At 41.0% G+C, this 72,089-nt stretch overlaps 1 protein-coding gene across 1 annotated transcript; it reads right to left on the reverse strand.

Annotated features, from left to right (window-relative positions):
- Positions 1-644: 644 nt before the first annotated feature.
- MMP2 (matrix metallopeptidase 2) lies at positions 645-43,962 on the reverse strand. The gene is made up of 13 exons (XM_030581396.1): positions 43,632-43,962; positions 39,051-39,277; positions 36,801-36,949; positions 34,559-34,687; positions 32,266-32,439; positions 25,175-25,348; positions 21,533-21,706; positions 19,957-20,112; positions 16,599-16,728; positions 10,654-10,790; positions 8,047-8,206; positions 3,828-3,937; positions 645-1,715 (listed from the first exon to the last, which is right to left on the reverse strand). The coding sequence occupies exons 1-13, from the start codon at positions 43,782-43,784 to the stop codon at positions 1,612-1,614; spliced, it is 1,977 nt and encodes a 658-aa protein (XP_030437256.1). The 5' UTR covers positions 43,785-43,962; the 3' UTR covers positions 645-1,611.
- Positions 43,963-72,089: the final 28,127 nt, after the last annotated feature.

Consider the following 72,089-nt stretch of genomic DNA (forward strand, 5'->3'; position numbering starts at 1 on the left):
ATTGAAAAGGATCCAGAGGCAAGAGACAAAGATGATTAAGGGGATGGAATTCAAACATATGAGCAATGGCTTAAAGAGCTGGATATATTTAGTTTGGAAAAGAGAAGATTAAGGGGGATATGAGAGAGGTCTTCTGATACCTGAAAGGCTGCCATAAAAAAGGATGGAAATAAATTGTTCTCTTCTGCCACAGAGGGCAGGACAAGAGGCAATGGGTTCAAACTACAGCATAGCAGATTTAGATCAATTCTCAGGAAAAACTTCTTAACTGTAAAAACAGTAGGAAAATGGAACAGACTGCTTAGGGAAGTTGTAGAAGCTTCTTCACTGGAGGTTATTAAAAAGAGGCTGAATAGCCATCTATCTTGGATAGTTCAGACACAACAAATCCTGCATCTTGGCAGTGGGTTAGACTAGATGACCCTTGCTGTCCTTTCTGACCCTATGATTCTATGAAATATTCCGATTGGTGTAAATTGGTGCAGCTCTATTGAAGTCAACAACTGAGAATTTGAATCTGAGTTTCTAAACACTTCCAATATGCACTTCTGTTGTGGGTTAATATGGTCTTTCCTTTGACAGACACTCAATTTAACGTGCTACCAAAATGCTTTGTAAATTCACACAATTCAAGGAAGCATGTCTATGAGAATCACTGACGGCATCATTTGGTTTTATTTGCATCATTGGCATTTCGTGTGTGAGATTTTCTTTTTTCTTTTTTTTTTAATGAATAAAAACATTCCATCAGGTAGTAGATTGAAAATTTCCCATCACCCAACGTATAAGTAAGCAGGTAAACAAATAAACAAACAAGCCCCCCAATGTTATAGAGAACAAAAAAAACCAAAACAAAATAAAACAAGTTAAACATTAGTACTTGGCTTTTTATGTATAATGCATTGACCTCAAAAATCTGAGTCATTCTGTCCATATAAACAAGTGATAGTAGTAACAAAGTGCATGAAACAAATTGCTAAATTTTAACTAAGATATTAAAATAAAAAGTACTTTAAAACAATACTTTTAATACAGTTTCTTGCCATGATTCCATCATGCATCAATACAAATCAAATCCTGAGGCAACCTGTGCCTTTGACAATCTTTCTGTATGACTATGTAAATAAATGGAAACGATGACCAAAACCTGCAAGAAGGTGACAAGCATTGAGGCAAGTCCATCTATATTCAGAGTTGTATTAAAAAAAAACAATCAAAGTGCACTGCTGGTACATCTCATTTGGGCCTATTTGGGACTGGTACCCCACAGGGGACATAACCAAAGTCCAAAGAAGTCAGTTTCCATTGACTTCACTGGATTTTGATTCAGGCACCGGGGGAATAAAAGGTGTTGGATATTCTGCTACTAGCATCACTATGAGTATCATGAAAACTGGAAAGTTGTACCATATTTTTGGGATAAACATCTTTTGTATATTTAGGAAGTGCACACTCTTAAATTATCTGATGAAAGAAAGTGTAGAGTACTGGTACTTAGTGTTTTGGTACCAGTACCAGACTGGTCCATTAATTAGCATTCAGATCTATCTCTAATTACAGAAAAGGCATATAACAAAGAGTAAGTATTTGGTTATTAATATTTTATACAGTTCAGCATCCCAGCCAATCGGATTTTACATTGCCAACTTTAACGATCTTCAAGCTAGTGGCTTCCAGTTTTAGATAATACCAGTCCTTGAAAAAATAGCTGTACTCTGTGAAGAATAAAAAAAAAGATAAATATTATGGAAAACATAATTCTTGATTATAGTTTTTGTTTATTTATTTATTATTTTAGCTAAACCTATAGGAATAGAAGAATTTTTTCTAATGATATTTAGAAGAAACTGTGTTTTATTTTTAACAGGGTTTTTTAAATGACATTTGTATTAATAACTTTATACATATATATATAAAATCCAGAGTTGATATCAAGGGAGGACTGATTTTGAATGAAGCACATTTTGTGAGCCTAAGTTTTATGCACACAAATATTTGCTGGCACAATAAATGTCATTTAAAAATTTAGCTCCATGGTATGAAGGTGCAATCAGGTAGGCACCTCCATGACATCCCACAAACACTTGTGCCTGGGAAGTTGTCAGTGCAAAAATGGCAGGCCACTTCTGAAAACCATGGACTAGGTCCTTAGCTGCAGCTGAGCTACATTTAGAGATGAAAGAAGCAAAGATCCTGGGAGAATTAGAACAGTGCTGGAACATGCTCTAACTGGCCACTCATGATTCCAAGAAGCCATGTGGGGAAATCTCCTGGTCACGCCCTTTCCTCTTGGACCAGTTCTTATGTCAGAGGCCATGAGGGAGGATCTTATGCTGACCCTATCCAGGACTAGAAGAAGCCACCACAGGAAGGCAGCTATCTGGTTTTCAGGCTTCACACCACCAGAATGGTGCAAAGCAGAGGGATTTGACCCAGACATCCAGTCCAAACTTTAAGGACTGTTTCATACACATTTATATTCCGTGTGTGACTGATTCTTCTCTTATATTCCTCCACATATAGAACAGGTTTGTAACCTTCTAAAGCAGTGTTTCCTAAACTTGGGACGCCGCTTGTGTAAAGAGAGCCCCGGCGGGCCAGGCCGGTTTGTTTACGTGCCCTGTCCGCAGCTCCAGCCAACTGCAGCTCCCACTGGCCTCGGTTCACTGCTCCAAGGCAATGGGAGCTGTTGGAAGTGGTGGCCAGTACATCCCTCGGCTCATGCCATTTCCAGCAGCTCCCATTGGCCTGGAGCAGTGAACTACAGCCAGTGGGAGCCATAATCGGCCGGACCGGTGGACGAGGCAGGTAAACAAACCAGCCCTGCCCTCCAGGGGTTTTCCCTACACAAGCAGCATCCCAAATTTGGGAAACACTGTCTTAGAGGATAATGACAGAAAAAGCTATAGCCTTCAAGCTACCCATGCACAAGACATGGCATATAAAACATAAAGACAAAATGATGACCCAGTATACAAATTATATTGACAATGCGGTAAGTCTTGGGTAAGTGCCTAACAGTTCAGAATTGTTATTCAATTCAAAATTTCAGGTGTTTAGACAAAATCTAACATTGCCCTGACTTTCTCATGAGAAGTCTCTTTCCCCATGAGCATTTTGGCATTCTGATTCTGGTCAAGTATTCTGGCAGAAGACCCTTTCCTGAGGTATATTATTACTTCCACTTCTGATCCATGATGGAAACAAAGTGGAGAAAACTCCTCCAAAATAGAGATGTTCTGGTTGGCAAAACTTGGCTTCTGACTCCCTTCAGGGTTCTATATTTCACAATATGGCTCAAACCCATCTCTACTCCAGCCAGTTCTCTAATGGGCTGTTTTAAACATGGTTTTGGAATGGGGAGGAACTGTGTTATCTAATTTGGTTTGCTCATTTCTAAAAAGGGAAAATGAGAACTAAAATTCAAAGGATTCCTTTGCTACTAAATCTGTTTCTAAGAGACTTCCTTTCCAAGGGACCGGTGTCAGGGGAGCTTAAATACTTTCAATATCAACGGAAGCAGATTTTTTAAATACAAATACTGCATGAAAGTGGTACTGATTTGAAAGGATGGTTGTTTTTTACAGGAACCAGAAACGTTCAGGAAACGTAATAATTCCTAAATATTTTTCTTTAAGAGTAAATTGAGAGCAATGGGATATTTAACTGAAAAATTTATTTCAGCTGGCAGCATGCCAAGCAGAATGATTGATTGGCTGCATGTTCATTAGCCACTAGAAATGAATGCATCCAGGAAGTCCAGAAGTAGACAAGCGCAATACACACTTGAAAGGAAGCTCTATAATGACTTATGTCAGACTGCTCACCACTTCCGCTGAGATCCAGCACAGCATCTAGGTTATCTGGAACTCCATTCCAAGCATCAGCAATTAATTTAGGGAACCCAGGGTCCATTTTCTTCTTTACTTCATTGTACCTGCAGAAGATAACACCCCATAATCACGTCTTTATTTAATTGTAACATTTGCTGCTACCTTTCAGGAAGTCACCAGTAACTTTGGCTGTACAAAACATTTATATGAGAAATTCAATAATCGTTTTTTCACACTGTTTCATTTTCATTAAACTGGTCCAATTTTGTGAAAATCCTGTGAATTTTTGCAGCTTTTCCGTTTGAAAATGCAATCAGTTCTGAACTGAAAATGGACCTCACTTTCACCCAGACAGTCTTTTCTGATTAATGCCATCAGTTTCCCAAAATTCATATTTAAAACTTCAAAACATAATTCCAGTGAGATCAACTTTTGCTCTGCAACCAACTTTTCAAAATGGCACATTTTGCTATATAATAGCCGGTTTGTGAAGATTCCATTCAAAGCTCCATTTCTGAGCTATAGAAATTACCCAGAATGAAATTATAAATAGTTTTGCATGAAATTTAACCACAAATCTCCACTGTTTTCACACAGCCCTACCAGTAATGATAAAAATAATGGTTACAAGAGCTAAACTTCCTTACAATGTGTTACTACCAGTAATACCTTAGCTTGGAAAACTCGAGAAATTAAACCAACCCAATTACTTTCATTTGTTATACTTTTGGGGCCAAATCCTCAACTAGTATAAATCAGTTTAGCTCCACTGAACTTATATCTACTTTCCAACATCCTTTTGAGGTGACTGGAGCTTTGCCAATTTCTCCCAGTTAAGGATCTGATGCTTTGTTCACTTTGGGCACTTCACTCTAGACTAGCCTGTGCACAGGGAGAGGAAAGATGTAAGAAGCCTTTTCCCTGTTTTCATAGTCCACATACAGTTAATCCACAAGTGACTGTCCCTATGCACATAGGAGCATAGGGACTAATCCCATTCTGTGATGCTTGGGATGCAGGATATTCCCAAGGGAGCAGGGGGACTATGGCCTGGCTCTCTACCTCAAGTGGACCTAGGGACTGAGACTGATTCCCGGAAGGAGGGGAGAGGAGAGTCTGCAGAATTTACCAAGGGATGGTAGCAATTGATGTGCCTATGCCCCTAGTACAGGACTGCATCAATGAGCCTCAGTTTAACCTGTGGTAGTGGATGGATCTCTTCATGATCATCTTCACTTCCTACACACAAATACCATTCAGAAGTGTTTATATTCTTGTTCTATACATAGCCTGATTCTCCTCTCCCTTACTAGTTTTACACACATAAAACTCTCTTGATTTCGACTGAGTTACTCCTGATTTATACTGATGTAATTTAGATCAAAATTAAGCCCATACATTCAAGAAGAGATTTAAAATCATGACTTCTTTTTCTATTACTAGTTAAGCAAAACCTACTTTGGGGGCTAAACCATCCTGCAGTGAAGTTTTAAAAGTTTAGCTGTGGAATTTATAAAGCAACTCCCCTCACCACCAGCCCAATAAATCTTCCTGGCTTACCAATCCTGTCACGAAGACACTGAAAGGGAGGTAGTGGGCTTCATTCTTATACCTCTGTTTAAAGCTTGTGATAATGACATGAAAACGACTTTGCAAAGTAGTTATTTTGATTCTGTCTGGCAGAGTACTTGTATAAAATAAAACAGCTGCATATTAAATGGTTATAATGTCTATGTTAAACACAGTTGCCTTTTCCCAAATGTTTTTTGATTGCTTGCTATCTTCTTTACGCAGATATAAATCAGTTAAGCTGTTAAGTTGCTTAACAATAAATTATACATTCTACAGTGACTGCAACTGATAAGGGGCTTTGATAGAAATAGTGTCCGAGATGAGAGTGATAAATTTCTTGAAGACCCAAAGGTACAGTTAATCAAAACAGTGAGTGTTAAGGAGGAAACTAGCAGCTTTGCTAACTCCTGGTCTGTAATTTCCAGTATTACAAATGGCTATATTATAAATACTTGAAAACATTAAACATGATCAGCTGCATAGTTAATATTTTCAAAGTGAGTGATAAGCAATTTTGCTTTTTAAGATCAATGCCTATGTTTTCAGATAATGGGGAAAAGAAGAGTGCTGTTCTCAAAGGTAATTAATCATACTTGTCTTTCAAATGGTAACCTTTGTGAAAGGATATTTTATGTACTTATAGGAATTCATAGCCACTAGGATATAAAAAAGACACTTCATCTACTCTGTTCACAACATGAAATTATTGTTCATATAAAAAGGATTCATGCATTCTAGATGTATCTTTGATTTGTGATATAGCTTACATTTCACTGAAAGAATACTTGAAACCTTGGGAACATATTACATCTGTAGTAGGAGCTTCCTGGTTTTTCCTTGTTTCTATATTGTCAATTAATGAATGGCTCTTATTTCTACCTGGAATTTAAAGTGTATGTTCTTAAAACCAAACCCTGCTCTAATTCTATGTGCGAAGAAGGTCTGTCTGGTGATTGAAGCAGGAGCCAGGATGTCAGGATTCCGCTCCCAGTTCTACTACTTTCTTGATGTGTATTCCTTAGGTAAGTCATCACAGTTTAGCGAAGCACTCAGACAGGTGACTAATTTTAAGAACCTATTTTTGTGCCAAAACCTGCTGACAGTTATACTCATGCAACTCCATGAAATAAAACAAAATGAGTACATTTTTCTTCAGATACAACTTAAGATATTTGATACTAACCTTTCAATCACACTCAGAGACCTGCGGTTAAAGACATTTCCTTCTAGCACAGGACTCAGTTAGACTTTCTAGACAGGGACGGGTGTGAAGGAGCTGTCCTTTCCTTCTAGCACAAAGTTAGCCAAAACTTCCTGCTGTCCAACTCTTTGAGTATTACTTTGATTATTTGGGAAGGAAGAATAATTTTCAGGAAACTGGTTTCAGTCCCCAGGTCTGCCACAGACTTCCTATATGACTTTAGTCAAGTCTTTCAATCTCTGTGCTTCAATTCCATTTCTGTAAAATGGGGATAATCCTTATTTTTGCCCAGTCTTTGTCTGTCTTGTCTATTTAAAGTATAAGCTCTTTGGTGCAGGAACTGACATTTACTATATGTAATTACTGCGTCTGGCACAACAGGATCTCATCTTTGTTAGAACCTCTGAGCCCTAGCATAATACGTGACAAATAATAAAAATAAGAATATGACATTTGAATTCTGCCTTTGGTTACTTATGTTGCATAATATTATTTTAACTCTCTGACAGACATTTGCAGCATGACTCTTAGGGCACATTAATATACACACTAGTATTTCTGGGTTATCTGTGGACATCCTCACAAAGACGGCTTGCCTTGCTGTGCATGGAAAACATATGAAAAGGATTGCAGAAGTGGTCAAAATACATTTCAAATTAAGGTGCGACAAAAGATTAACAGATATATTTCAGAAGGATGTGCCCAGCTCCCCTCAACACCAACTAGATAAGTAGAGCAAATATGTTAGCCCTTTGTTATTTCTGTTGCTACATGAAGAGCAGTTATCTGAAAGTTTGCTAGCCCTATATTGTCATCCCCCCACCCCCACATATTTCTGGCCAATGCCCTTCAGGAATAGCAGTTTAAGGGGAGATTTTTCAAAGGCACAGATGGCGCTAAGGCTATGTCCAGACTACCCGCCGTATCGGCGGGTTAAAATCGATTGCTCGGGGATCGATATATCGCGTCTCATCTAGACGCGATATATCGATCCCCGAGCGCTCTTATATCGATTCCGGAACTCCATCAACCCCAACAGAGTTGCGGAATCGACAGGGAGAGCCACGAACATCGATCCCGCTTGGTGAGGACGGGTGAGTAATCCGATCTTAGATATTCGACTTCAGCTACGTTATTCACTTAGCTGAAGTTGCGTATCTAAGATCGATTTCCCCCCGTAGTGTGGACCAGCCCTTAGATGCTTACTGCCAGTGACTTTCACCTAGCTGTGATTTGTGCCTTTGAAAATCTCAGAGATTTATTCCAGGCCTTGTCACCTGACCACCTTGTTTCTGTGCTGCCAAGGGATATAATTTTTTTAGTCTCTTATCTGGCAAAACATTTTGCAGCAAACACCAGAGCCTAAATGAGAACAAGTATCCACCACAAGAGCTGTGAGTTTAGTTAAGGGCTTACCACCTTAACTGTAATGTGTCTCACCTCCAAAACTTGTCTCCTGCAAAAATGTATGTCTTCTTGTTTTTGCTCCAGTTAAAAGCTGCATTGACGTGTTGTACCTCGGGAGGTAACCCCAGACTGGTGAGTTTCTTTGGATATCCTCTCTCCAAAGTACTGGCTGAATAAACCCAGTACTCATTTCCTAAGTGGGAAAAACCCTTAGTTACATGATAGTTAACTCTGTTACAAAGTGGATTAACCAAAAAAGCTATTTCTGTTTTGTGACACTTTATAGGATCTTTTATCATCCTGCTTATATTACTAGTAAGCAGTGTGTTCCAGTAGGCAGAGCACTGGACTGAGGCTCAGGAATTATGGTTCTGTTCCTGGTTCTGGTATTGACCTGATGCTTGGCTTTGGACATATAGCATCCCCTCTCTGTCCCTCTTGTTTCCCTTCCTACTTCTCATCTGGCTTGTCTATTGAGATTGTAAGCTTTCTGGGACAGCGGGTGCCTCTGACTATGAGCATGCATAGGCCTTGCTGTCAGTTGGGTTTATTGTAGTATAAATAATTAACAATGATAATCTGGTTGGATGATGAAGTCTTAAAGCAGGGTAGTCTGAAGGCCAAACACAGCCTATATCCTACCCATACCCACCCTCTCCATGTATCTGTGGTTTGTTTATTTCAGAAATTTCTATTCATCCATCAAGTTAGATACAAGAATATCACATATTAAGTAGTCGTCTATATCTCTATTTTAAAAGGCCCTGATTCTGTGGTCCTTGATTTCTAATATGATCCAAAATACATACAAATCAAAGGGCCAAATTCTGCAACCTTTACATTGTTTGGTATCTTACTCAGTGAATATTTCCATTGACTCCAGTGAAATTACTCACCGGTGACCGTGGAAACTTTCGCCATGAGAGAATATTTCTATTGGCCATAATTATATTACAATCATTATGAATGTCAGAAAGCTTTCCGATGACTTCACTGGGAGTTGACCAGAACTAAGTTATCTAACACAAGAAAGGTGCAAGGCGCAACAGTGAACTTCCTGGCAAACTCATAGATTCGCAGATTCCAGGGCCACAAGGGATCACTGTGACAATCTAGTCTATAACACAGGCCATAGAACTAACTCAGAATAAGTCATAGAGCAGAGCTTTTAGAACAACATCCAATCTTGATTTAAAAATGGTCAGTGATGGAGAATCAACCATGCCCAGATTAGATTGTTCCAATACTTAATTACTCTCACTATGGAAAATTTACTCCTTATTTCCAGTCTGAATGTGTCTTGCTTGAACTTGGATCGGGTTATACCTTTCTTTTCTAGACAAGAGCCTATTATTAAATATTTGTTCCTCATGTAGGTACTCATAGACTCTGCTCTACTTCAGATTCCCCTGTTTATGCATCTCAGAATTGCAGTAGCTATCTTGGCCACTGAGTATACTAGGAGCTCATGTTCAGTTGATTATCCACCACAACCCCCAAATCTTTTCATAGTCACTGCTTCCCAGGATAATCTTCTCCATCCTGTAAGTTACCAGCATGGCCTTTCAGAAGCAAAATGTGGATGCTCCTGTACAAAGCATTTTAGGGTATTTGGGCTAGAGGCAGTTTCCTACTGATCTTTTAGTGTTTGCTGGTCTTCCCTGTTTAGAATTTTTCTAAAGCAATTGCATTTCCCTGCAAAAAACAAAACAAAAAACTACACCAAACCAAACAAAATAAAATCTCCAAAGTCCCCACAACTAACAATAATATTTACTGGAGATGGCATATCAAAGCATTTTGACTGTGCTGAGTTTTTATTTTTTTACCATGTTTCTTAACTCCAATAGCCAATCAAACATGGGGAATAAATTAACAATACTTTTCCCCCCTGAGCAGAAAATGTACAACAGCATTAGCCATGTGTTTTTTACATAACTGGAGATGTTTAGTCATGTTGCAATGGATTCTGAAGGATAGTTTTTGCTGGCTCAGTTTTCCAAACATTTAAAACAACCTCCCAGCTGTATTAGTTTGGCTAAGCTCACTGGAGCATATATATGACTGACTTAAAATGTACAGTATACTGATTTGTATCTATTATTATCCTCGCCCGTCAAGCTAGCCAGCATGCCCGCATGCATCCTCTCTTCCTGATGAGTAATCTTAGTTAGTCTCCTGGAATGCAGAGCAGGAATTTGTCTTTGACAGACAGTAGAGGTGCAGCAGCAGAACATGGAAAGGAATGGAATAAAGTCTAAGATTCTCAAAGAAAAGTGATCTGTACTGATACTGTAGCTGACAATGAGGGTGACCTGGACAAAGGGAAGGGTGACATTCAGTGTGAGTGAAATGCCAGCATTCTCATACAATAAATCAGCTTTGCATATTGCCAAGTTTTTCTTTCAAGATGCTAACAGCTTTTCAGCTCCCAGTGGGTTAATGGCAGTGGAAGGTGCTCAGCACCTTGCAAATTCTGGACCTTTAGTCACAGGAAAGGAATAGCTGAAATCCGACATTCATAACAGATCTGATATGGCTACCCTCAGAGGTACATTTCCCTCATCCAGCTTAGCATTTAGAAGACTGAATTTGAATGCAGTGCTTATGCAAGCTATGTTTACAACTTCAAACCAATACCTGAAAAAAACACGGTCTTCTCTTCCTGAGGGGCCTCATAGACAGCATCGATTTTTTCTGGCACCTCTGGCCAGAATGTAGCAACAAGCAAGGGACCTGTGGGTTTATTTCGGGGGTTTACAGTCCTCCACATGAATCTGAACAGAACAGAAAATGGCACAGGCTTTACAATGAACTGATTCATCAGCACATCTGTTTCTCATCATATCTGGCAAAGGCATATGTGCCTGAACACGCACATGCTCTCACGTGGTCTAGCAACAGCAGCACAAACTTATAACTGCTTGGCTATACATTCAAAACTGTGCCTGGGAGGTTAAATGAATCCTCCTGCAGCAGGCTAATGAAATGGTTGCATAATCTGCGGCACGCCGGAACCCCACTGAAGTGAAGTAGATTGATGGCTGAAGGGTTCATGTTGCTTCTTGCACCAGAGTAAAATGTATTCTGTGCTTCAATTATACAAATAAAACCATTTACAAGGCAGTTACATGATTACAGTTATCCTGCTGTTGTGTATGGAGCAGATGGACAAGCATTTGACAAATGCAGACATTTGCATCCCATGAATTGCTCTTGCAATTATTATTGTAGGGACTAAAAATTCAAATTGAATAACTATATATCGAGCAGCTGGGAAGTGAGCTTGGCTGTAAGAGAAACCTTAAACATTAAACATGTTCATTAGAGAAATGCTTATTTTACGTACAAGCAGTATCCTGATTTGATTTAAGATTTTAAAAACTGTAATTATCGTTCAGTGGCAGTGCATTGTGTAGAAGGCACTTGATATTAACAAAGGCACTACTGTTTTTCTCCCCTGTTGAAGGAACAGCCTCCCCCCATCCCCATCCCCAACAGAACAAAAGCTTATAGCAATTTTGCCAGTTTTTTAAGATGAAAAATCAACAAGCTAGCTGAAGCCCTGTTGCAACATACTTTAGCTGGTAGCTAGTAAACTAATTATCAGGTCAAATCCAGCTTTAATCATTCTGAAAAGTAGAAGCTGAAAAAAATGTGCCAGTTTTTCTCACCCCTAACTGGAATCCTTTTCTCATGAAACTCTCAAAGACTGAAATTGGATTTCAGTGTTGCCTAAAAATTGCAGGATCAGGCCCTAAATTGCCTTTATAGATTGCTGTACCACCCATCAGTTGAAATCTGATTATGAATAAAAGGAGCTAGCAAGGACACAAATTTAGAGCATTTTAATATGTATTTGTAGGTACGATAGTTTTTTGTCTCATTTCTAAAATTAAACAATTATGATAATAGGGTGTAGTAGCTGATATGAGGAAGACAGCAAATGACTAAACGTATGTTACTTTTCCTCTTTTTTTACAAAAGTTTTGTTAGATATAAGTTGGTCTTAATAACTGGGATAATGATGTCTTAATGTGTTCTATTTTTCACTGATATAAACATCAATTTCATATTTATTTTTAATGAAGAATAATCAGAGTAGCTATAGCAGGCCACACACACACACACAAGCAAATTTACTGATATACTATATGAAAAGAGTCCTTTTCCTATTGCCTGTTATATGTTTCTTTTCTTTCACAGAAAAGCAGATTGCGTGACATAAGGAACTCCATGTAACACATATCTGCTACTACATATATAGCTTTTGATAAATGATTATCCTTAGAGAAGGGCCTAAGCTGCAGAATTCTGATCCATATTAGTGGCTTTGCTCCCTTTTGCAAAGTTTGGTTCAAATTTAGGCTCTAATCAGAGAAAAGGGCTCTTGATCCAAATCCACATTAGGATTCTAAACCTCCCAGAGCCCAGAAGGGTTCAAAAGCAGAGATGTGGTTCACGCCCATCTCTACTGAATGGAGCCCATCAAAATATTTTTGACACAACAGTTTTCTGTTGGAAAATGCAGTTTAGTCAAAAGTGATATGTTTTGTGGTTATGTGTTGATTCCAGCAAAAAATTCAATGGCAAAAGAGGAGAAATGAACTTTCTTGTTTCATTTCAATAATGCTGAAACATTTTGTTTAGACTTTTACATTAAATATTAATTTAACATTGCATATTACATATATATAAAATGCATATAATAGATTCTGTTTTTACATTCGTGAAACAAAATGAGTCAGTGGATTTGAATTTACATTTTTTGGACTTTTCATTTTGCAGGAAATTTCTAATTTTTTTTTGTTCCAATTGAATGAAAACAAATTTCTAAATGCTGGAATTTCCCACTGAACATAAATTCCAATTTCCTCCCAGCTCGACTAATTAATAAGATTGCTTCCTACATCCTCATTGGAAAGGCTAGCAGGCCTTCTAATACAGGACCTCCTGCTTATGTAGAGTAGCACATATGCACAGTATTTCCCTTCCCTCATTTCTTGATTCTACATACATCTGTATGGAGAGCAAAACCAAAACCAAAACCCTTTGCTTTGAAGAGTTCATCTAGTCTTTCTCCTTAGTCCTCTCTCAGTCTTACATCTATGTGATATAAAAATTGGATTCTTTGGTCATTTTTATTATTAAGGTGAGTGAGTCATAAAAGTCACAGGCCCCATGACTCAGGGTTATTTCTTAATTCCAGAAATGGACCACAAGGTTGTTTTCTGCCTTCTCCCCTAATATTGGGAAATACAGGATACAAATGTAGGAGAATGAATTCCAAAGTAAACCAAATAAATAATCACACCCTCTCTTTGCTGAATGTTAGATAAAGTATGAGTCAGTTTGAACAATTTGTTTTAATATTTATATTGTTCTTGGAACAATTAAATTATTCTGACTGTGTGTTGAATTTCATATTTCCCTATGATTTTGTATATTATAAAATGTTGACCTGACACGGCTGATGCCTTGTACATACAGATTCATAATACTTGCATGTGAGTTTCAAGAGCAAGAGATCTATTTGAATAATATAGTTGATTAAAACAAGGCAATTGCTGATTACACTAATACTGTGACTTGCACTAACACTAGCAGCTGCCAAACAAAGAAAGGAGGGGAGACAGGTGGAGAGGAACTGCCAGAGGCTGTTGCTGGGCTCAGCAGAGGTGCCCTACATAAGGAAACGGAAGTACTGTGTATTTACACCTGACAACCTCCTCTCTCTTTCCCAGGACATTGAATGGAAATTTCTTCTGGAATCTTGGATTTTAAAGGCTGGGAAACTGTTTTTAGTAGGATCTGTTTTCAGAGATGATCTCTATTTGTGCCAGAAAATAATTATGGCAAAAATGGAAGCTGGCTTGGGGCCTGGCTGAAAATTAGGCCCTAAAAATGATACATATGGCACTGGAGTATCAATTTTAATACCACAATTCAGAAGTGGTATGAGCTAGCCCCTAGTCAGGCAGGTTTTGCAAACATATCAAGTTACTTTTGTGCAATGCAACAAATTTGACTCCACAGATTTTTTCCCCTGCATTTAAACTTTGTTGTTGTTTTGTTTAAAGGTGATTGATATTATTGAAATGCCATGTGTTTAGCTAAAAGGAAGCCTGAGCTAAGGGTTGCCCTCAGACATCGAGGCTAGCAGAAGTGTGTGCCCTGTGTGTGGTAAACAGAAAGTGGTTCAGGTCCTGGGGTCCACCCCTTTATAGCTCAGGTATGGAACGGTCCAAAGGTGGCTTTCTGCAATGTTTGCCCTCCATGCACTGCTTAGTGCAACTGCCCACAGCCCACAAGGGACCTTTCTGGCAGCTGCACATCACCAGATTGTAGGGAAGCCCTGGTCACACTTACTTTTTGGGGAGTTGAAAGGAATAGCACAGGAGCTTCTAAGTGCTCCAATGCCAGCAGAGATTCCTTCCCAAGGGAAATGTCCTGAGGCCCCTTATGCCCATAACACCACAAAGCAGCTTCAGTGGGAGTTTTCTTCATAGTCTCTCTACTGTGTTCCTCTCTCCTCCATCTGCTATCCCACTCTCTCTTACTTGACCAGAAAACCAGTAACAGAGCAAAAGTTAACCTCCCAAACCTTGGCCCTTGATTCTGATCTCACATGCATGTAAACTGGGAGTAAATCCACTGTGGAGTTACATAGTGGTGAAGCAGGCCCCAAAAGCTTGCCTCTCCCTTCTGCTCTTTTTCTCTGAAAGGATGATCAAAGAACATGGCTTAGGCAATATTATTACGCAGAAAATCATAAGTGTTCCAGCTGAAAATTAAATGTGGAGGAGATTTCTGGGCGTACAACACCAGCAGGCACAAATGATTATTAAATGGCCTGAGATTGGAAGCTCCACACCAAATATTTTGTGAGCATGCCCAGTTTGGTTATTTAGTTCCGTTCAGTGCATCCAAGTCTCTCTTGTTTCAGCAGAGCACATAGCTGTTGTGGTTTCCAGTACTGCTGGAAAAATGGCCTTTGTGCCTGTTTATCTAGGACAATAATATAACCATCGACATTCAGATTCATGCCAATTTCATATTTTACAGCACTGCATGAGCAGTTTCAAACAAGGAAGTCTGCTTCTTTTAAACGAGTGAGATTCGTTTTTACGTTTTTAGCTATTATTAAAAAGCATAATTTCTAAAATGAATTTACTCACGCACAAATGAGTGTGAATGTGCACACATATATACTCCCCTACACATACTGTATCATGTATATAAACATATAGGCTGAGTTCATAGATTTTATGGCCAGAAAGAGCCATTATAATTATTTAGTCTACTCTTCTGTATAATACAGTTCTCTGTTTTTGTGGCAATAATAAAACATTGAATTATTGGAGCAATGAGTGTACTTTTCACTCTTTTATTGTGTGTTACTTTTTGCAACTCACAGACACAGAAATTGGATGGGTCAGTTCCATTTGATAGTTTGGCCAGGTTCACTTTCTGGTCCTAAATTTGAGCTGTTGTGTTTGAGTCTCTCTCTCTCTCTCTCTCTCTCACACACACACACACACACACACACACACACACACACACACACACACACACACGGCAGGGGGGAGCACAAGAGTGCTGTTTATACACACGGCAGGGGGGAGCACAAGAGTGCTGTTTATACTCCCCCAGCTGAAACTGGTTGGGAGTTTTCTGGCTAAATGTTTTTTCATTACTGAGTCATCAAAATGGAACTAGTTCCCAGAAATATATTTGTTTCAATGATGTTCTGGCAAAACATAAGTGGGTTCCAATGGAGCCCTGCCTGGTTTCCTGCCACCTTGCCTAGCATGCTGCTGAGAAGTCCAGGCTCCCAATGCCAGTGGCTCTAGGAGCACCCCTGCTATTCAGACTGTCTTTGAGTTGGGGACCCCAGGGCTCTCCCTGTGGCAGAGCCCAAGCTACTGCAGAGATGGGAGCCTGGAAGCCCTTGGTAGCTCCAGCTCTAGACAAACCTCCCAAACCTGCAGAAGAGAGCCTGGGAAAATCTGAGGATCCTGAGACTTGTAGGTTCCTGGCTCCCAGTCATTTAAACAAACAAACAAGATTATTTCTAAATCCTGCCCTTCCCTCCCTCTTCTCCCCTCCCCCCCTGCGATTTCCCTTCCATGAGAAATTTCATCATTTCCACTTTGTTCTGAAACAGAACATTTGGTTTGTTCAGAATTTTGGATTTTCCCTTGGATGGAAATTCCAGTTTTCAACCAGAATTTTACAGAATTGCTTTGACAGTATAGCACAAACTTTCCTTCTGCTTCAAGTAATCACAGAATCGTAGGGTAAGACGGCACAACAAGGGTCATCTAGTCTAACCCTCTGCCAAGATCCACAGATGGCTCCAGCCTCCTTTTGAAAACCTCCAGTGAAGGAGCTTCCACAACCTCTCTAGGCATCTGTTCCGTTGTCCTCCTGTTCTCACATTGTTTCCTGAGATTTAATCTAAATCTGCTATGTTGTAGTTTGAACCCATTGCCTCTTGTCCTGCCCTCTGTGGCAAGAGAAAACAACTTTTCTCCATCTTTTTTATGGCAGCCTCTTATCACTAGGCAATGTGTCTCACTTACCTGTCTTTGAAGAAAAACGTTTCTCCTCTAATTTGGGAGATACCATCAAATATGACGTCTTGTTTGCATAACGTTGGGGTGACTGGTCCAAGTGTTGGAGCTGGATCTGGCCCAAAATCAGTGGATCCTCCTACAATGAAGAACAGATTTATACTCTAATGTTTGAGTGTATTGTTGTTCTAATAATGTGGAGACCCCAAACTGCTATAAATCATTTAAGGGAAACAATCACTTCAGTTGTTTGGAGGTTATATTTGATGGAAATTAGAAAATGTTTCAGAGGCTGTGTAGTTCAGTGGACAGGGCACTAGGTTAGGACTCAGAAAGTCTTGGGGTGGGAGGAGTCTATTCCCATCATTGCCACTAGACTGCTGCGTGAGCTTTGTCAAGATAGGTCATTTCTATGTGCCTGTATTTCCTCTCATACTCATAGTTGATCTAGTCTATTTAGTCAGGAAGATTTTCAGGACAGATAATTTTTGTTAGCAATTTGCAACTATTAACTTTGAGAATTTTTTTGCCCAGTGATGGGATAGTTTAAGATATAACAAACTAAAGTTTCTTAAAACAGCGTATGCCATGATATCTGAACTGATGTGCAGATAATTCTGAATACTATACATACTAGCTTTTGTACTGCAGTTTTTCCAGTCTGCTAATAGCTTGTGAGTCATAAATACTCATTTTGAGCCATTTGTTGTCTTTCTTCCCTCATTAAGAATCAAAATGTTCTCTTCAGAACATGCACTTTGCCATCTGTTGGATTTTATTTTGTTTTGTTATTTGGCCGTGGCTGCGTTGCCTGGTGTAGCATCTGGCTGCTCCTTAGCAATCAGGTGATTTTACATCATTAAACAAAATGTGACTCCAGCTGATTTGATGTAGCTCCGACTAATGCTAGAAAATGTGTAATGAACAATAATTCCAAAAGCAAAATACAAGTTTGTTTACAAAAATGAAAAGTTCTTTGAGTTAAAGTATTACTTCAGTTAGTTAAAGAGGCAGGAAGGATGGTCTTCTGGTTAAGCCTTAAGAGACTTGGGTTACATTCTGAGCTCTTCCAGAATCTTTTAATTACGAACTTGTGAATATCACTTAACCTTACTGTGTCTCACTTCCCAATCTTTTGGTAGTATGCTGCATCCTTTTCTGCTTCCATCCCTTTGTCTTGTCTATTTAGATTGTAAAATATTCCAAGCAGGAATACTTGTTATATGTTTATGTGCAGCACCTCACACAATGAGGTCCAGTCTTGGTTGGGCTCTCCAGACTTTACACAAATGATTAAATAATTTCAATTAAAGAGCCTAGAAACTGGAAAAAATGAATATCCGAGTCAGTTTTTTGAATAAAGAACATATATCTGGTAATTATTTGGTATTATTATTAGCATTCCTAAGGTGTCCAGAACTACAGAATCAAGGCACCAGTAATTAAGAAGTGATGCAGTTAGAAAACCGAGAAATGATGATCCTTTCAAACTGTTCAGCAGTCTTATTTTCAGTGATATTTTCATCCCTACATGGTAGTTTAGCAAGTCTATAGACTGAATGGATTTTAACTGATCAAAGTTATAAAACCACCACCATGCAATATATACTAAAATGATCTCTGGAGAAAAATAAATAAATATTAAAGATGAACACAGAATACAAATATCTGATGTCCTCTTCTTCCCCACAGAAACATCTGGTATATACAGCTATCACCTTCCACACATTATCTGCAAATGTTGTTTCTCCTGTTGTACAGCCTAAATCATGGGCTGATTGATAGGATGGTGATAGAGGTAACATACTACACATTATACTCATAAATTCTGGTCCATCATCAATAAATCAATCAGGTGAGGAGGCTTATTATTCACATATCATTCTGAAACTTATCAGGAAATAACAAGAAACATCTATCATGTGGAGAATAATCACTACATAGAGCAGAGTGGAGACAAGAAACTCATGAAAAGCAACTTGTCCCTCCAGCACAATTTATTTTCATTTTAACCACCACCAGCAATCACCAGCTTCTAAGTCTAGGGAGTGTCTCCTTAATGAACATGGTAGAATTGCTCATCTGAAGCATCCCTATTTGAAAACAATAGTACAAGGCTGAAAAGGACATGTGTGTCTCCATCTGTGAAACAGCTTTACCCTCTTTGCATTGCTTTTAGACAAAAAAGGCCTTTGCAGTATAGTCTTAAATGTCCTTTACAGGCTAAAAGAGTGAGCTCCCTAGCTGGTGTCAGAAGAAGAAAACTGTGTACCCAGCCATTATACTCTATCACCCCATTGCTTCCTGGAGACTAAATGAAGAGCTGAATATCTGGCATGAAGTTTTCTCTGGTTAGTACACTGTCCTTGGGAAAAGTCTCTACCCCCATGTTAGGCCCAGGTTCTGCCCAGAACTATGCATGCACATCTCCCATAGGGACAGGGCTGTGCGCAGGAATTTAAATGTTACCGCTTTGTATGTGTGTGGGGCACATTATACACATTAAACCGTACCAACCCATGCACATGCATCATATGCAAAGAAATAAACAGCCATGTGTTCACCATTTAAATGAACTGTACCTTTAATTCACTTTGAATATGGGCTTCTTAACCTTATGGGGGAAACATGTGCAAACCAAGTAGGTGCATGTGCATCCATAATCTCAAGTTACAGGGATATGTGCATGACCTCACTGACTTTGCGCACTGCATGTTAGGAGGAAATATCTTAATAGAAAAAAAAGCAGGTCGGGGGGGATGGCAAGGAGCTCTTCCCACCCTGGGGCTGCAGTGGAGAGCTTCTCCTGAACTGGGGGCGGGGCTTGGTGGGGGACACAGAACTCCTCCTGCCCTTCGGCTGCGGCAGGGAAAATGAGAGAGCTCCTCTCCCCCAGGGTTGCGGTGGGTAGAGAGGGGAGGGTCCATACCAGGACCCTTGTACTGCCCTCTGCCATTTAGTCAGGATAGACCACCCCTTTAGCAATATGTAGGGCAAGGTGATTATGGTCCCCTGACATCTGGTCATGACCCCTTAGTTAAGGACTCCATGTTACAGAGCAGGTATCCCACAATTCCCAGCATGGAGTTTCATAGCCAAAGAGAGAGAGAGGGCCTTTGAAAGTTCCACCTAAAGATACAGGATTAACCTATGCTGCTCTGGGGCTTTCACAGCTCAGAAGCGTAAGTGGCTGCTTGTTGCTGAATTGAGCCATTAATAGGAAATAGGAACACTAACAATATCTTGAGTGAGGCAGGCAAGGAAATGGAAATTTGCATCTCTAATTACTCAGAAGTGCACATTATTTATAATAGCATCTGAAAATACTAGGTCAGCCCGTACTTTTGATAAACGATGAATACTTTACCATAAAGTTCCTGGATTCCTTTAATGTCATCCTGAGACAGTCTGAAGTTCTTGGTAAAGGTGTAGATTGGAGCCATAAGAGCTCCTGGGTCCTCAGAGTGCTCTAGTCCCATGGCATGGCCAAATTCATGAGCAGCAACCAAGAAAAGACTGTAACCTGAACAACACAATGAGTCAACACAGGTTGCTTGTATCTGAACAAAGATATATTGCATCTATTATCCCAGACCCATAAAATTGCCACTCCTCCTCTCTCCACCAAAAGATTCCCATAATAAATATTGCTTGATGTGGAATTTCATATAATAATAATAAACATGCCATGCATATTGCCAAGTCTTTGGAAATGTCATTAGACAGAAAGGTTTCTTTTCAATCCTATTGTACAGTTGACTCGTTCATATATTTTCACTGCCTCCCATGTAAAGTGCCCTTGAACATTGACTTAGTACTTCTGAGAAGGAAGGAAGCAGTTCAAGTGAAATGTTTGATTTATTTAGCATGGAAGAATTAAACCACAATCTGGACCTTGAATCTTGCTTTCAATCATTAAAAACCATCCAGGGGATATACGGCTCTATTGAGGGTTTTTTGATTTTATTTTAACAAAATTGCTGTTTTCATTATTTATCTTGCTTGAGTTGCAGATAAGATGAGGCAAGAGGAGGCCTAGGATTAGTGCAGTAGCCTTTCACCTCTGGATTTCTGAGTTTAAAACCGACCTTAGGTCACTAGTACTTTGGTACTGTCATCTTAGACTCTAGTACATATTTGTCAACACCCAGTCGTCACCTCCATAATCCTTATTAGTATAGGAGGGCATTGATTCAGTATGGTTAAAGTACTACTGATGGGGAAAAATCATCCATATTACCAAAAGGCAGCATTTTATCATCAGTTACCAAATCAGTGTCTGAATATAGCAGTTATTTCCTGTTCTAAAAAAATGGAAAATGCTTCTGTATGTCAGATACCTGAATTTAGCAATTGTTGGTAAATGTTGCAAGTACTGCATTTAAAAAACATCTCTAATTTATTTACAAATAACACCAAAGATTATTAAAATGAAAATAATTTATTTAAAAAAATATTTCCCCCACATTTTCAAGAATTGTGGGGTTTTGTGGGGGGCTTTTTTTTTTCTGCTAACCCTTTCTGGGAGTAGTGGGCAACCTGCAGCCCATGGGCCACAAGTTGCCCACCACTGCTTTAGGGGAACATTAATGATTAAAAACCTGTTTCCTTTGCTGTCTTTTAAAAATATCATGCAAACATTTTTATGTATTTATTTTGACAAGCTTTTTCCAAAACCTAACTTTGAGCGCCAGATGTGCTCTGAGAGTGTTCTTTTATTTTCAAAAGTAAAATATGCATTCCCAAATTTTTAGGGAAAGTAATGCAAGTGAATGTGAATTATAAATATGGGTCCAAACTTATCCTGGATGTAATGCCAATTACATCAATTACTCACAGCATTTTGGTCAATGTTCTTCTATCATTGGTTAGCCTGAGACAGAGGCGGGAGTAATACACATTGTTAAAGGTTTTCAAGTTATTGTTTGAGAAACTGTGTTAACCTTGATCTGGACAAAAGCCCCATTTGCGGTCATCATCATAGTTACTAGTGGAAGCACACCACATCTTGCCATCACTACGTCCAGCGCTTGTGCAGGATTCATACTTATTGCCAAGGAAGGTGAAAGGAAATACGCAAGGAGCTCCTTCTGAATTTCCACCAACTGTTGACATTGCTATGGGGAAAACAATATTTAAATGCAATAAGTACAGAATCAACCAGCTTTTGTGACATAAAACTGACATCACCTTATCTTAAATCGTACCTAAGCCCAGAAAGCAACTGGAAAATCTGAACTGTTGTAACAAACACGGAAACAGTGACTGAAAAGGAAATTGCCTGCAACTGAGGAAAAGCGAGGGAAAGTCTAATTGTTCCTGCTGAAGCCACGGAAGCTAAAGACAAAAACTGCAACTAGCAACTACTTGAAAGAAGCAGTTACGCAACTGCAGCTCAATGGCCTGTGGAACTGGAGGGGGGAACTGATTAACAAAGTGGTATTAACAACTGGTATTAGCCTAATTAATAAGATGGTTTCTGGTAATGCTTTCAGTTGTCTTCCATGAGTAGATTTATTGATAGAAACTTATAATTTTGTTATATATCAGCAGATTGTGAAGTGTCACACTGAAGTTTACTTAGCTTCTGAGGCAGGGCCAGCACTTGCATTTAGGAGACTTAGGCAGTTGCCTAGGGCGCCAGGATTATGGAGGGGGCGGCATTTTGCCGGGGGGGGGCGGCAGGCGGCTCCGGTGGAGCTGCCGCAGCCGTGCCTGTGGAGGGTTCCCTGGTCCGTGGCTCCAGTGGAGCTGCCGCAGCCAGGACTGCGGCAGGTCCACTGGAGTCATGGGAGCAGCGCACTGTCCACAGAAATGCCTGTGGCAGCTCCACCAGAGCCACAGGACCAGTGCGGGGGGCGGCGAAATGGCCATGCGCCTAGGGCGCTAAAAATACTAGCGCCGGTCCTGTTCTGAGGGCAAAAAAAGATCTTAGAGGAGTCAAAAAGTCAGATCTTGCACACTGAGACGGTCGAGGTGTACTGATAGAAAGGATCCATTTAAAATCAGTGGTTTTTAAACTAATCTAATGAGAAGGATATAAACTATATGTGATACATGCTGTGGAATAAAATTTCTACCTTTGGTACTCACGGAGACCGCTTTTTTTCTTCCTAGTCTACTATATACACCCACACTTTTAAATATGGCCAGTGGGTCAGAACCATCATGGAAAGGATGCTGAAGAACCGAACCCCCTATTTATTGCTCAAGGTTGGAATGAAGGATATTGAGTAGCCACAGTACAGGAGCATGGCTTAGCCAGAATGCATGTAGATAGCACGGGATCCATGCAGGATGTACTGACTTTCACGCTGTGAAAATAGGAGTGTTAAATATGGCAGGGTTTGAGGTTTGCTTTGTGGAGTTGCAGAATCTACACCAATGCCATATGGTCATTCCACTTCCACAAACACTGTACTGAGGCATCACTGGGCTTAAATGGCATAGGGGGATTTGTGCCATAATTTGGAAAGAGCTCCTATATTTTTGCTGTAAATCCATAGAAAGTTGGAATCAAGACTAACCAGGCCAGTTAGAAGATTGGCATTTTGCATAAACCAGATGTAAACTATAAACAAATGCAAAGCACAACAGGCTGATTATGTAATAACTTTTTTATCTGCTCAAAAGTTAGTCATTATTGTATTACCAGAGCAGGTTGGAGCCCCAGTCTTGGAGTAGGACCCCTCTGTGCTAGATACTGTCCAAAAAAACAAACAGAGGGTCCTTACAGGTAAGTATATGAACTACTTCTAGTTATTCCTAAGATTTTGTGTAAGAATTTCAGTATATTAGTCCCAATGTTCTCCTGCTCATTTATCCTTCTCTTAGAGTTTTCTGTGTCCCCATTACCATTTATGCTAAGTTTGATCCTTTTTTGCTGTTAAGAGTATTGATGACTCAGAAAGTCAGAAATAATTAGCAACCAATCAAAATGCTGCAAGTACCTATTTTAAACAGAGATGGCATTTTAAAAAGCTTGGAAATGGATTTAATCGTTTGTTCATCCAGAACCAGCCATTGCTTCAGAGTTAGGCTTACATTTAGTTTTGGTTTCATTACATTTGGTGGCTTCACCTTGGCTCTGTTAAGTGCCAAGAGTGCTGAACCATCATAGGCAGTTTAAATGAGTAACTGTGCTTTTCATCTGTATCTCAGAAAAATGATTCCTGCCAAGTTATACAATCCTCTAAACTAATTTTGTTCCTGTGACACGCTATGTAGTAACGACTGATGTTAACAAGCATTTAAAATTGTCAAGAAAGCAGAAAGATCATTCTTCTGGAGAGAAGACATAATTTTCAATTTGTTTCCTAGTATGTTGTAAATTCGTAAAGGCATATTTATTAAGTTAAATTTGACTGTGCTAAACACTCTTTTAAAAAAATAAAAAAAATGTTAATCATTAGTTATTGGCTGTTTAAGTTTCACATTTCCTTTGTACTGCTTTTTTCATTTGTGACTCATATTTCAGGGATATTAAGAAGTAATAATCTACCCACATTTACCATGTAGTGGAAGACATTTATACCTACAATTTAAAGTCATACATGTGTGCTTATGCTCATTTTTGATTTAGCTGTGCAAATTCCTCATGTCCATGGGCAAACTATCTAGGATTGTGGGCATGCATCCAAGATTTTTTCATCTGAACTGGGTATATGTAAAATTGTATGCAACCTTAGATGCATATGTTTTTTGCAGATTTAGGCCATACTTTGGTTGGCCTATATAGTATACCTCAAATATATGACTGTTGTTGTAGGTAATTCCATTTCCATCTGGAAGCTGAAAGAGCCAAGGAATCTGGGAAAGTTGCTATTTGTGACTTGCTTACGTTAGAAAAACGCAAGCAAACTCTTTCAAACCTCAGGAAAACTTCAGCTCTGAGCTTTGGTCCAATGTTCCAAGTATGGTTCTGATTACATCTGAATGGATATATTCACTGCTAGTCAGGTGACTAGTGTGGTGTAGGAAAAAGCCATACCATGGCCTCAATTCATTTTTGGGTGTAATTCAAGGGGTTAGTTCTGATTGGTACTACAAAGCTTTCTCTAGCGATTTTCCAGCACTTGAGCTGATAAATCCAGAGATTTATTTATCTGGGGACTGCTGGAAGAGCATACTCAGTAAAGGGAATGGAATTCTGGAATCCACTTCCCTTTTGGTCTGACAGAGCACTGCTCCCTACAGGTCAGGCATATTGAATAGCTGTTTTATTTTCTCTGACTTTTCTTGAGATGCAGAAAGGACTTGAGGATTTTTGTTTTTTCTGGGGGTTGGAGGATTGGATGGGAATTCAGTAGTTCTTTATTCTTGTTAACTGATGTTGCCTTGGTTTAATATTATATTGCATATACACACACATAGGTTTGTGTACGGGCTTATCTATAGGTTATATTGTGCATGTGTCTAGAAGCCACAATCAACGCATTTTCAATAAAGTGGAAATATCAACACATCCAAAGGCACATATACCCCTAACTCAACTACTTTTAACAATTTAATTAAAGGATGGAAAATTGCATGTGCAACATACAGATCAATGACAAACCAGACCAGCATATCAAATGTCTATTTACCAGTCTCTGGGCAGAAGCCGTATTTCTTATCTCTGTCATAGTCTTCTGTAGTTCCACACCACCGGTACCCATCTGTCCTCCCCTCTGTTGTACAGCTGTCATAGGATGTGCCTTGAAATTTGAAGGGGAACTTGCATGGCTGCCCTTCACTATTTCCACCCATCGTGAAAAGAGCTGCAGTGAAAGTGAAACAGAAAAAAAATAGAATATTTTTAATGAGTAATTATATAAATTATAACTAGAAATTGGTAAGAAAAAACATTATTGGTTAATTATCTGTAGTATGGCAGCATGTAGAGGCCCCAAATAACATGAAGGGCCCATTGTGCTCGGTGCTGTACTTACACATGGTAAGAGACCAAAGGGTTCGTGAGCTAAACAGACAAGGGTGGGAGAAAGGAAGTAATATCCCCATTTCACAGATGGGGGACCTGAGGCACAGAGAGAGACAATAATTATTAACATGGCTCAAGTGAAGTCCACAGGGTTGCTCAAGTTTCTGGCAATATATCCTTTATACCTTGTCATAATATACTACTGCCTATTTGTAGCTAATATTCGGCTTCAAACAAGGCTTTGAGGGAGTGTTCCAGGAAGCCATCTATTTTCCTTAGTGTTCTGCTAATTAATTTACACTGTGCTACAGAGGTGACTAAAATAGCATCTTAAACATGTAGACAGGTTTGTTCCCACTTTAGATGACAATTTTCCTAATGAGCATGTTATGTGACATTCCTCTGTTTGTTTAGTCAGCAGACTACAATAGAAGATATAAGTAGGGGAGACCATATCCTGGCATTTTTCCTATCCCACTTTTCTGTCCTTTAGCTTCTCAATAGCTCGGCTTTACTTTTCTGAGTGTCCACACAACAGTCACTTGATGCTGCAGTGATTGATACTCTATAAATATCCAAGCTAGCGAGACTGAACTTCACTCCTCTGACCAAGAGGGAGAGATGGGCATGGCTCCTGCATTTCCTCCCAGTTAACAGTTTTAGACATGAGATGCTCTTCTTTAAGAAGTTCAGGTTTGCATCTTCCCTCTCACCCACCCACACATAAACAAGCTCCATGACTCATGAACATTCCCAAGCTTTCTATAGTCCCTGAGAATCATCTACCACATAAATGGGGAAGTACGGTCTTGTAGTTCAGGCACAGAACTAACTCTTTGGCTGGAGATCCAGGTTATCTCCATAGGTCTGCCACAGACATCCTGTGTGGCCCAGGGAAAGGCAATTAAATGGTCTTGGCCTGATTTTGAAAAACAGATGTGAAAATGAGTAATGTACGTGTCTGCTAATGACCTGGTATCCATCTAAAGGGAGCATTAAAATCTAGAGGGTTAGAGAGTTGCACCTAGGACACAGTATCTTTCCTTTACGGTATATGTTACTTTTAGTTCTATATTTCAGCCAGTTCTGACTACTAAAAAATTATCACAGACACTTTGTATTTGTGGGATTAGATTTTCCCTGGGCTTAATCTGTTATGTAAGCAGCAAGATGGCCATATTTACATATCCATTGTTTCTTGGCTTGATTTGCTTTTCTGGGGGGGGGGGGTGGAAACCCTTCTAGCTTTATAGGCTAACTGAGCTGAGTGGCATCACTGCTGAATAGGAAAATATTGTGTCACAGATGACTTCCTTTCCAAGTTAAAGCATGGACTGACTAGGGCATTAAGGATCTGAACTTTCCAGTTAGCATGCTTTGGTCCCACTGAGGGGAGGGTGCTCGGTACCTTCCAGGACTGGGTCAGAAGTTATAAAAGAACAAGTTATTGCTTAAATGTAGCAAGCATGGTCTTCCGGTCTGGCCAAGCTGTGCTCTACACAGGATCCAGGAGAGGGGGGCTTAATGCCATATTTATGCTTCCCTGATCCTGCAATCAGCCACATTAGGAACCTATCTCTAGGGGGGCACTTCCAACTTCAGCGACCTCTCGATCTCAAGACTCTCTGGCAGTGCCCTAACATGTCCCTACGGCCCCTATGCTGGGGGAGCTGGGAAAAGTGACAGAGCTGGAGCCACGTGTCTGACTCAGTATTTATGTCTCAGATTCTGGTGGTGAGTTAGGCAGGGCACATACATTAAACACTGCAGTCTTTATTTTGATTGGTGAAAGATTTTTAAGAGAAATGACACTTGGAAAGCAAAACAAAATTGAATTGTTTGGATGACTCATTTGCCACACATTCCGCTTCCCGCTGCAGATATGGCAGCCTTGGTCTATGAGTAGAATTTTTGATTGGTTTGAACAGGGATAAGTTGCGAAATCATATGGAAAGTCAGTACAATATTAAGACACAGTCAAATCTTCAATTTGCTCCTGGGTAATGACACATGATGCTAAAAGTCCCTCATTCCAACAAAGTTCTTACAGGTTTTTTTAAACTTAAACCTCTTTGAGTTTTATTGTAAATGAAAAAAATAAAGACACTGTATCACTTGCTCAGAGAACTGAAATAAAGGTGCAGTTACTTATCATCACTGCATCATCCAGGGCCAGATTCTGATGTTAAAACAGGGTAAATCAGGAGTAATGCCAATGCAAAGTTACACTAATGTCAGAGTAGAATCAGGTCCAGTATTTCCAGCCCTCAATTAAGTGTCGAACCTGTGAGGGGAGCAACATTCTCAACTTTTGGAGGAAAGTCATTCAACCCTGAATATCTCTGAGCTGGCTGCTGTGTGGGGGACTGAGGCATGACTTTCACACAGTCCCTCCACTCCCCAGAGCACCAGGTGTGCGCTGCAGTTCAGCCTTCACATGAGTCCCACAAAATGGGATACAAGTTCTCTACTCCTACCCAGCCCACGGCACAAACAAACTCTGTGAGTTTGATTCTCATTTATACAAAGGGCTTTTTACAGCACTTAGGCAGTGTAAAGGGGCCTTCAAGTGGGTTATACCCTAGGCCCTTTTACACTACCAGAATGTTGTCGAAGGACTTCAGTATAAATGAGAACCGAGGCCATATGTTCTCAGCAGAATCACTGACTATATATGTTAGTTGATAGCTGGGCTGGCGTTCTGAAAGGTGCACATACAGTGTTTAAAATGGCTATACTTTTTCTGGGCAGAATAGCATTTTAAAAGCCTTCACTACCGATTCGGGTTTTAAACCATTTCACATGTATTCTCTGGTTATATAATGTTATAGGAAAACTAAAGACACTGACTTTAGAAATAAAAGATCAACTTACTGCCAAATATAAATCTTTCCTGACCCAATAGACTCCATGATGTAAATCTCTAATCCTGCCCTATTTGAATTTATTCCTCCTAGGTTTTAGAAAATGGTGTCCTGGAATAAGAAGTGAACAATACCACAATGTGTTTAACAAGAAACATCTGTGCATAGCTGTTCAAGGATCTTGCAAAACAATTACATCACAAACAAACAGCTCAAAACCACCAATTCAATTTCAAAACATTGACACCAGCATTTTGGCCGTGCAGAATCATAACTGCCCTTGACACTGGAAGAGACTGTTTAAATTCTCTAACCCATGTAATTTTAGGCACAGAAATAGCCCAAGATGCATGAATGTCTATCTGTCCACCTACTTACCTAACATCATCCCTCTGGTATCAAAGCATCTCTAGTATTTTAAAGAAGTATCAACAGCAATTCCTCTCTCTGCATCCTTTCTCGAAGGAAAAGTAAGGTGAGGAAGTCGGCAGAAAGACTGAGGGCTTGTCTACACGGTGAAGCAAAGTGCCCCAGAGGGGCTGATTTGTAGAATGCTTTAATGTGCTGAGCTCTAATTGCCCAGTGTAAGTGCTGACATATTCTAAGAGGTACCTAGCGCGCACTGAGATGATGGGAACTCGCTACCTCTCAGAGTGCCCCAGCAGGGTTTACTTGGGGCAATTAGAAGGCAGCACATCAGAGTGCTTTACAATATTGACATACCCTCAGAAATGAAGGACCCCCTTCTGTCACCTCAAGGCTGGAATACTGAAGTATGTGGCACTATACCTGAAAACTAGCAATAACTCTGAAAAACTCTGGCTCATTTTGCTAATGTTGAAAACCTCCTGTTCTGAAAAGTGAGCCCAAGAAACACCTAGGATGATAATATCTGCCTCTGATCACTCTTAGGATAAGAAGCCAAGCAGGAAAGCATTGAAAAGGAGGGTATGAAAATGCCTTTTTTCTACACAACAGCTATTATGGTCTCTCCAAAAATTATGGCTGCTTACTGACAAATATATACATAGAAATACCCATCTGGGGAGTTATTTTATGTGAGCCACTGCTGATCTCTGCAGTACATCACATGGTAGTTAGGGTTTGTTAGACTGGCCTAGCATGGGCTTGAACCTGCAAGATATTGAACATATCTGGTTTTATTAGCTTTGCTTTTAAGCGCGGGATAAGATGTTTATTAACCCGCACTCTCTTTTCCAATACAATCTAGAGATAATCCAGCTGTAACCTTGCAGATAAGTGCACTGCAAGTGTTCCAAGGAGGAACAGGATGATTCCAACAACTTTGGTTTCAAACAAAAGCTCCAGTATTATTTCATTCAATCGTTCCTTTCTGACTCATTATTATTATTAACTAGGGTGTTACAGGAAAACCTGGAGGCTTCAAATGAGATTGTGAGCCCATTGTGCTTGGCACCGTATAAAACACAGCAGGGACGCCCTAGAAATTTTTCACATGGGATGCACAGCTGAACCAGCCTCACTTTAACTTAAAAGATCACGACAGAGGAGCTGATGGGCCAAATTTCAGTGAGCAGCCCTTGAGACCTGGAGCTTGGGGTCTCAGCACAACTTGTTATCCCAGTGGACCCTCTGTCAAGGGTCTGTCGGGTGAAATCTGAGTGATGCCATGAGCCTGTGTGCCAGATTGCAATGCCTCTTAGTTTGGGGGCCCTCCCCTCCTGTTCTGGGCAGACCTGTCTCCCAATTGGCACCCCTACCAATGATACACAACATGCATACAGTTGCGAGCAACACTGAAACACCTCAGTTCCTGACTCCAAGAGCTTACAATCTAAGTAGACAAAGAATGGAAGGGGGTGTGTGGAGGTGAAGTGACTTGCCCAAGGTCACACAGTAGATCAGTTGCAGAGTTGGAAATAGAACTCAGTTATCTTGTGCTGTAGGCCCCAGCCCTACCCACAGGACCACACTTCCTCTCCAGGATATTTCCTGCAGTTTGACATCCTTTACATCAAATTAAAATTCACATAACATAAGAGTTTTCTATAATTTTCTACTCTGCAGACTCACCCTCAATATTTTAAACAATGCACATATTACAAATGTGCAAAGGGAAAAATGTTTACCATATTAGTGTTATTTTGAAAACAATCACATTACATATATGTACAAAAGTTGCTGAGTTAATGCAATTGTTATACAAATTATTTCATCTGTATATGATCTTTCCTAAAAAAAAAAAGTTCCAAATTATGAGACAAATTATCTGTGAGTCCTAGCACTCTGTTCACAATTCAAAAAGCTTAATAAAAAACCCTACATATGATCTCAGCTTTTCAAAACCCACTAGAATTTTTCCATTAATATGGTTTCTAAAATACTCAGTGCTATTCCGCTGTCTGCACTGGGCAATTGAAAGTACTTTTTTAAGTAAAAGAGTCATTTGGTATTTGTTAACAATAAAAACCTAATTCTAAAAGCATGCCCACTTACCTGACTAGCATTTTGCAATTATACCATTAACTATATAACTTCATAATAACATTTATTTCTCATCATCAGAATTCTGTAAAGGAGTCAGAGCATTTCAGTGTAATGTGATATGATGGAACAATGTATTCCAGAAAAGGGGGCCTGGATTCTAACAGAAGACATGGGCTTGATCTTCAGCTGTGTGAGTTGACAGAGCATCAGTGGAGGTACAGAGGTTCTGGCCCACTGACTCTTTCTGCCTTCACCTTGTGAGGTTCACAAACAATGGTCTCAGTTGTTGCTTTTTGGGGGCTACAATTCCTGCTGAAACGGCATGGTGTTCAGGGGGGAAAGATTTGCTGCCCCAATGCTTAGATAAATGCAGCATGCTCCCCTCTCTGAATCTGGCCCCATTTTGCTAGGAGAAGCTGACCCTATGATTCAGGGAGCATGGGGAGTGTGCTTGTACTTGGCTGCGAGGTGTCAAGGAGCATGCACAGGAGGCTTCTTGTGCTATCTCCTGCTGCTGAGCAGCAGGTTCAAGCTGGTCCTATACTGCTGATATTTAATATCAAGCAAGTCAAAATCTAGGCATGGTGAATCAAAATGAAAACATCTTTCTTTTATCTGTTCTCATTCTCTTTGCAATCACACCACCCCCTTAATGGGACTGTTATCCAGTGGAAAAGCCTGTGACTTCCTCAGCTGGCCTCCATGTGCCATAAGACTTTTGGAAACTCAAGATCTGTATAAAGCAAGATTAGTTTCTTGCAAGGCTCACCTGTTCTGTATGGGGAAAATGCTAAACTACTTGTGAAAATGCGAGCGCTAGCTCTTGCAATGGCCGCATGCCCAGTTTGGGCCAAATCCTGGTCCCACTGAAGTCAAAAACCAAATGCTAGTCCTTTTCATTCCTCCCCTGTTATGTGGACCTCTCTTTGGAGATGGCCAACTGGCAGGACTGAAAAAAGAGGAGGATCTCTTACTAAGCAGGCATATCATTTACTTTATTCAATTCACCTGACCTGAGCACAAATTTCCTCTCTGATGCCAAGAAGGAGATGGTGGGAGATTGTTTAGCTAGTGTTTTCTGTTGATGTCCTCCTCATATTTCCCCTTTTTTATTTTTTTCATATAGTTAATAAGGACCGACTGTGGTCCCATTGAAGTCAATATTATAATCAGATTCCAGGAGCTGAAGATAGTGGCCTAGATTCTCTTCTAGGTGCACTGAAAGGAGGAAGGGAAGGGACACAAAAGAGCTGACACTGCTACTTGATCCTGGGACTGATGTTTCTATATCAGTTTCAACATACTTCAGAGCGTTCAAAGTGGAAAGGTACAATGGTAGCCTGACATGCAGAATAACTACAGTTGACTCCTCTTGGCTCAAATCAGCCATGAGACAAGCCTCCAACCCAAGTGTTCAACTTACATTCATGGGGACAGAATCCGTATTTGCCATCGGAATCAAAGTTGTATGTGGTTGAGCACCAAAGGAATCCATCATTGCGCCCTGCATCAGTACAGCTGTTATATTCCTTATCATTGAACAGGAAGGGAAATTTACAGTATTCGCCATCAGCATTGCCATACTTCACCTTAACAACTGTAAAGGGAGAAAACACAGCAGTGCATCCTGTTACCAGTTGTTTTCATCCATTATGGTTTCTGTGTACAGGTTTGTTTCTTTTCTGGAGTGAAACTTTTGTGATAAGGGACACTAGTGTAGAAATTTCAGGTGCATTTACACTTTGAACAAATATATTCTGTTGGTTTCCCAGTTGGCATGATGACTGTAGCTGAAACTGTAATAAGTAATTTTGGGGGAAAAGCATGGCTATTACTTATGTTGAAGAGCCCAGAAAGATCATTATAGTAATTGCTATAGCAATGCAAACTTATACCCAAGGTGTTAATTTGTTTAGTAATTTAGATCCTTTAATAACATAATCTAAAATGTGCACTATAATTCCAAAGGTTCCAGGGAGTCGTTTCAGAGCAATCTTAACATGCCTCTTAATCCATTTTGGCATTTTCAGTTAGAATTGAATCTGATCTACTGCTGTGCTAGCGGATATGTTAATGCATACATCCCCAAACCTGGTTTTTATTTCAGGAAATTGTAACATATAGAAACTTTCCTTAAGAATACAACACTGGCATGGTAACTTATTTTAGAGTGCACTCAACCTAGTTTCCCTTAGCGACTTCTCAATATGAGGAACTAATTAAGAATATAAGAATGGCCCTACTGGGTCAGACAAGTGTCCATCTAGCCCAGTATCCTGTCTTCCAACAGTGGCCAATGCCAGGTGCCCCAGAGGGAATGAACAGAACAGATAATTATCAAGTGATCCATCCCCTGTCGCTCATTCCCAACTTCTGGCAAACAGAGGCTAAGGGCACCATTCCTGCCTATCCTGGCTAATAGCCATTGATGGACCTATCCTCCATGAATTTATCTAGTTCTTTTTTGAACCCTGTTATGGTCTTGGCCTTCACAACATCCTCTGGCAAAGAGTTCCACAGGGGACCAGTCATTATTTTATAGACCTAAATCACAAATTGACCATTTGTAGAATAAATCCAAATACACAAAAGAGTTTCCTGTTCATTGTTACTTTTAGGGAAGCATTCAGTCCAATAATGACAGCCACAAATCTATTGCTTCTGCTAAAGTTTGAAGAAAGCCAAAGGAGATGGAACTTGACTACCAGGATATAAGGGTTCATTTATTTTTCCAACAAATGACTTCAGACATTTTGAATTTGAAGTGAAATAAAGAAATGAGTATGCATTTTAAATTCTGCTTTTGTGAGCTTCCATTCCTGTTAAATTTCTGGCACAAAGAATGATAATCAGTAGACTATTATTTTTGTCAAGTTAAAGAGAAAAAATGACAATAAACATCAATATTATTTACTTCTAAAAGGTGAAATAATGGCCAAATCATGCTGGCCTGCCTCAGGTGAGTATTTTACTGAGATCAGAATTTGGTTCATAAGGTACAAGGCAAACAGTATTTGGCCAACAATTTGCATAAAGAAAACATCCCCTGATTCTCCAAAAGACAAACTTGCAGACATCTCTAAGTCCCGTTTTTTCTCAGTCCTGATATAGATCTATATTTCAATTCAAGTCACAAACCTGCGGAGCTCAGAGCTCAGAAACTTTTGACAGATGACATGAACCAGCAAATCTTTACTCATCTCAATGGTCCCACTGAAGCTAATGGGGCAACATTTTCAAAAGTGATCACTAGTTTGGGGTATCCAGCTTAGAGAGGTCCAGTTTTCAGAAATCACTGAGCCCTCTCCTTCTAAAAAGGAAGCCCCTTTAAGGGTATCTCAGTGGTTGGGACCGAAAACTGGAAGCACTCAAAATCCTTAGTCACTCTTGAAAATCATGGCCTGGCACTTCTGCCATGAGGGGTCCTTATTCACTTCTCTCTGCTCACATGAGTAAAGGTTTGCAGGATCAAGTCCATAATTAATTCTAATTTCTGGGGAGAAATATGCAACTTTTTCTAAAAAATTATATAAAAGTTTGATAAAAGCAGAATTTCAAATTATTAAAATGCAAAACCATCAGTTTTCAGAGTCATAGTTCTATTCCAGCATTTACTACTTAAGCCATTTCAGTATCAGAAGTGCAATCTCTGGCCACCATTTCAGACACAGCAGTCTATAATTCAAATGCTTTGAAACATTAAAATGTTTCGGTACCTTGTCCCTCTCCCAGAGTCCACTGTTCATCATCATCAAAATGGGAGTCACCTCCAACACCTGGCCCAGGTGCAAAAGCATGAGCCAGGAGGCCATCCTTGCCATCAAATGGATATCCATCACCATGCTCTGCACAAGAAAGAACACAGAAGAGGAGCACTTACAAGTTATTATGGGCCCAGCCCTGAAAACACAATCATGAGTAAAGATAGTCACATGGATATTCCCAAAAGAACACATCACTGGGAATACATCACATGTGGAAGGTTTTCAGGATTGGACCCTAGGAGAGGAAACCGTTTCATATAAAAAACGAAAGCACACAAGATTAATGTGTGTATTACAGCATGTTTCTTTATATGTACTAAGGATATTTGGAAGGGATTCTGGTGTTAGCGAAGCTCTGTGAGATACCCACACATTATACTGTGCTATACACATCCATGATATGTTCTCAATTTTGACTGGTGGGAACAGTAAAATATACATTGTAGTTAAGTGATAGTTTCAGAGGAATATAACTGTACATATCGGTCTTTGCAGGCTCCTTTAGTCAGTTACACAGCAAGCTATTCATTTACAATGTACTCTGTTATCTTTTCCTGTATGTTCCCTTCTCTTTGCCCAGGCTACCAGTGCTGCTCCTAGGAAAGCAAATTAGCTTCATTTTTCTCATTACTGAATCCCTGAAAAGCGTAGTTCTATTCAGTATCCTGATGTCTGTGGTTCAGCCCATCCTACTTCCACATCAACCATGCCTAGTCTCAGCCCGCTTGCCGGGCAATTGCCTTTTCAGTAGTTCTCCTGTTACTTCACTGAAGGCTTTTCTTGGAAGCTCACCACACTTGGGTAACGCAAGCTGGCAAGGGCATAACCCTGTTATTCACAGCTTGCTCACCACACTGACCTGACCACCAAAGCTGCCAGTGTCTCCAATTACATCACTAAAAGCCTTTTGGTCTGATGTGTTGCCATTTGACAGAAGCCCTAAATACACAGGCCAGAGTCGCTATTCCATTGCACCTATTTTGTGCTGGCCTCACTCCATTGACATGAATGAAGTTTCTTCTCTCCAATATTCCCATGTATCAGGCATTAGTCTTCCTTTGTTGGTAAAGACTCAGTTTGAGAAAACTTATGAACAAAAAAAAATGCTGTATAGGGCCCCTACCAGTTTGACTCCGACACACAGGGGTGTGAACAGTGATTGCAAAGAATTGAAACATGTCTCTAGTGTATAATTAAGCATAAAATACTATAGGGGAAGCAATTCTTGTGCTATTTCTGGGCTGTGGTAATCAAGCGGTACTAAAATCAGCATGAACATTCTGGATTTTGTGAGACTTCAGTTTTGTGGACCAAACAGGCCTAGTAAGAATCTGAAATTTTGAGTGGGTGCTCATCCATACTGCACAGAATCTCTGAGCCTTCTGAGGTTGACCCATCACTAACTTAAGCAAAGAAAACAAGCTTGAAATGGAGACCTCCTCAGAGAACTCAGCTGTTCCATGAACTGTTCCCGTTGGTTCCAAACACCATCTCCCAAAAGACTGAACATGTGAATATATTTATTAAAATTATATAGCCCTCTACAGATTGTTGGTTAAAATGCCAAAGGTTCCTTATGAAACCCAGGCTCTTTTTGTGTGAAGTAAAATTAACAAATAAAACTGAATCAAGTCTAATAACACTGGCTATTCAGATCTAGAGTTTGGAACTCCCAAAAGCTAAGGATGTTTGGATTAAGGGCCTCAGTTTAGCCCATAAAAGTAAATAGAGGCTAAGTGTGACGTTCAGATGGCATGTCCCAATTCATCTGTAGGTCTAGGAGTATTAGAATAGTCTACCCTCTGCAAATAACCTTTGAAGACATTTGAAAACCTAGCAGAGACTTATAAATTAACAATATAATATCATTCCATTCACTTCAACGGACCTGTGCCTATTCACAGCCGCTAAGGATCTGGCCCAATATTTTTCAGTTTATTACTGATAGTTTAAATTCAGAAATAATGTTTCGTCCCCTAGTAATTCTCTTGTAACAGATAAATCAAGAGCGTATGTGTAAGCACACACACACACCTTTGTGAAATCTGACATAGTCTATACAAACCAAGTGAAAACTAGGGCATCGTTTGCCAGAAAGGCTCATTGAAGTGTGTGCTTGAGGGCAGGTCATTCCAATGCTGAGGATTAATGGAAGGAAGAAAACCAAGGGCATATATAAAAATAGAAAATATACCCCATCGTCCAAAATTAATCATAATGTCCGCTTCTCCATCCTTAATTCGGGAAAATGTCAGTGGTGTGACATCACTCCAGACTTTAAAGGCTCGGGCAAAGGCATCGTCTACTGTTTCAGAGTCCAAATCCGGTGTATACCCTAAAATCCTTAACAGTAAAAAGGGAAAAAAAATCAGTTTCAAAAGTTAAACAACACCTAAATGTGCTGATCTTTACAGCTTGCTGTTTAAAGTGTTGAAAGTACCAGTGAAATTAACTCCTTTGGCAAAGGGAGGTGCCAACTGTGCAAAAAAAGATCAGGACATTCCCAAGGCTCAGGGATATTGAGACTTTGTTGGGACCATTCTCTAATTTAAATGTAATTATCTGCCAGAGAGTTACTGATATTTCCTTTAAGAATGAGGACATTGCAGGAAGCAGCATGGTAAGTGGTAATTTGACCAGAGTCTGTATTATTTACATTTTTAATACACTCTGAACTAAGTACAGTATATGTATTTTATGTCAGAGCTGGCATACAGGAAGAGCCATACCTAACAATATTTTGCCTCACTGAAATTAAAGATCCTTCCGGTCATATCATCCTATTAGACGTATGTTTACACAAGCACCCACTGGAATCATCAGAATTTTGGGAGCCTCCTAACTACCAGAAACAATTTGGAGTTCCAAACATGGAGCATTGCCCCGTAAGCTTAAAAATCACCTTTTTGTTCTTAGTCATGTTTTGGTTTTGTGATAGTTAATTCCTTGCCAGTATGCCCAGCAACCCTGCCATCAGGGATGTCGTACAGACTGAGAAGGGGAGACACAAGCACATAAAATAGAGGGACAGCTCACAAGAGCACCTCTTTCTTCATCTTGATTTATGCTGACCGGGACTTATTCATGGATCTCATTTCAGACAATGATCTTCCTGCTAAAGAAAAGTTTCCAACACTGTGTGGCTTCTTGTGGTTACTGCATTGGCTTTGTGTCTGGGATTACTGCATTGGGATGATATCACCTGGCGCACATCAGCAAAAGAAGGCCTGCAAATCTACCACAGTGTTCTCCAGAATTCTCTGCTCTGACCCCCTGACCAAAGAAGGATGAACACTAATAGAAAAGTATCAGAGGGTAGCCGTGTTAGTTTGGATCTGTAAAAGCAGCAAAGAATCCTGTGGCACCTTATAGACTAACAGACGTTTTGGAGCATGAGCTCTTGTGGGTGAATACGTGCATCTGACGAGGTGGGTATTCACCCACGAAAGCTCATGCTCCAAAACGTCTGTTAGTCTATAAGGTGCCACAGGATTCTTTGCTGCTTTTACTAATAGAAAAGCAGCTAGGAAGAATCCGCGAGGATTTCTGATCCCCTCACTGGTCATTAATAGCATCATCTTGTACAACTGAAGTCAGTGGAAGTTTGGCCATTGATTTAAACAGGAGCAGGATTGGACCTTCATTCTTTGGCACATTTTCCTTTGTTGCTAAAACCACAATCTATGAAATACATTTGCTGCTTCTTAGACAGACTGCCTCACAGTCATAAATAAAGCTTGTCAAATTGTTTGTGAAGAATATTAATCCTTTCTCCCTCTTTCCCCCATTTTTGCAAGTTATTTCATGAACCAGTCTGGATATGTAAGGGCATGTTGTCATCCATAAGTATTCACACTTGGGTGAAAAATTTTCATCCTACAGATTGTTTGAAAACTGTTCACTTCGACTATTGGCTACTCATTATTCCTTAGTCCGTTTTAATACTCATTAGTCCCTGACTGGATGAAAAATCTTAAAATTAGACACTAAAGAATAGCAAATAGTGAATAGTTTTAGTAGCTTCTGTGGTCTTCATTGCCATAGTTTCTGAACACTGTTGGGTTTATCCCCATAATTATCCGGTGCAGTCAGGAATACTATTACCCCTATTGTACAGGCAGAGGTGAGATTAAATAATTTGCCCAAAATTACAGAGGAAGTTTGCAGCAGAACAAAATAAAACTCAGATCTCCTGCACTTTAACAACAATTCTCTCCTTGGCACAAATTTTGGATGAATGTTCATTACATTTTAAATTTTGGGGATTCACAGACATTTTCCAGTGGTTGTCCAAACACAAAGGGATTATAATCTGGGGATCCCTGGTTCAAAGTCTGGAGCTCAGGCCACTAGAAAATTCCTTCATTTCTAAATGCCACACTGAAGCACTTCAATTCTCAAGGCATCGCATGTATGTGAAAAAACAATATTGCTAAGGCATTACCTGTACGTTATCTGATTTTTTTCCCATTTTGGCTTTCTTGGAAAGAAGTTATAATTGGCCACATCTGGATTACCACAGCGGGGCTTCTTCATTGTCTCAATAGTGTTTTGATCCAGATCTCCTGTTTCAGGCAGCCCAAAGAATTTCTGCATTTTCTTCAAAGTATCTTTCAGCACGAATAAATTGCAGTTGTCTTTTGGGCACCCATAATATGTATTCAGGTATTGCTTTAAAAAAGGAAAACAAACAAACAAACAAAAAACTCACAGAGAACAGAGGTTTCAAAACTCTGAAACAGGAGAGACATCCCTACAATTATTGGCACTGCATATTAACTTTTACTTGTCTATACTTGTCTGTACTTCACAAGGTTTTTTTAAAATGACTGTGTTAACAACCAACATTCAGATAATCTTCTTAGTTGACACAGACCTCCAGGGACACAAAATGCTGCTAAATTAAGCAATTGTGCCAGTTATTAGAAATATTTCAGACTACATTGTTGTCTTTATTTCACGAATTGCTTTATAAAAAGCAGGGCACACAACATTAAAAATGAACTACAAAGGAAATGATGGGTCCATCTTGTATTAGTTTCTGCTTGTTTTATATTTTAGAGTTTCAGGTTGTGTCTATCCCTTTTTTTTCCTGAAAGAGTCCGTGGATGATTGAAGAACTTTAAGGTCATGGCATCAAAGGAAACCAATGGAACCATATTAATTAAGAGGGAAAGTGCTTTTTATTCAGACGGTTAGAAATGACTGGGGTTTTAGGTTTTTGTTTGTTAATCTGTTTAACTCAAATGCTTGAGAAACAGTTGGAGGAAAAGATGTCTCTGCTAAAGCTTCACTTACTGTTCCTCCCATACAATTAAATATGAGGAGCGCACAATCTACATCTCTGAAACCTCCTCTGAATCCTCTAGCAGAACAAGGAAAGACTTAACCTTCCTGATAAGTCCATGGAAACAAACAGGCCACAAAGTCGTCTTTCTTTACGAAACAACATTCAGGCTTCGTGATGAATTGTAAAGAAACACAAAGAGCAGCACTAACCCATTTTTCCTCCACACTGTGTTCATCTACATTGTTCTATAGAAACAACTCTATTTTTATACATTTGATGCATTCATCAACTCTAGTACAGTTAAAAAACATGAAGAGAACAAAAGGGCATGTGAGGTACTGGTTTGCTCCTTTTAACAATTGGAAATAGTTTTCAGACACTAGGTGTTCCATTTCAAATGGATGAGGTATGTCTTTTGTGGTCTGTTGTGTCTATTCACTGACGTACATTACACTCAGTCTGTTTCCTAGCAGTCATCCCAATTAAGAAGTCCTACCATTCATCTGTATGCTGATTAACTGGATACCTCTGTTAACATAAGCATTAGGCATACAATTGTTGTTATGATTATCCTTTTAAGGTGTGTGTGTTCCTCCCCAAAATGTGCATATGCAGAGAATTAACCAACCAACCAACCAAAAAAACCCAAATCCTTATTTTATCCTTCCCTTACCCTAGCCCACAATTTAATTATCTCACTGTGAGCTTCTTGGGGTAGAGACTATCCCTGTTTGAATGTCTGGAAAGTACCTAGCATGTTGTGGAAGCTGCCATAAAGTAATAATAATACATAGAACATTGTGTAGCAGTCATGAGTTTCAATACTTGATCCTTCATTTTCCCATCCAAAGTACTCTCCTTTTCCCTCCTGAAGCTTTTAGAAGATTTAAACTATTTCTAAGACATCCAGTGCATGCTATTATAGGATGCAAAGCAAACGGAAGTGGGTACGCAAAAGGCTGTTAATTTAAACTATAATTAGAGGCCTTAGCTTCAAAATTTGGATCCAGAGATGGATTTCAAAAGCCCTACCTAATCTTCATAGCTCAGGGTGTTCAGACCTGAGGGACTGGTTTGGCTTATAACAGACACTGGACCAGCTATGGGATTTGGATTAGGTACTGGGTTCCAATTTGGGAATGGATATTTCTACCAAAGTTTGATGGTGTTCAGATACATATTGAGGATATTGGTTTGGGTACATCTGTAATAATAATGACTAATTGATATTTAGACCATAACTTTCATCCAAAGATCCCAAATGCCTTGACAAACCAGCTTCAAACTAATGACCCTGTTCTCACAAGGTGATCCATGGGGAACCTTCACTTTTGTGCAGAGACAGACTCATTGACTTCTGTGGAACTCCATGTTGAAGTCTGATGTCTGCAGATTCCTTTGTTGGTTCTGAGTGTGTGTATAAAAGGATTATTTCAGCCATCCCTGACACACATTGTAGAATGAAAGGCAGAGTATGTGCTGTATTCAAAAAGTGAAGAACATCCTTAACCAACAGAAAACATGGCAGCTAGAATACAGTTATTGTAGTTGAGTTTAGAAAAGATACCAGGACAAACATCACCACAACAGTAAAAAGTAGTAAGGGATTTTTAATGACTAAAAGTGGTTAAGGCCTGGATCTCATCTGAAAGCTGGCACCCCATATCACCGTGCCAAGGAAATAATTCACTGTTGACTCAGAAGAAAGGTTGCAATATACTAATTTTGTGCAACCACCTGGGTTCCTCTGAAGGTGCTTTATTCAAGTACTGACCAAGCTTGACCCTGCTTAGCTATAAGATTTGATAAGATCCTAGTCTGAGGTGGCATTTTTGCTCTGGAGACCATTGCATCAGCATATAAATTAACAAACAAATCTTATTCAATTTCTTCATATTGTTCTGCCACCATGAGGTTCCTTCTGCCAGAGCATAGTTAATGGGGCCTATTAGCTTCATGTGAAATGGTTCAACACCGCATTCTACCCATATCAGCACTTGGGATAGGTTATCCTGATTTTCATATTGATATGTAAATATCCTGATCATGCTTCTGTCCTTAACTCTCAACTATGTGCTATGGTCTCAAAACTAGGGTGTATGGAGCAAAAGTTTACAGGGAGTCTGAAGGGGCAGCGCGCTTCTGTTCCCATATACTGTAGTTTGGGAAGTGGCTGAGCAATAAGAACAGAGGCGCAATAAAGGTATTTACTGGCTAAAATATAAATCAGGATAACCCATATCAATGGAGTTAGGGTTGAAGAGAAATGAACATAGCCAGCTTCTCTATGAGAACAGGCTTTTGAAAGGGGATTTAGTAAATTATATCTTGGCCTGAGCTACAAAATTCACCTCTCTCAATGTCAGGAGGGAAGTTTGTAACTCTGGGGGTTTTGATTCAGGCCATCATGGAAACAGAGTCCAGCTGCAAAATTTTGATCTAGGTTCTAATTCTGAGCCACAAGTTTACTCAGATCCAGGGCTCAAGGAAAACCTAGTCATGTAGTATTATCTAGGAATACTACAAGAGAAACCAAGAAGAACTCACACATTAAAGCACCCTGTGATTTTCCTTGGAATATACACAATAAATCAGTTTGCTGAATGAAATGCAGATGAGATGATTACCATTATTCAGTAAAAGCCTGATTATGTCTAACAAAATGGAGAGAGTATTTAAGAGCAGTTGATGTACCGTTAGCAATATATGACCCATTGTCATGCTGCCAAGGTCAGTAAAACCTTTGGTGATTTGTCCTGTGAGAGCCAAGACTGGAAATTGCTATTTTGGGTCAGTTTGCTTGCTTTTGCTAACATCTCCACCCCCTTTTGGAAATTCTCCACCTCTTGTCCCCACACTTCCCTTCTGTCTGGCAAGTTTCTCTGAGATGCACATCAATTCCTAAAGAAAGGGGGACCAACTTTCTATCATCTACATACTAAAATAAGGATAATCTATCTCAATCTTCCTTAAAATGGATTTACTGTTGAAGAAGAGAAATGTCTATAATTTATATGCTAAAATAAGGATAATCTATCTCAATCTCCCCTAAAATGGATTTCCCCATTATATCATTTTAAGAAAAGTCCACAGGGTTACAATAAGGTTAGGATAAAATTCTACATATCCATAACTTGCTAATGTCACATTCAGAAATCCCAAACTCTTTCCTTTGTTCCAGATTGAATTTGGCTTAGGAAAAGTATATTGCAAAGTTAGAACTAGTCATTATCTTCTTTGAAGCTCAAACCAGCTTTAAGCTATAATTGTCCCTTAAAGTTGTGCTTATGCAATGCATAGTAAACAACAGGGAAAACAACCTTTTGAAAAGCTGTGTGAACTGCTAACAATAAGTTCAGGTTTATGTAAGTGTTTTCCTATATTTTCTGTTCCATTTTATTTACTTTGAATTTAAGTTTATCTGTTCTCTCCACTCCCCCTTTTCCACTTTAGTGAAAGTCACAGAAATTCAATGAAAGTATTCTCCTAGATATTCAGACTTCAGGGTGGAGGAAGAAAAAGACTCGGTGCTGGCTTTAAAAATTTTAAGAGAGGCAACATTATTTGGCTCTAGCTTTTACATCTGAAAGCTGATATCCTTGTTAGCCAGCTCTCCCTTCCAGAGACTCTAAAGAGAAAAGGCTACAGTCATTTCCTAGTCTCAGCTGAAACAAGAAAGAAACATCTGCTATGGAGAACAACAATATAATTCCGAAGCAAAAAATCAGAACTTACCACTGCTAGTTCTTTGTCTGTTTTGGGAGAGTTGTCTCCAGGAAACTTAATGATTGGTGAAGGTGCAGCTAAAGTTTGGTGAAAAAAATATAGCTGGAGCAAGAGTACTTTAAAAATGAAGGCAAAAAGGCTAAAAACAGTGTGAGTCTTCATTTTGCCTGAACTCAAGTTACCCTTTTTGCAAAGAGATTTCTCCTAACGGACTGTCGGTCACTTTAGCTGCACAGTCCACCCACCAGTTGCTTATCGGAACATCTTAACTCTCTGCACCGTTTTCCCTTTTGCTTGCTCTAGCAATTCCTTTGTATGTTTAAAACATCCAGATGCGCAGTCTCGAGCTACCACAAGAGGAAGTCTGAAAACCAGTGGAAACATGAGAAAAAGGGCAGTTACCAGATGTGATTTGCTGTGATTTTAAGGTAGCCACAGGCAGATATTGTGATTTAGGCTGAAAGAGACAAAAGGCCAAATTCTGCCCTCATGTAATTACATTCAAGCACTAGGTTTGCCCAAGTGCAGCTGGGAGCGAAATCTGACCCAAGATTAATTGCTGATGAGGTATCGGATACATGGTTAGTAAATTTTAAAAATAAAAGCCTAAAGATTTTTTTTTTAAGGTTTGGTATTTGCATCATTTTGTTCAAACTATTTTCTTGCTCCAAACATGCTTTAGCCGTATGTGTCTCAGTACATTACAGTGCATTTGGGGCGACATTTGGAGTTAGACTGTGAACCAACACAGGAGAGAGATGTCTTGTTACACTCAGGCTACATGCACCATAGATCTGTGCATACGGGACTCATTGAGACCTCTTCCCTGGCATGTACAGAACACATACTATGTGATATAAAATTTGTATCAACACTTATTTGGGATAATCTGTATAACCTATATGTGGCTTTACCCCCTGTATGTAATGTACATTCTCTCCTTCTCTCAGTACAGTTAGCCAGGCTGATTTTTGCAGATACAAGTTGCAACCTCATGTGGATGTTATGAGATCCAGACCTTATCTATGCTAGGGATTTTATCCATCGGTGTAACTGTACCAGTGCAACCTCACTTGGCCACATTCATGGGTACTTTTCATTTTTATCTCATGCACAGTGTGGCCAGCTTTCATGGTTGTATCACAAGTCTCATGATATTCAATGATTTTCTTAAAGGCCTAGCTCCTGGAGTGATGGGCTTAGGTGTGAATCTCAGCTTTTATTTAAAATAAAAATAAATGTCTAGGCCTTATGTTTGCAGAAAAAAACTTGAAAATGTGACCCAAGTACACCTTAAAGGCTCAAAATAAAAAAAAACCTAAACGAACCCATAATTTGGTTTAAAAATCATGAAGGTTTTTTTTAATCTCATGACTTCTGGGGCCTGACTCATGACGCTGAATGCCTGGGTTTGGTAATACTGCATGCATACCATGTGCACTCTAATCAGCATGAAACCACAAAATAAGTTCTGTTAAATGTGAAACAGCCCTCAGTGTTCACCAGTGTTCTTGTGATCCAATGGGCACCACAGAGATTGCATTGGCACCATACTAATTACCACTGAATGCAATATTGCAGGATGTCCTGGAACTTGTGCTTTTGCCAAGTGCAGCTGTTTGAAAAACAGGAATTTGTTCACAAAAAGTTTTTATATTGGACATTTTGTATTTGCTCTACTGCCAAGCCATTGTGCTAACTGCATGCCAATGGAAAGAATAAGGGGCTTTTACCATGTCTATGAACTCAACCTTCTTATAATGGGGCCACAGTTTCAGGGCAACTGCACCTATATTTGCCCTCTGTGGTCCACCAATGGCACCCACTCTCAGGCTTCCTATGGCCAGCTGCCACCTCTCTTGGGCCAAGACTTGCATCTCTCTCCTTACTATACAGGGGTTTTCCAGGCTGCATAGTTCCCTGCTTTACATTGTGATATTCCCAGCTGTATGCTTTGTTTTCTGTCCAGAGGTTATGCCCAGTGTATTGCCTGCAGATACAGGTCACCACAGAGCACATCCTAAGCAAGCACATTTATTCTTAAGGTGAAAGCATTGTACAGAGACCATATTAAAACAATAAAAGAACCTGCACACACAATAATAACCTTACCAGAGGTCATCCCAATCCAACCTCAGGCTCTGGAAGATGCCAATCCTCCAAAACCCACATGGTTTTCCTGTAGTTACAAGTTCATAACGGCCTTAGATTCTGAGCCAGAACAATGGCTGGACAAAGCAACTGTTTCTTTATACAGCTCAGCCCTTTGATCTTGGCCATTGGTAACAGGTGATCAGCAGACAATGACCCACTCTTCAGTGTGTAGCTTCAAAAGGTGAGTTTTTGTATAACCAGGAGTGGGGAATTTGCATTACTCTCTCCCTGGATATTCCCCAGGTAAGCCACTTATTGTCTCAAAAATCCATTCTGCTCTGGCATATTTTCAGTATAGTCTTTTGAATTCATAGGCCTCACATCACATCTCCCCCTAGAAATGTTATGTGCAATCCTGGCCCACAGTAACACATAAGTTTTGCCTTTAATACACTGGACCCCAAAGATACTTAATCTTAATTCAGTAAGTGCTCTGAAGGGTAGGAAATTGCCATGTGTATCACACTGTGGTCATGGGGTTCTATGTGAAATCAGTAGAAGCAGCTTCTGTGTCAGTGAGTGCTACTGTCATGAAATGAGAAGCTTAGTTTCCTCAGGAAAAAACAAACTTCAGGAGCTGAGCCACTATTTGAAGAACAGAAGCATAGGAAGAGGTGCTGAACCACCACCAGGGGAAGGGAAGTCCAGGACCTGTTACCATGAGATCTTTGTGGAGCAGGGCTGAGGATAGGAGATCCCTGAATAGCCTGCATATTTCTGAGAGAGGGTACTGGGGCTCCCCTTTCTATACAGAGCTCTTCTGAATCTTGATTTGCCCTAATTCCCCTTTGGACAGGTCTTCTCTGACTGTCCAGCAATTTATCCAATTCAGGAGATGTTCCCCAGCCATGATGAGAGGCTTACTGTCCTCTCCACATCCTCCACACCAGTGATTCTCAAATTTTTTTTACTGGTGACTCCTTTCACATAGCAAGCCTCTGAGTGTGACAGCCCCACCCCCATACATTAAAAACACTTTTTTATATATTTAACACCATTATAAATGCTGGAGGCAAAGTGGGATTTGGGGTGGAGGTTGACAGCTCTCGGCCCCCCCCCACGTAATAACCTTGTGAGTGCCTGAGGGGTCCCAACCCCCAGTTTGAGAACCTCTGCTCCACACTCTTTTCATTTCATTCCCATGTGCCTTGCAGTTGGTCTGCCACACAGGAGTTAAAATGAACAGTTCCCTCCCCCGGTCCAGTTTGGAACTACACCTCCCAATTTAACTTTTCCTTGAACGAAATGCTCACATTCTCCAAAGACATGTCACTAAACTCTGCACAAACACCAATACAAAAAATATGGACCTATTTCTTCCACAGCCCTATGCTAAATTGAGGAGAGAACTTTTGTCTTGTCTTCTGTTTGTAATGGCAGGTCCTATTTCTATCTGGCCTCATGCAGTTATAAAAGAACAACAGCTAAGAAATCCCGAGATACATTTGCTAATTTGTCCCCAATTAAGTAGGTAGAAATTTTAAGCGCTGTGATTCAGGATTCTGAGATCTTCCATCTACTGGTACATTTTGCAATAGGTCGGGCATTACGGTAGACTTACTGCACAAGGATTTTCCGACTTTCATGCAACCCTTAAAAGTAATTTAATATAGTTTAGTGTATTTCATTTTCTAAGGGTATTGTAATGCCAGCCATTTAAAACAGAATATTTCCTGGTATCTTTTACTTGCCCTCATTTAAGCACAGTGAGTGCTCAGGCATTCTCCTTGCATTTTGATTAATGTAGCATCAGAAAGGAATGAAGAAACTCATGAGTACAATGCGAGATCCCTGCAGTTTGAAAAATCCCTTTTGTTTCCCATCTGCATTGACAACAGGTGTTGCTGAAGGTTCCCACTGAAATGAATTCTCCTATATAATCCCTCTTTGAATTAACATGGCAACAGAGATGTCACAGATTTTGTTCTGAAATGTTGCTTCTGACCTTTGACATTAGTTGAACAGATACATTCCACCACTTCAGCTGGTGAGCTGTTCAGCAACTTATGTTAAATTAGGAACCTTAATAAACAGAAGAATACTGGGTACTGTATTTGGAGATGATGCTAATGTTTCAGTGAATGACATTCTTCCTTCTAAGTCAGTATGAAATCAGCAGTGATCCAGAATGACGTGAAAGGGAACTCGCTATGTGTAAGAAGTGCCATAAGACAAAAGCCACTTTTGTTGTTAAAAATCCTATGGCAATCCTTTTCAACAGGGCAAGTGTTTGCCATGTTCTGGCCAAATTCCAACTTGTTTGTTTATTTCTGACCTCCTTAAATTCCTATCTAACATCCTTAACAAGTGGTCAGACTCAATGATCACAGTTGTCCCTTCTGGCCTTGAAACCTATGAATGTCTTGTGGTATTTAAAAGTTTGTGTTCTATGGGCCCACATAATTAAAAAATCAGAGCATTAAAATGGTTGCATTTATAGTAAATCATTATTTATGGCATCACCCTTCTGTTCTGTAGAGAGAGCCATATCTATCCCTTTCTTAAAACCACTGGAATCAGTGGGGTAACACCAGAGATGAACTTGCTGGAACCTCAGTATTGCCTGAATTGAATATGGTGAAACATGCTGGGAAGAACAAGGAAACACAATGTTTTGGTGGATGCTCCAGTCTCAGCTCATCCCATTGTGCCTCATTATAAATCACAAGTAGGGTTCCTCTCAACCCCCTTCTGTGGTTCCTATCCTCTCACTATATTTTTAAAGTATGGGAGGCTCCTGAGAAGCAAAGTAATAAAACACTAGTAGTAATATCCTTTTAAGTAAATAATATATTTAGGGTAGTGGGTAGCATAAATCCTGTATTTCCCTTTCCCTCCTCTCCCCACACACCAAGTGGCTCCACTTCTCAGATCCAGGGCCCTGGGGCAGATCCTATTCCTCCTGGAAGAAATAGCTCCGAGTGGGGAGAAATCCAAGCCACAGCAAGGCAGGCAATGCTGGGAACTGGGTAGATATGTGTGCTGGAGGCTTCTGATATAGTGATAGGCCCTCTTCTTTTAGGGGCTGGACTAGGAAAGCTGCCTAGATTGGATTGGGGCTAGGAGGAGATGCTGTAGGGAGGGGAGGAACATTTGAGACTTTATTTGTAATTGTTTCATTGTGTTTAGCTGAGAGATGCTCATTTATAACAGAGATGAGGGTTGTTTATGTTCCCAGGCAGAGAGTGGGCCAGGCATTAGGGGAAGGAGAAGGGAATGCCCTGGAACACAGGGTAAGCTGGTTAGTAGGACAGAGGCTCTTGTACAGCTAGGGAAACAACAGTAGGAAGACTAGAAAAGCAGCACTAGCAATTCTTTGGCAGCAGAGGAACCTCTAGCATCCTGTCCAGCTACACAAGTGAACTGCCTCCTGCCCTGCTAGCTAGCTCCCAGCATGCTTGCATCCCTCAACTGTGTTCTCTAATGCCCTGCTCCTGGACTCTTGCCCTGTTCCCTGGGGCTGCTACATGGCTCCTTCTACTGCATGTTTATCATGTTCTATAACTTCTTCTGGTCCTGCTCCCCAGTTCTTTCTCCTTCCCCTGATCAGGGAGGAGCTCAGAAGGACCAGGGAAGTCAAGGAGCCAGAGGAAAAGGCCAGGCATGGATGCTGATTGAGGCAGAGAAGAGACACTGACACTCTGTACACCACCTCTTTTTCCGCTGCCTAGCACACCAGTGAAAGGGCAGGCTCAATCTAGCACACACAGGGCCACTAGACAATTGCCAGCCCGTGTCCAAGCTGCAAATGATCCATCTACCTACCCACTGCTGCTTTCTCTCTGATGTCTAATATATGTCTGAAGTCAGCTTTATCCTGAGTGTAACAGGAACAACGTGAGTTCATTGTGGCTGACAAGTGCTGACACAGGAATATTCAACAGAGGAAAACTTAATGCTAACAGTTTTTCTGTTCGGGGAGAGCTGTCTCCAGGAGACAATGATTAGCAACAGCAGCTCTAATGTGAGTTTAAAAAAAAATAACTGGAGCAAAACCAGTATATACTGAATCCAAGTGAGCTCATCTAAATACAGCATGTGTATTGCTTGCTCTATGATAGATAAGGAGTTGATCCTTTCCAACACATAATAAGCCTTAACTTCTCAATCCCTTCATTTTCCATCTTATTTGCAACTCTTTTCTCCCTGCCTGGTTACTGGCTCAAGCCACTGCTTTTGTACCGAATATGCCAATAGCCAAATGTACAGCTTCCAACTACCACACCAGGCAGTCTTTTTTAACCTATTGGAAACCAGAGGGAAAACACAATGGTTGTCACCTGATGTGGCTTACAGCATTTAAGGTAGAAAAAGCAGTTGTTGTTTTTTCTTTTCCTTTGCTTTCCAAAGGACAAGAAGTTACGTTGACACATGGAATCAGTTTGTCAGCTTGTCATTGAATTAGAAATGAATTTTTGGCAATTCAATTAATCAAAGGTTAAGGTCTTTTCTATTCTGGCTCAAATCCTGGCCCCATCAAAGTCAATGGGAGTTTAGCTCTTGACTTCAGCAATGACAAGGTGTTACCCTATGATCCATTTGCATTCTGTCTAGATTGCTCACCAAGATGTTACAGCAATGAACACACAAGAAATCACTAAACAGATAGACTTAAAGCTTGGGTGGCCAGAAAGCTGAAAAGGGGGGCCTGACCAAAGAGGGGCAAAAGATTTATTGTTTAGGTTTGGAGGTGAGCCCAGGAGGGGAGAATGACCGTGTGTTGTGAAGCCAAGACCAGGAGGGGCAAAGGACAGTTTGGTTTAGGAACAAACCCCAGAACAGGGTTTAACTATGTCTGACTTGGCCAGAGGACTGAACCTCAGTAGACCAAGCAAGGGAGTCCAGAGAAGGGATTAACTAGGTCTTAGCCTTGAGACTGGGTAAGTGGCTACCAGAGCGGGAGCCCCAGGAAATACATTTACATGTGGTACCAGAAATGTTGTCTGAATGGCTTCTGGAATAAGGAGAAAGAAGGGATGGACCCTAAAGGGAGAAAAGAGAGAGAGAATCAGAATACAAGAAGGACTTTTTTGGTGAGGCTGCCCTTCTTCCTTAGTGTAGAGAGGGACAGATATGGGCACTGAATTTCATACACCCATTTCTGGGGAGGACTATGTCTGTAAAGCAGCTTCAGCAGCTCAGTGAGGCTCACAGATTCTCTGAGAAAGAGACAGAAATGGCTACCACACTGAGTAGACAGGAGGGACCCAAAGGACTGGAGGCTCAGCCAAAGAGATGTTATGGAATGGACTGATGGGACATCTAAGAAGAGCTTTCCTTGGGTGAACTAGGGGGAAAAGACTGAGTTTCTGGGGTGAATCAGGCGAAGAGCCACAGAAACTCTGCCAGTGGCTGAGAGATAGATAAGGCTGAATTGCTATTGTTGTGGAGAAGTAGGCCCCATAAATTTGTTTTGCCCTTTGAAGAGGTGGACATGCTGAAAGAAGAAATGTGGGGGAAGCAGCTTGCACCACAGCTGTTACTGGAAACGATGAATGTTACAAGTGCTTAGCAAACCCACCTGGGCAAGGGTAAAGGAGAGTGGAACAAAATAATTGTGGTCACTGATGCAAATCTCCCTGAGATGTCAGTGCCCATGGAAATGCCCCAGGGGCACCAAGAGCTGACAGTGAAAAGCCCACAAGGGGAACCAAGTGATGTGAGGCAGACTCTGTTGGCAAACCTAAGTGAACAGCATTTTGTGGTGGAGGCCTTTTGTGAAACTTGGGAGGAGAACAAAGCTGTGGGTGTGGTGCAAATGCAGCCTTGAGAGGAGAGGACGTGAGAAGCCTCCTCTCCTTCCCCACACAGGAGTTGTGAAAAGAACTTGATGCTACGCAAGAGACCAAATGAAGAGTCCAGGAGGAAAAGGAGCAGTTGCTTGTGGAAGTGGACCAGATGAAGGAGGAGCTTGTGAGAATGCAGAATGGTCTGAAATATGGATGGTAATGTGGCCCAGGAAGGTTTAGAAGAAGGGGAGGTATGTGACAGGACTTAATCCCCATCACCTGCAGGCCAGAGACAATCTACTTAGGGATGTTCCCCACTGGGAGGTGATTAACTGTTTGCCTCCTGGCCTAAAGAGGTATAAGTACCTGAAAGAGCTCAGTTTGGCAGGAGAGAGTTGTCTCTCACTGGGAAAGGGTTTGGAGGAAGGTCTGACTGTGGCATGAGGTAGAGCTATAGAAACAGGATTAATCCCAGATGGAAAGGAGTCTTGAGCTTGGGTTTGTAAAATCCAGGGAAGGAGGTAGAAATCCATAATGGGTAGAAAATCAGGTCAAAACCCCAATTATGTGGTATAGGGCATGCCTCCTTCATGGGGATTTTTTTGATGGGTGGAATTATCTTTAAGTCTCTGTTTCACAGGATGTGTGGTTTCTGTGCCATCATATGGACAAGTGTGATAAAGCAATGGGGATCTCAAAGGGTGGGTGGAGCTTTTGTTGATAATTTAGATGTTATGCATAGTAGATTAGTTATTTATTAACAGAAGCAACAGCAATCATGTCTCTACGATGATGTGTACTTGGCATAAACTGACAGGCCCTACTTACAAATGGCCCAGAAGTCCAGTAAATGAAAAAGCCTATTAAATTATGGGGTCTTTGAGGTGGAAACTTTCCAAAACCCCAATGAAGGGGACACAACCCCAGGGTGAGTCTATGAAAATTACCCAGAAGAATCATTTTTCTATAAGAACTAATAGAAAAAATAAATTGAATAGATACTGTGGAGCACTGTGAGATTGATACATACATCATCATCATCATCATCATCTCAGAATCCAGCCAGGGTAACAACTGCATCCTTTTGACCGTACAGGTGCACCAGCATTTAAAGAAAATCAGCCTGACTGTGTTGCTAGATAACCTGCTATGTGAAACAAAGAGTATGTTTACACTACAATGGAAAGTGTGGATTTAGTTCAGGTAGGTGAGCTTAAATGTAGCATGCAGAGCTAAAAATAGCAGTGAAAGTAAAGACATGACAGCACAGGCTTCAACATGGGCTTTACAAGCCCACCCCGAACCCTGGGTATGTATTCTCATTGCTAGCCCATACCTGGGTCCATACTGCCCTGTCTTCACTGGTTTTTTTAGCTGTGCTAGGTAGCTTATAGGTATACCTACCTGAGCTGCAGTCATATCTCCAGTTGCACTCGAGGCATACCTAAAAACTAAGGCAGAGGTAGCCAGCCTGAGACGAAGCCAGAATTTACCAATGTACATTGCCAAAGAGCACAGTAATATGTCAGCAGCCTCCCATCAGCTCCTCCCCTGACCCCCTCCCAATCAGCTGTTTTGTGGCATGCCGGAGGCTCTGTGGGGCAGGGGGAGGAGTGAGGGCACTGCAGACTCAGGGGAGGAGGTGGGAAGGGGTGGAGTGGAGACAGGGCCTGTGGCAGAACCAGGGGTTGAGCAGTGAGCACCCCCCAGCACATTGGAAAGTTGGTGCCTGTAGCTCCAGCCTCGGAGTTGGTGCCTATACAAGGAACCACATATTAACTTCTGAAGAGCTGCATGTGATTCTGGAGCCACAGGCTGGCCACCCCTGAGATAAGGCAGAAATATGGAGCCAGCTTTCACACAGCTACCCTGCACTCACAATGTAACCCACAGAGGGAAAATCCAAGTAGCATACACATGAAACACTGTTTGAACACACTTCCATTCCTTGGAAGTGGTCAGGAATCCTCTCAGACTTTTCCCAGAAAACTGACAGAATAAAGTATTTAATTCAGAGCACTCAATTAATGTAGGTGGAGGGCAAACCCTGTCTAGTAAATGGGACAATCTTATTTTTTTATTCTTTTGTCTTCTGGATTTGCTTTGTCCCTGGATTACTGATCGAGCCCTGAACTGGTGTTGAATGGGAACCCAAATAAAAAGAACATTTGAATAGATTTGTACTGTTTATGTTCAGATAAGTTTGTGCTGGGAATTAGCACCTGCAATTTATACTACCATTTTCCTCTGTGATCTAGCTCTGTTACTTTTAAAGACCTGATCAGACAATCCCTTACCACTGAGATTACTGCTGACTAGTGCACAAAGCCTCCTTGGCTTCAACATAAGAAAACAATATGTAGAAACCTGAAGGCCAGATTCTGTGTCCTTTACTCATGTTCAGAAACACTTTGTGAAGCAGTCCTGCTTCTTAACCTGGGCAAAGAGACTAACTACTGGCTGATTGCACCTGTCCTTAAAATCAAATTCTATGTTAAGACAAATTCAATTGCCTTGAAAAGAAATACAGCGCCTCATATGGCCTGACAGAAGAATGTAGTCCTGATGTTACTAGATTTCACTAAGCTTGGATAACACAGCATGATCATAAATAGTATTAGGGGCAGATTCTACCATCTTTAATGATGTTGAGTTGTGTCTTTTCCTGCAAGTAATCCCCTTCATGTTAATGGGGCTACTTACAGAGTAAGGTACTACTCAATGGAGTAGGCTTGGAAATATTAGTTTGGTTGTTTTTTTTAATCAGTAAATGTTGATTTCACCATACGCACACAAACAGATAGGCAATGTAAGAAAAACGTTGCTTGAAAACTTATTGGCATTTGATTTAAGGCTATTTACTTTGTGCATTTTGACATGGGATGTTACAATGTGTGTGTTAATGTTTATAAAGTTTAACTTTTTGAATCTCAACGTCTACCATCATGAAACAAGTATTTCCTGACCTCTCCACTGTTGGGCTTCTTCCAAAATGTCCCACAACTGTGAAAATTTAAATAAAGAAAATTTAAAAATGCTTAGGACCCACAATTTTGCATAAGTGTGAGCATTTAAATAGATACAAATGTTTAGAAATAAACATTGCTATTGCCTGTTAAAATGATTAAAAATAAATCTAATTCTGCCAAGTCTAAATGTGAGTAGTAGTGGAAGAATCTAGCCCTTAGCCAGCAAGCCACATTGCAATTGTACTTCTGTTAAGATGGTGGCTACTCACAGTAGTGAGCATTAGACTTAGCAATAAGTGCTTTTAGGATCAGATAAGCAATCACATAATGTGGGCCTTGGTTACTTTGCTTTTTGTAATTTCTTAGGTTCACCCTGAGGAGTAGATCACTGAGTGACCTATTTATTTAGTCTGAAGATGTGCTTGGTATTTCCTGCCATGTGCCATTCCAGAGTGTCACTATTCCCCATTGTGGGTGTGTTTGTATTCTTGGGAGATGTCTTTTCGGTAACAATTGGAAAGCGCAGTCCTGAGCATGTCAGAATAATAGTTCTGCTTGCTTTGCTGTCTCTGCAGAGCCACTTGCTGATAGGCAGTGTCCATCTCACTCCTCATTATAATGTTAGTATGCAGACACTAAGGGGCTTTAATTAATGACTGTGAAGATCTGGTCTTTTATAATTCATGACAGAATGTTAATTAAAATCAAATGCATAGTGGTTGAAATAGCAAAGGATTTAAAGTGAAAAATCTTTGATGGGTAAAGTGATTCCCTCTGACCACTAGCATATAGGCTGAATGCAAATGACTTTTAATTAGGCTAGATTCAGAGACGAGAATGTGCTTTTCTTAAAGCAAAGAGGTCCCTGTTGTCATGCTCTTTGTGAAAGGGGAAAGACTGGCAGCCTGTAGTTATTGGATTCTATTCTTTTCTTTACAGAGTTCATATACAGGTAAAAAGTCTGCTTGTTCTAAAAGAAATTTGTACAGGTTTGCTTAGTGTTTATATATTAATATTTGGGTGCCAATACTATGAAAGCACATTAAATAATCATCTCAAGAATCCTGTGCAAGATATCAGCAATATAATCCTCCTTTTACAAATGGTGAAACTGAGGCATACAACAGCAAGGTCACTTGCTGAAGACAATGAAGCCAGGATTAATTAGAATTCCCATCCATAGCAAATTAAATCAGCAGGAGTCTTTGCCTTTCTCTCATGAGCACAAACTTACTTTACATGCTGGGTCCTTAAATAGATTTTGACCCCCACCACAAAGTCATTCAGGAATGAATGTTTATAAAAGTTCTAAACAGGTCACACCTGCAACAGTTCAGCCCTTCTAAGGACAAATGACAATATGTGCCCTTGCTCTGGTTGAAACTCAAATGTTTGTAGCAATGTTCTGTTGAGTCAAAGCTGAGAATGCTTCAACTGCTACCACTGTCATCCAGAAGATGGAGTGGAAGTTGGTGAGTAACTTAAAGATTGCAACCTGACTTGCTAATCAATTCTATTTATTTATGGCTATGGTATAACCAAGCTTAAGCAAATATTGTAACATTAAGGTTCCATTGCTCTGTTTCAAACAGTTTGTGCTGTGGAAGGTGTTTATTTGAAGGCCATTTAATTTGTTCCCAATTATTTTCTTTTTTGAATATAATTTAAGTCAAAATAAAACTCCCATTTAACCAGAAATTCTTAATTTAAGACACTTCTTATCTAAGGGATTTATCCTGCTGCTCAATTACTACAGCCTCTGAGCACCTTCCACATAAAATCAATAGCAATAGTGAAGATGCCGTGGGTGGCATAGAGTCTCTGGCACTTCCCTTTGATGGGGCAAAAACTCTGCTTGGGGTAGGATTTGCGGTTTTGATTTTTTAAATTTCTGGTTATTTTAAGGGTGTTTTGGTATGGGTGGTTTTTATTAATTGGCTGGTTGTCTTACTTGATGTACAGTCATTTATTGTTGCTAAATTCTCCCCACTACACAGAGAAACCTATTTCCATTATTTCTCCCTCAACAAACAAACATACTCAAACCCGTAAGCAGGGCTGGCTCCAGGCCCCAGCGCACCAAGTGCGTACTTGGGGTGGCATGCCGCGGGGGGCGCTCTGCTGGTTGCCGGGAGGGCGGCAGGCGGCTCTGGTGGACCTCTCGCAGGCGTGCCTGTGGAGGATCCGCTGGTCCCGCGGCTCCGGTGGAGCATCCGCAGGCCTGTGGGAGGTCCACCGGAGCCGCGGGACCGGCAAGCGGCAGAGGGCTTCCTGCAGCGTGCTGCTGTGCTTGAGGCGGCGAAGTGGCTAGAGCCGGCCCTGCCCGTAAGCTTACAAAAGCTAGCAAGTTAAACACTTCACAATTCAACAGAGCTAAGGAAAATTGGATAATAAGTCAAAATAAGGCAGAGGTGGTGTTTAACAGTGAAGGTCAACTTTTACAAGTGACTGAATAGTGGGGAAAAATTACCAAATGTTGGCAAATTCAGGAATAGCTTATTTCCTAGCCACAGAAATGATTTAACACTGGGAAAGTTTTATTTGCAAATCACTTATTCAGTAGCTGATTGAAAGTGTATTTATTAAGCTATTTTTGAACAACATTCAACCAGCTGTATTTGCCATCTTTATTTATATCCAGGAAGTAAATTCTAGCTTATTTCATATAAAAATTAATTTCTCTGGAAAAAAGAGATTAGCAAGAGTGGGTATTCAAGATAGCAATAAATCTTGGAGAGAGTTACAAAGTATTCCTGCTTTATATTACCAACTTTTCACATAGTAATTCAACCAGCTGTTAAAACTAAAAATTGAGAATTGTCTTAACAGGGTTCCTGGGCATGATCTTAGGGTGAGAGGCTTTTCTGGAATTTTTCCACTTTGTTTTTTTTTTAAATCAGCTGGCTTAAGTAGATTGTTACATTAGTTTGATTGTTTAAGGCTGCTTGCCTGACAGACTTAATATATTTGTGTATTAGTATTAACACTCCCAGTTATGGCAAGGCTAGCTATTGTCAGAACATTTAGAGTTCTGCATGGACTTATTTTTAAATTAAACTTAAGATAAATTTATATGGGGTCTTCCTGTCAGTTATTCTGAGTCCTCACATTTCAGGCAATGTGGGTTACTTTCAAAATTAGGCATGTGCAATTGCACGTCCAATTTGTGTGCAGAAGTACCAAGATTGTGCAAGCAACTGAAGTAACTGTATACACACAAGAGACTCCCTGTCTGAACATATGTAGCCCTGCCTCAGTGCAGGGGACTGGACTAGTAGGACTAGAAGAGACTGGAATAGGTTATCATTTCTATGCAATTACCCAATTTGTGAATGAAATTGAAAAATTGGTCTCTTAATTAAATGACTTTCTTTTCTGCATAATTAGCAGTAACATTCAGCATGTTTTCTTTTAACTGGACCAGTAAGGCAGCATGAGCAAGACCTGTCTCATTATAGGTTTTAGTTCTATGAGGCAGACTTTGTGATAGACCTATGACCTTTGAAAGCCAGTAGAGGGGAGAGCTATAGAGAAGCAATGGGAATCCCAAAGGGGAGTAGCTGGTTAAAGCCTAACAGCCTTCAGTGGTATTGAGTTCAAAAGAAACCATCCATTAGAAGGAAAATGTGAACTAGTGGCACCGCCTGCATTTCTTCATATGCCTTGTGTTAGTTGTTAACAGGAACAGTTGAATAAAGGCAGTATTTAAATGGCCAATGAGAATGTGTCTATAAAAAGATTAAATTCCAGTGTTCTGTCTTTCAACATTTTTATTGCCCTTCCTGTGCTTTTTATGAGCTGTTAATTTCTTTCATACTTGACTATTATCAATACAGGGCATATAAATGGCTAAACTGCTTCCAAAGGGAACTTGGAAGCCTTACAGTACTTCCATGTTTTCCAGTTAGTGGACCTGAGTCTAGCCTTGTTCACCAGTTTTACATTGGCTTAACTCCACTGATCCAAACTGAATTGTTTTCTGATTTTAAGCCAGTGGGAGATCTGGATTACACCAGTTTTTCTGCTCCAAAGAATAAAATGTCTAAGGGTTTAGCTAGGAATCTAAATGAAGAATTACTTTGCCTAGTTGTCTGTCTTTCGTCTTGCTCTTTCTTGATGCTAGAGAGAAATTGAATAGCTGGGCAAAAGGAGTTGGTTGGGCAAGTGTGATCATGACCAGATCAATCCATGTTTTCTGTTAAGAGTAAAACAAGTAATGGGTACTTTTCTCTGTGCACTGCCCAATAATAGATAAAGAAGCAGTAGTGAAAACATCCAGCCTATTCTGTTGATATAGCAACATTGGTTTGTCTAAATCTAGTAAGCTTCCTTTTCTGTTTCTTAACTTTGCCTACTATACTGTTTACATGGGGAGTATCTAATGTTCAGTGTGTTGGTTGGTGTGCTATGCATTAAAAGTTGTCTTTTAAGAAACCAGTCTTGGTGCATCATAGTATTCATATGGGGAAGGGGTGACGATAAAAAATGTATTTGAAGGGCAGAAAAAGGAAAGAGTTGGATGTATGAATTACTAACCCAATGTACAGACAAAAATAAGACAGTGCACTACTAGTGTTATTCATCTCAAGGGCTCTACTTGAATGCCCACTGAAGTCAATGGCAAGCCTCCTATTGACTTCCTGGGTGTCGGATCAAGCCCTAAATATGACAGACACCCAGCTTGTCTTAAATACCCAGTGCCAAAAAGGGAGCTAATCTGCCATGATTTTAGCCAATAATAAAATAATCCCTGCTTCCCAATTTGAAAAATACCCTTTTTAAAAAAAATTACATTTGGATACAGGGAGTATATCCACTACAGGTATATCCATGACAGGGATCTACAGGTAGCCAGCCACTGCCACTGGACACAGTAATTACTAGATAAGCTGTCCCCAGAGACACAGTGTACACACAACCTGAGTGGAACAATTCAGGATCAGTTCCTTTATAACAGCACATCACCAAATATATTTATAGTGAGAACAATTTATTTATATAATACATTTATTAACAAAGTTTAAGATTTAAGAGAAACCTAGAATGGATAATGAGAGCTGGTTACGATATAAAACAAAATATAAACTACAATCCCAGGTTTACACATATTAATGGTTATCTTTCCTATTTTATAAAATAGTTTTTCTCCCAAGGATTCAGTCTTTGACACAGCTGTTGGGTTTTGGTCCAAGTTTTCATGAGTATCCCCACACCTTGCAAGGGGTTTCCTCAGTAAATAGATACCAAAATGGCCTTTTGTTTTTCCTTGTTTCCCAAAACTCGTGGGTATGATGCCAGAGTGAGGATGGCCCTTTGTTTGTTCTCCACTGTACTGGCTCCAAGTTGTCTTCACATCCTCCTGTTGACTTGAAATGTAAATGTAGCTCCCGTTGTGTTTGTCTTGCAGTACTAAATCTACATATGAAGCTAGGCAAATGTGAGTATCCATCCCTTTGTCTGGCAAAACCAGTTCTTTGCCTCCGCTGGGGAGTAACCCCTTGATACAAACTATAAAGACATATTTTCATGAAGTAGATTATATAGACACAACTTTTAAACTATAATCCATACATACATTTACAATAATGATAATCCCATGATCCTGACTTTCATTGAAAATCTCATGTGACAGTCTTTATAGATAAATGCTGGACAGCAAAGTGTTAGGTGTAATGAGTTTGTCAGGCCTGAATGGAGCTGCTGTTACAGAGCAGTGAACCCTTTGCCAGTTGGCATCAAAGGGGTCATAGGGTCACTATTAACATAGCACCTTTCATCCCAGGAGCACAAAATTCTGTAAACAAGTAAATTATTAACCCTTACAACGCCCCTGTAAGTTACATATTATTTTCAGATGAGGAAACTGAAGCCTGGAACTGTTAAGTGACTTATTTAAGTGACTCAGTGGTCTAGGAACTGAATCTTGACCTGGCTGCCATGTGACTAGTGCTCACCCCAGCTGTTAAATCATTTACACAGCCTATAATTTACAGGTTTTGTCATTTTATTGGGGTGGAGATTTTTAAAAAGCCGTTTCCATGTAGTCATGGTTACACTTGTTTCCTTCTTTCAGAGCTTCTTTGTTTGTTTTTTCTCTCTTGTGATACTGCCTCTAGATGTCATGTTTATTGCCTTCACCCTGCATTTCACTTCCAATGTATGGTAAATCCAGGCTGCCCAAGTCAGCTTGTCCGATATCAATAAATTTCTGGAATAAAACTCTGGATAATGGCAAGACGTGGAAAGGGGAGAAAAGTAGTCCATAGGTGGTGTACCCAACCTCACTTATCTGCTGCACTCCAATCTGGGTCTATGCTGGTTATGTAATATGTATGTATCTCTTCATCCTTGCAGCCGATACTTGTAATCCCTCATAACTCAATCCTGACCCCAGATGTACAGTACCTTTCCTTTTAACTTGTGTATATTTAATTTTAAACATTAACTTTAATAAAATTTTTAAATCTTTCCTCATGACTCTTATCTTGGGGTTCAATAGGAATTGTGAGGTAGGCTACAGGATCCTGCTCTTAGTTATGTGATACCATAGTTTTAGAGGAGACACAATACTCTAAAATAGCTGCAGTGGCTCCCTCCATACCACCTAGTGACTCAGCTATCTCTACAGTCTCCTCCAGGCCAAAACTCTTACCTGTCTCCTCTCTTTCTCTCTTTTATAAGAAGATATAGGCCATGTCTACACTTACAGTTTTGCAGCGCTGGTAGTTACAGCTGTGTTAGTACAGCTGTATAGGGCCAGCGCTGCAGAGTGGCCACACTTACAGCAACCAGCGCTGGAGTGTGGCCACATTTACAGCACTTGCAGCGCTGTTGGGAGTGGTGCATTGTGGGCAGCTATCCCACAGAGCACCTCGTCCCATTTCGGCGCTATGGCTTGTGGGAAGGGGAAGGAAGCGTGAGTGTCTTTCCGCTTCCTGTTGCAACGCCCCGTGGTGCTTTGCTACACATTCCTAGCAGTTTGGCGGCATTGTGATTCTACAGCGCTTTTTCTGCGATTTTTGTTATAAATGGAGCCTGAGCAGCTGATGACCTTATTGATGAATGTTGCCAGCACATCACACATGGCAGTGGAACTATTCCTTCAGCTGCAAAGTGAGCGTGACAGTGACAGTGAGGAGTCAGACGATGATATTGAATCGCCTCACTGTAAAGACAGTAAATTGCTTGTGGCAGTAACAGACGTGCTCAGCTCTGTGGACCGGAGCGTTTGGGCTCGGGAAACCAGCACTCAGTGGTGGGATCACATCGTCCTGCAATCCTGGGATGACGAGCAGTGGCTGCAGAACTTTCGGATGAGAAAAGCCACTTTCATGGCACTGTGTGCTGAGCTCGCCCCTACCCTGCGGCGCAGGGACACGAGATTGAGAGCTGCCCTGCCAGTGGAGAAGCGGGTGGCTATTGCAATCTGGAAGCTGGCAACTCCAGACTGCTTCAGATCGATGGCGAACCAGTTTGGAGTGGGAAAGTCTACAGTTGGAATGGTGCTGATGCAAGTTTGCACAGCCATTAATCGCACCCTGCTAAGAAGAACCGTGACTCTTGGGAACGTGCAGGACATTGTGGATGGCTTTGCAGAAATGGGGTTCCCTAACTGTGGAGGGGCAATAGATGGGACGCATATTCCTATTCTGTCACCACCCCACCTGGCATCAGAGTACGTTAATCGCAAGGGGTATTTCTCCGTGGTTCTGCAAGCGCTTGTGGATCACCGTGGGCGTTTCACTGACATTTACTCAGGGTGGCCTGGAAAGGTGCACGATGCACACATCTTTAGGAACAGTTCCCTGTTCAGGAGGCTGAGGGCCGGGACTTTTTTCCCAGACCGCAAGATCACAGTAGGGGACGTCGAAATGCCCACTGTGATCCTTGGAGACCCCGCTTACCCCTTAATGCCCTGGCTCATGAAACCATATACAGGGAAGCTTGACAGGAGCAAGGACCGGTTCAACTACAGGCTGAGCCGGTGCAGAATGACTGTGGAGTGTGCTTTTGGCCGTTTGAAAGCCCGCTGGCGCTGTCTTTATGGGAAGCTAGATTTGGTGGAAAGCAGCATCACCGCTGTTATATCCGCATGCTGTACCCTCCATAATATTTGTGAAGGGAAGGGTGAAAGATTCAGTGAGGAATGGACCTCTGAGGTTCGACGTCTAGAGGATGAGTTTGCTCAGCCAGAGAACAGGGCTAATAGAGAGGCCCAGGAAAGGGCTTCAAGGATTAGGGATGCTTTAAGGGAGCAATTTGATGCTGAGAGCCAACAGTAATGTTTGATGCATTTGATGTGCTTTGCTTTAGCTTGGTGTATAATATTTACCACTTCCAGCAATAATATAACGTAGTGAAAAAGAAAAAAAACCTTTATTCAACATACAGTACATAACAGGCAAGGGGGTTGGGGTGGTGGACTGTACATTCACAGGTTTGAATATGTCCTATTTTGATCACTATTCAATGTCTGCTGCACTTCAGGATTACTATGCTGCAGAATAATGGGGGTGGAATGAACAGGGTAAGAATTATAGTTATCAGGGCTGGTAGGTGATCGTACCGGTGTTGGGGGCAGCTGGGGATAATAAGGAACTGACTGCTGGAGAAAGTTGTTTTGTGGAAACACTGGGGAACAAGGAAGAGGGCTTTGGGAGGGCTGTGGTTACAATGGTACACATTTGTCTGCATGGCTACAAGAGACTCGAAAGACTCAGTTTGACGAGCCAGGAGGCTTATCATCTGCTTTGTGGTTTTTTTGGCAGACAATTCCTTTCTCCTGCTTTCTGTTTGCCTCCATTCATGTACACTCTGTCTCCATTCATACATCTTCTCTCTCCATTCCTGTGTCTTCCTACTTTCTCTGTTGTAGTGGCTCATAACAGATTTGATCAATTCCTCTTTTGATTTTCTAGGATTCCGTCTCAAGTTCTGCAACCTATGTGAGGCCGGTGATCCGGCTGCAGTAGTCAAGGTCACTAGAAAAAAGAGAGATAGAACCATGTAATACACAGAGGCTACATTGTTTATTATCACACATTGAAGGACTTTTTAGACTTTTGGTAGCATCCTTCTCACATACCTCACATAACACAGAGAGGGCAGGGAAGCTAAGTCATGGCGAGCAATGGGGTGAGCGGTTTTGCCCCGATTTCCCCTTGGGAGTGGGAATTGACCAATGGGTCACTGGGGTTTATCAGCAATGGGTACAGGAGGTAGCTGGTGTCCTGCACAGGGGACAGTAGTGAACAGGAAGGTGGTGAGCTGCTTGGGGGGCGGGAGGGTTGTTCTTTGGTCCGCGTTCACGCCGTCCTGCTGGTGAGGGGGGGGGGAAGCACCGCGGTGCTGGATGCCTGCTTGGAGGGGGGGGGTTGGGAACACCGGAGCGCACCGCGGTGCTGGATGCCTGCTTGGAGGGGGGGTGGGGAACACAGGAGCACACCGCGGTGCTGGATGCCTGCTTGGAGGGGGGGTGAGGAACACAGGAGCACACCGCGGTGCTGGATGCCTGCTTGGAGGGGGGGTGGGGAACACCGGAGCACACCGCGGTGCTGGATGCCTGCTTGGAGGGGGGTGCATAACACCGGAGCACACCGCGGTGCTGGATGCCTGCTTAGAGGGGGGTGCATAACACCGGAGCACACCGCGGTGCTGGATGCCTGCTTGGAGAGGGGTGCATAACACCGGAGCACACCGCGTAGATGCTTACGTGCTGGGAGGGGGGGTGGGGAACACCGGAGCACACCGCATGGATGCTTACGTGCTGGCAGGGGGGGTTGGGAACACCGGAGCGCACCGCAGTGCTGGATGCCTGCTTGGAGGCGGGGTGGGGAACACAAGAGCACACCGCGGTGCTGGATGCCTGCTTGGAGGGGGGGGGTGGGGAACACCGGAGCACACCGCGGTGCTGGATGCCTGCTTGGAGGGGGGTGCATAACACCGGAGCACACCGCGGTGCTGGATGTCTGCTTGGAGAGGGGTGCATAACACCGGAGCACACCGCGTAGATGCTTACGTGCTGGGAGGGGGGGTGGGGAACACCGGAGCACACCGCGTGGCTGGCTACGTGCTAGGGGGGGGGGGTTAACAACAGAGCGCCATGGGCTGGGGAAAAGCGAACCTGGCGCCCTGAACTCAAGTATCCCTAAACTCTCAACAGGGTTTCCTACTGCCAGACATATCACTGCTGCGTGTTACCTGGGAAGAGAGGGAGGGTCTTCTACAGGAATGTGGATACCGCCCTGGCCCCTATGCAGCTTTCCTGTGTGCAGCCATTGTCCCCCCACCCCTCGCTGCACAGTGGATCGGACAAGTTAGCCTGACCGGGACAGGGACCACGGTGGCTCTCCCGATCAACTTGAGAAAGCAAATTGCAAACGCTCTTGCTGCAACTTTTCAAGAGATTACCGAGGCAGATTACAGAGACGTGATAGAGCAAATCAATGGGCTATTCCACGTTTAGGCATGCATGCAGGCAGCCATAACCAAAACCCTCCTCTCCCAAAACATAAAAATCTACTTACCCCAAGCACGATCCTCAGTTTCTTCCTCACCATCAACTTCCAGCTGCTGCGACTGGCTAGCCTCCTCCTGGCTTGAGAAGAGCTCCTGGCTGCATGTATACTGGGACTCCGGGGTGTCTCCCTCCACGCCAGTAGCCTCACTGTCGCCGTCCTCTACAACCTCCCCCCACTTCTCCCTGCTCTGAACTCTCCATCGTGCTCCTAGGATTGGCAGTGGGGTCACACCCAAGTATGGCATCCAGCTCCTGGTAAAAACGGCAGGTCGTGGGGGCAGCTCCTGAGCGGCGATTTCCCTCACGAGCTTTGCAGTAAGCACTCCTCAGCTCTTTAATTTTGACCCTGCACTGCAACGCGTCCCGTTCATGGCCCCTTCTCATCAAGGACTGCGATATCTGCCCATAGGTATCATAATTTCTCCTTCTTGAGCGCAGCTGTGCTTGCACAGCCTCCTCTCCCCAAACACTTATGAGGTCCTGCAGCTCTGCATTGGTCCATGCTGGGGCTCGTTTGGTGCGTGGAGGCATGGTCGCTGAGTGATTGATTGATTAATTGCACTCCACACCTGGCTGAGCAAACAGGAAGGGGATTTTTAAAATTCCCGGGGCATTTAAAGGAGGGGTCAGGTGAGCCCAGGGCAGTGGAGTTTGCATGATTACCAGAGAGGCTTCTAAGGTATGCTGGGATACCTGCTTATGCCACGGAGGTCAATAAAAACGCTGGTGGGTGTCTACACTTGCTGACCAGCGCTGGATCACCAGCGCTGGATCCTCTACACCCGAGGCTCGACCGGGTGTACAGCCAGCGCTGCAACCAGGGAGTTGCAGCGCTGGCCGTGCTGTGCAAGTGTGTACACCACCTACGTTGCAGCGCTGTAACCCCCTCACCAGCGCTGCAACTCTGTAGTGTAGACAAGGCCAAAAAAAGTGGATGTTTGCTAAATCTTCTCTATAGGATTATCTGTATGGCTCACCTTGCCATTATGGTCAGTTCTATAGTGTCTACCTTTCCTGCCCCATTATTGCATATTGAAGAATAAGAACCTCAGAATTTTTAGCACTCCAAGATAGACAGAGAAACCACTTTTGTTTTGATCAGGAATTGGTGATAAAGTGTTAAGCTGTGGTGAAATAACTGGGTAGAGTTTTGCTCCCAAGAGTTTGGGTGGGTAGGGTCTTATTGTCGTTGCAGTCTACATGAGTTTTACCATTTGCTTCTCTGGGGAGCAGGAGAGGACCCTTGTACTGAAGCCTTTTAATTTCTTCCAGTTATGAGATTATTTACAATATAAAAGCTACCTGTTGTTATTCTTAGCTCAGCTCCCCTGTGCTCCTAGTTTGCAGGGTGCAAATGACTTATTTGAAAATGCCATTCTGGTCAGGAAAGAGGCTAATACCCCATAGTCCTGCGCTCCACACATCTGAGTCACATCTGCTTATTGAACCAACTGAAGTGATACAGAGATGACACAATTATGGGCAAGTGAAGTGAGCTGCCTTTCTGTTCCATCTGGCATTTAATCAACATCATTAGCAGCTGAATTTCATGTGCCAGATCTTTATGACTGATAGTGATGCATGAGCCGTAAGGATCACACTTTGACTTTCAGATCCCAGGCTGAGTCTGCAGAACTAGCAGCTTGAAAAAAAATCATCCTTTGACTTGTAATCTGAGGAGACTTGATCTGGACGACATGGAAATACGGTATACTAGAGGCTAAATGGCGCCTTAAAGCACATTAGCTAGGCTAGGGACCCTGAAGAGTTGTAACAGACAAGAGGTGGCCTGAGGTACTTGTGTAGTGCCACTGTCGACAGAATATCTCAGCAGCAAGAGGGGTAGTGTGATGGATAGAGTTAATTTCTTTTAAAAGGGTGCCCCCCGAACTTGCATGCTCCTCCTGGATACAAGTAGATGTGCAGGGGATTAGAGATTGGGACAAACCCTCTTGGGATTTAGAACGCCATTGGCCAGGCTAGTTGCTCCTTCCATTCGCTGTACACAAGCAAATTGACAAGTGGGTCAAAGTCCCATAAATCACATTTGCAGTCACTTTTCATAGTATTACCACTGTGTAAATGCACCTTGTTTCTACTGTTGTTCATTTTAGCACCTGGGATCTCCATCTCCATCCCTCCATTTTATACAGTATTTTAAATTGTTTCCATTGTCATAATATAAAAGAATTCTGCCAGCAATTTATTTTTCTTAGAAATTGAGGGTTAAACCCAGCACCAGGGATCCAGCTTTGTGGATGTACTATATTGAAACCCAGGACATGGGGGTAAATTCGCTGGTGGGTTACATCAAAGGCAGTCTATTGAAGATTGTTGATGGACTGGCAAACCACCCCACAACACCACCTTATTCAGAATACTAACCAAACCCACGTTGTTTCGATCTTGCAAATTATCTGGCAAATTCTGCTTCCAGGCAAGGTATCCTTCCCAGTTTTCAAAAACTAAGTTCAAATGAGCTTCGGATAAGCATCTGAACACCTGGATGCTGAATCTCCTTAAAGGTTGGAGGCTCACGCCATGCTAATGGCTGTCAACAGAGTCTTTGATCTTCAGTATGACTTTTTATATACAGATTAAGGCCCAGAAGCACCAGTACGTTTTGTCAGCTTTATTCTGCCCGGTGATGGAAAACAATCGTAAACTCATTTTACCTGGCCAATTAAATCGGGTTTATGGCTGCTTTGCATTGCTGCCGTGCTGCAAAGCAGTCGGAGTGTACTGGTAATATTGAACCCTGGTGTTACACTTACCCTCTTCTCCATGTATGTAATGTTTACAAAACAGGGACTATTGTATTTTTTACTGTATATTACTTCTTGTGCTTTCCTGCACTGTAAACAGTTAAAAGAACAAGACATGGAAATTATAGTAATAAGAAGTGGCAGTGGAAGGAATGCTAGGAAGTGACCTCTGCTATGTATATACATAAATGAGACAGAGTAGGTTTTGAAAAGACCACATTTTGGAGTGACTCATAAAGATAACAAAGAAAAAACAAGTACATTATTGCTGGATATTTTCAAAAACAATGCAACAGGATCAAGAAATGATTACGACAAAAACACGTGAATGTTGATGTCTAACTGCCCATATTTGATAAAGCTAAACACTTTTCTTAGTCATAAAAATACTCAGGGAACTAACAACTCCCATGTTTTTGTAACTACTAGTTAGAATTGTCTTGACTTTAGCCACTAGCTTTCAATAACCCTTAGCTACTTCATATTGTAAACCAGACTTCACCAGGGATTGCAGGCATACTGTTTTCCTGGTGTAAATCAGGAATGATTCCATTTAGGTAGATGCAGTTATACCTGTGTAAACGAGATCAGAATCATGCCATGTGCATTCATTGCAGCATTATATAAGGGTTGCAGGGCTGAGATTTCCAATTCCTGCTTTGTGGCTGTTGGATTTAACATTATTTAACCTAAAATGTAGCAATATATAGCAGGGTTGTAAGTGGTCATAGCACACTCTTTCTCTGCGATATGGGCATGTCAAAGCAAATACTGGCAATCTCTGAAGAGACCATGCTTTCAGCTATGTGCATGACAAGGAATTGCCCCCAAGGAATGGGAATTTTATAGAACTCTGTGACATTAGGTTAACAAAAGAGCTGAGCTCCCTTGCCCCATCTAATGGGGAGGGGAAAGCAGACTAAGCTGCAGCACTTTAACCGACCAAACACCGATTCCCAAACCAATTTGAGATTTCTGGGAAAGACTGGGGATAAATCATTAAACCGAGATGAGACTGAAATTCAGTCATAGCTCCAGATGTAGATGCAAAGAATTTGGCAATATTAATTTAGAATCCAGTGGAGTTGAGATCTCAGCATAAAGATGCCACCGGTGGTTGTGAAGGAAGAAAAAGTTCTGATTGCTGCTATCTCTTCAATTTGAGGAGCATAGGTTTATTGAAAGGATCACACAAAACTCTATATGCTCCATGCACAAAAAACAAGTTATGTTCAATTCTTGAACAACTGACTGTGCTCTAAGCAGGCTCTTAGATCTTCTTTCTAATGCACTTGTTGCTTATATGAAAGAAGTCACACTGGATGACTGACCGTTTTGTCAGGTCTTCAGATCTGAAGATCTATCATGGAATAAAGTAGCTGGTAAAAAGGACAGCAGATACAAGGATGCATAAAATTTAATGCTGTCTCCCCAGGTCTTTTGATAGGGATCAGAACTCTTCCTTTAAGTTAACAAAATGTGCAGCTACTGATTGTACTACTTGTTTTGGTATTGGTATTAGAGTGCCGCCATACTTCACTTAAGTGCATTTGCATCAAGAGTTACATCTCACTCTTTAATCATATGTGCGATGCTGACAACTTAACTTTGGCAGGAGTTACTTCTTCCCTCATATTTTATGAAGCACATAGACTTGATTTTTTAAATTTTTAATTCCAATACATCTTATTAAACACTCAGGCATGGAGGAGCACCACCAGTCAAAGTTGTCATTATTATATGCATGGAGGGTTATCGTCTGCCTTTCTATCCTCATAATTCATTAATGATGCACAGAGCTTTGTTATTTGTCTTTTCAATTCTTTGTCTTGATTTTATTGCTTATGTTTTATGACATATGGAGACTTGTGTAGCTACTGTTCATCATCAGCATTATATCTGTGATGGAATGTATCATCTGTTAGGCCCCAGAATTAATTTTTGTTCTTGTATTTTTTCATGCTAATTTTACTCTAAAATAATTCCTTACCTGTACTGTTTCCTTTTAGTCTTTAATTTACTGAGACCGTTACCAACACAGCTATGCCATATGTTAAAAGGTAACCAACCCACACAGAATAACCTTTTTTTCCATTTCCTATGCACTTATCCCTCGACTATCGTACCAGGGTTATTCATTTTATCCTCAGCTGTGGAATTCCATGTTATCATTCAGATAATGACCTCTAGTATTACTAAGATGCTATCCAGTCTTCCATAAAACTGCCAGTTAGGAATGTCTCTTGCCAAACAAGTTGGGTGCTCATGATTGTGATGCAAACTCTCGTCCACAGGGAACTGTGTGGAGACTGCTAAAGCACTTTTGACTTCTGCGAGTCATCTTGAAAACCCCCCAGGACACTCTGATCATAGGTTGTAGTGAATGTTTAAAGTTTTGCAAGCTAGGCTTAAAGAGCTTCATCAAATATTCTGACACAATTGGCACTCATTAGCATTTCTGAGCTGTAAACACCCTAAACCAGGATTTTCTAATTGCCAGTAATTAAAGTGCAAGGTTTTTTGTGAAATTTTCTCCTTTTTTGATAAGTCTGAAGTGCTTCAGCTTCCTGGTGGCATTCCCACACAGACATAGGCCTGCCTCAGGCTGGCTGCCTGCCTCTCAGAAGGTAAAAGGGGGAAAACTTGGGCTTTGTACTCATCTTTCATAAACAGTTCAGCTGGGGCTACTGGTATGAGTTAGTAGGAACAATTTTCTTGGATGACTTCTTTTTATTAAAAATATATCCTCTCCCCCCCCTCCCCCCACTGTTTACTGCCAGATATGACTTTTCAAAGGATCTTGGAATGGACAAAGGGAAGCACTTAATTGAAATGGTTCTATCGCTCAGAAGTGTGAGACCAAAGTGTCCCAACTGGAACTGGTTTGCTTTATATTTCATAAAATAGATCTTCTAAAACTGGGATAAGCCTAAAAGGTTTGGAAAAGATCAGGTACCTTCAAACTGGGGAATTATAGACCAACCAGCCTAACTTTGATAACTGGAAAGCTATTGAAATAAATTTAATAAACAATCAATTTGTGAGCACCTAGAGATGATTAAGGTTATAAGAAATAGCTGACATGGATTGGTCAAGAACAAATAATCTTTGACAGGGTTACTGGCATAGTCGACAGGGAGAAGTTCTAAATATGATATATCTTGGTTTTAGACACAGTCCCACATGACCTCATAAGCAAACTAAAGGAATTGGTCCAGATAAAATTACTATAAGATTAGTGCACAGCTGGTTGAAAGACCATACTCAGAGTAGTTATCAACAGTTCAATGTCAAACTGAGGGGATGTATCTACTGGGATCCTGCAGAGGTCTGTTCTGGGTCTGGTACTAGTCAATATTTTCATTAATGACTTGAATAATGGAATAGAGAGTATGCTAATAAAATTTGTGGATGGCACTCACCTGGGAAGAGTTGCTAGTACTTTGAAGGACAGGATTGTGACTGTTATGGCGTTTTTCTGCAATATCCCTACTGAATTAAGTTTAAGTGTTTTAGGAGTTAATTTTATTATTGTGGGATTGCACTGAATTTCTTTGAGAGGAAGACAGAATTAATGCAATCTCTGGGAATTCAAAAGACTATGTTGAACAATGTAGCAGATATTAATGATCTGTTGGGATAATATATGTGAAGTGGAATTCCTAGGAAGCATTTGGGAGAACGAGATTGCAATCTCACGTATGGATTCAGCCTTTGAAGCTTTGCCCTGGTGGAGACAACCTTTTGTCTGATCATCTGTAACATGTGGGCAGATCAAAGATGAACTGACTTGTGGGGGTGCTGGTTCTGAGCTGAAGCTATGATGAACATGTGACCACAGGTAAAACCACTGAGTGCAGTTTGAAGGACTAATCACCAGCCAGAACCCTTGTTGGAGTGAGGGGTGATCATGATAAGCTTATTACCATGTATGTAGGTTCTCTTACTGTTTTTAGTGTTTTCTCTGTAATACTTTTACCCTAAGAATAAATGTGCTTAGAAAAGTTGTGCAGTAATGTTAAACTATGGGCAATCATAGTTGTTCATAATCTCTGAAGAGAAAACAGAGTGCAGGAACTTGCCTGTTGAGGCAATCTTCCTTGCTGGGGAATAAAACAGACCGAAAACTCTTCAGCCTGGGAATATCCCAGTCAGAAGGGAGAGAGATTCAGGTCTCCTCCCAAGAGAGCTATGGCTAAGAAGCCTCAGGCAGGCGCCCTGGTTAACCATAGAGGTGGAATACAAATGTAATTGCCCTGATCTGTGACAAGGATTAGAATTCAAAATGGCCATGACAAATTGGAAAACTGGTCTGAAATCAACAAAATGGA

Source organism: Gopherus evgoodei, chromosome 12 (assembly GCF_007399415.2).
Source record: "Gopherus evgoodei ecotype Sinaloan lineage chromosome 12, rGopEvg1_v1.p, whole genome shotgun sequence".
Taxonomy (NCBI): Eukaryota; Metazoa; Chordata; order Testudines; family Testudinidae; genus Gopherus; species Gopherus evgoodei.

Excerpts from the sequence above, each read along its gene's own strand:
- MMP2 (XM_030581396.1), bottom strand. The coding sequence starts at position 43,784 with ATGAAGACTCACACTGTTTTTAGCCTTTTTGCCTTCATTTTTAAAGTA. Across the intron at positions 39,278-43,631 it reads CAGACAAAGAACTAGCAGTG|CAATACCTGAATACATATTA; the intron begins GTAAGTTCTGAT and ends CCTTTTTTAAAG. Across the intron at positions 10,791-16,598 it reads ACGTTTTTCTTCAAAGACAG|ATTCATGTGGAGGACTGTAA; the intron begins GTAAGTGAGACA and ends TGTTCTGTTCAG.